The sequence below is a fragment of the Stomoxys calcitrans genome, chromosome 3 (genome assembly GCF_963082655.1).
Source record: "Stomoxys calcitrans chromosome 3, idStoCalc2.1, whole genome shotgun sequence".
Taxonomy (NCBI): Eukaryota; Metazoa; Arthropoda; class Insecta; order Diptera; family Muscidae; genus Stomoxys; species Stomoxys calcitrans.
The window spans coordinates 11,150,267-11,221,751 of NC_081554.1; the positions used below are offsets into that span (position 1 = coordinate 11,150,267).

General features: G+C 36.2%; 6 protein-coding genes and 1 long non-coding RNA gene across 9 annotated transcripts in view; 2 read left to right on the forward strand and 5 right to left on the reverse strand.

Moving 5' to 3' along the window:
- Nucleotides 1-1,799: 1,799 nt before the first annotated feature.
- On the forward strand, nucleotides 1,800-19,658 carry LOC106087344 (adenylyl cyclase-associated protein 1). Of its 2 annotated transcripts, XM_013252362.2 has the most exons (8): nucleotides 1,800-2,265; nucleotides 2,689-3,328; nucleotides 4,736-4,935; nucleotides 15,424-15,955; nucleotides 16,020-16,215; nucleotides 16,289-16,646; nucleotides 18,408-18,925; nucleotides 19,002-19,658. In XM_013252362.2, the coding sequence occupies exons 1-8, from the start codon at nucleotides 1,815-1,817 to the stop codon at nucleotides 19,083-19,085; spliced, it is 2,979 nt and encodes a 992-aa protein (XP_013107816.2). In that variant the 5' UTR covers nucleotides 1,800-1,814; the 3' UTR covers nucleotides 19,086-19,658. The 2 variants fall into 2 exon arrangements, with proteins under 2 accessions (XP_013107816.2, XP_013107824.1); XM_013252370.2 differs by lacking the exons at nucleotides 1,800-2,265; nucleotides 2,689-3,328; nucleotides 4,736-4,935 and adding an exon at nucleotides 11,302-11,568.
- On the reverse strand, nucleotides 12,684-14,766 carry LOC106087362 (uncharacterized). The gene is made up of 3 exons (XR_001221272.2): nucleotides 14,400-14,766; nucleotides 13,551-13,733; nucleotides 12,684-13,373 (listed from the first exon to the last, which is right to left on the reverse strand). It is a non-coding gene; the product is annotated as an uncharacterized LOC106087362 (long non-coding RNA).
- Nucleotides 19,659-22,281: 2,623 nt separating the features above from the next.
- On the reverse strand, nucleotides 22,282-23,310 carry LOC106086906 (vacuolar protein sorting-associated protein 29). The gene has a single exon (XM_013251729.2). The coding sequence runs from the start codon at nucleotides 23,153-23,155 to the stop codon at nucleotides 22,607-22,609; it is 549 nt and encodes a 182-aa protein (XP_013107183.1). The 5' UTR covers nucleotides 23,156-23,310; the 3' UTR covers nucleotides 22,282-22,606.
- An 854-nt stretch (nucleotides 23,311-24,164) lies between these two features.
- LOC106087656 (general transcription factor IIH subunit 3) lies at nucleotides 24,165-25,800 on the forward strand. Its single transcript, XM_013252781.2, has 6 exons — nucleotides 24,165-24,240; nucleotides 24,306-24,486; nucleotides 24,880-25,075; nucleotides 25,148-25,529; nucleotides 25,592-25,628; nucleotides 25,699-25,800. The coding sequence occupies exons 1-6, from the start codon at nucleotides 24,213-24,215 to the stop codon at nucleotides 25,757-25,759; spliced, it is 885 nt and encodes a 294-aa protein (XP_013108235.1). The 5' UTR covers nucleotides 24,165-24,212; the 3' UTR covers nucleotides 25,760-25,800.
- LOC106087650 (5-methylcytosine rRNA methyltransferase NSUN4) lies at nucleotides 25,792-27,582 on the reverse strand. Its single transcript, XM_013252767.2, has 3 exons — nucleotides 27,295-27,582; nucleotides 26,570-27,106; nucleotides 25,792-26,511 (listed from the first exon to the last, which is right to left on the reverse strand). The coding sequence occupies exons 1-3, from the start codon at nucleotides 27,542-27,544 to the stop codon at nucleotides 25,802-25,804; spliced, it is 1,497 nt and encodes a 498-aa protein (XP_013108221.2). The 5' UTR covers nucleotides 27,545-27,582; the 3' UTR covers nucleotides 25,792-25,801.
- Nucleotides 27,583-31,515: 3,933 nt separating this feature from the next.
- LOC106087624 (sialin) lies at nucleotides 31,516-41,442 on the reverse strand. Its single transcript, XM_013252743.2, has 5 exons — nucleotides 41,071-41,442; nucleotides 33,308-33,549; nucleotides 32,455-33,241; nucleotides 32,113-32,399; nucleotides 31,516-31,805 (listed from the first exon to the last, which is right to left on the reverse strand). Exons 1-5 carry the CDS (start codon nucleotides 41,108-41,110, stop codon nucleotides 31,596-31,598), a joined length of 1,566 nt encoding a protein of 521 aa, XP_013108197.2. The 5' UTR covers nucleotides 41,111-41,442; the 3' UTR covers nucleotides 31,516-31,595.
- Nucleotides 41,443-55,863: 14,421 nt separating this feature from the next.
- LOC106087607 (uncharacterized) overlaps nucleotides 55,864-71,485 on the reverse strand; it is a 52,650-nt gene continuing 37,028 nt past the window's right edge. Inside the window, exons 2-5 of one of the 2 annotated variants that reach the window (XM_059365856.1) lie at nucleotides 64,316-64,903; nucleotides 64,006-64,234; nucleotides 62,759-63,096; nucleotides 55,864-60,134 (exon numbers count right to left, since the gene is read on the reverse strand). In XM_059365856.1, the coding sequence (XP_059221839.1) occupies nucleotides 60,040-60,134; nucleotides 62,759-63,096; nucleotides 64,006-64,234; nucleotides 64,316-64,903 (1,250 nt within the window). In that variant the 3' untranslated portion in view covers nucleotides 55,864-60,039. The remainder of the gene's footprint in view (nucleotides 60,135-62,758; nucleotides 63,097-64,005; nucleotides 64,235-64,315; nucleotides 64,904-71,485) is intronic. The other variant, XM_013252721.2, reaches the window with a different exon arrangement.

Genomic DNA, 71,485 nt, shown 5'->3' on the forward strand with positions numbered 1-71,485 from the left:
CCAAATCGGACCATATTTGGATATAGCTGCTATATAGACCGATCTGCCGATAAAGGGTCTAATGCCCATAAATGCGTTATTTCTTATCCGATAACGCTGAAATTTGAAACAGTGAGTAGTTTAAGGCTTCCCAACATAGGATAGAAATATGGTTCAGATCGGACTATATTTATACATAGCTGCCATATATACCAATCTGCCGATAAAGGGTCTGAAACCCATAAAAGCTCTATTTATTACCCGTATTCGCTGAAATTTGTTACAGTGGCTAGTTTTAAGCCTCCCGACATCTGACCTAAATATGGTTCAAGTCGAACTATATTTCGATATAGCTGCCATATAGATCGATCTCCAGAAAAAAGCCCATAAAAGCTTTATTTTTTATCCGATTTCGCTAAAATTTGAAACAGTGAGTAGATCTCAACATAGGACCAAAATATTGTTTGGATCGGAACTTGTTAAGATATAACTGCTACAAAGACCGATCTGCCGTTAAAGGGTCAGAAGCCCATAAAATCACTATTTATTACCTGATTTGGCTGAAATTTGAAACAGCGGTTAGTTTTAAGTCTTCCGAAATCCGTCCCAAATATGATTCGGATCGGACTATATTTAGATATAGCTGCCATACAAACCGATCCCCCGAAAAAGTCTGAAGCCCATAAAAGGTTTTTTATCTGATTTCGCCGAAATTTGAAACAGTGAGTTATTTTAAGCCTCCCGACATTAGACCTAAATATGGTTGAGAACGGACTATATTTAGATATAGCTGCCATATATTAAGGGTCTGAAGCTCATAAAAGCTTTATTTATTACCCGATTTTATAGAAATTTGAAATACAAAATTCAACAGTGACTTATATTCATTAAACTACTAAATGTCCGTGCCGAATTTAGCTGCATAAGTTATCCAATTTTCACCGGATAGTGACGAAAAGGGGTTTAAATATATACCCGAGTTGGTGGGTATGCAAAGTTCGGCCCGGCCGAACTTAATGCCTTTTTACTTATTTTATTTAAATTAATGGGCTTGCAATGTCTGAATAGAATATATTTCTTAGTGCATTGTGTTAACTTTGCTGCACTGACTGCTATACGAACTGCAAACGTACCACAGCATTAGATAATAATAATTTTTGTTATGGGATGTTTGCTTAGTATTTGCATTAAATTTTCACTTCACATTAGGAGACCAGAGGATTCAGGGTGATGTCTATAAACGGTTTTATTTTATTGCCACTTTTATCGAAATTTAATAAAAAATACAAAAGAATGTTTGACGATATGACAGGGATGTGTTGCATGGTGTTATTATTCATACGTATAATTGTTAAGAAAGTTTATTGACTTGGTTTTTGGCTCTGAGTGAGTTGTTGAAAGGGCTACCGTATTATAATATGCCCAGTAGTGTAAAAGGAGAATAATGGGTCGAATATGGATGGCAACCCAACTTCAGTTGCGTTGCCAACGGCCAAAATCGTTACAGAAATGTTCATTTTTGCATTGAGTTACGTACTTTTTCTTAGTAGCTGAACTGTAAAAATACTAATATTGAATAAAATTGACGAAAATTTCCAACTTTTGCTAATTTTTACTTCGTGGTTTTGTCTCCTGGCAACTCAATTGTAGTCGAGTTGCAATCCATTAACGACCCATAAAAATTATAGTTTTATTAAAAAGAAGGAACACTGTTTTTGTTTAGTGAACCTAAAACCATATGCCTTATATTAATTTTAAATAAATTTATTTACTTAAGTTCAAAAAATAAAGTCATTCAGCATTGATATAAACAAAATAAAACAAACTTAAAAAAAATGTTTTCCTGTTGTCGTGCAAATCCCAAAAAATCGAAAAAATCAAACGAAATTAATGGTGGCGATAATAAAGACGCTGAACAAAACACCAATGAAGAAATTACAAATAAAACAAACGAAAATAAAACACTTATAATACCAACGATTACCATTGAAAATGGTAAAGCAACAACGACTGATGATACAAAAGCCACAACGAATTCCATAACAAATAGTCAAAACCCTGAAGTGAATGGCAATAACATAGTGAATGGCAATAGTCAAAATGATAGTAAAAACGATGACAAAATTGAGATTGGCAAGGAGGAGACGGAGGTGGTTGTGTCAAAAAATTCGGAAATAAAGATCGAGCAATCTTTGGCGCAAACGGAGACTGTGACAGAAACAGCAATAGATATTGAATCCAAGGATAAGACAGCTGAAGCAACAGGCCCAAAGGATGTTGTAAATGGTATTGGTTAATTTTCTTTCCTTTGATTAAAATTAAAATCTAAAGTTTTGTTTTTCAACACCTTTTATATGTTTGTTATTCAGCGGGAAGTATTGGGTGTTGCAAAAAAATTATTGAAATTTATACAGAAAAAAATGAAAACTTTTTTAAGAAAAAAAAAAGTTTGCTACAACAGGCTAAATATCCCATAAATGCCGCCAAACATTGGTGACAATAATTTTTATAATTCCATAAATTTTCAAAAAATTCATAAAATCGGTCAGAAAAAATTAACAACAATTTTGCTTTTTTTCTGTTTATGGAATTTTTAATTTCATTTTTATTTTTGGTCATTACAAACTTCATTTATTTCCAACTATCACAAATACTTATTTAAATGCCAGCATTTGCACATATGTATATTCAAATGAATTCGTTTTCCAGTTGACAATGGGAGAATTCATCCGCATGATGAACATGCTAAACAAAACATGTTATGTGATTACAATAACTCCATTATAAAAAACATTTCTTGTAACAAAGATGATGAGGAAGATGTTATAGCACAGAGTAAAACTGAAAGTACTAATCCAAGTCTATCATCGTCTTCGACAACAATGAAGATGACAACGACAGCGACATCATCGTCAGCGGAAGATGAAAGCACAACATCAAATCTAACTCAACAGCTAGCAAATAGTTCTTCCACAACTGATAGTACAGTAGTTGCCGTCGCAACTAGCCATACAAATCATACAAATAATGCACCAACAAAATCATGCCTATCGCGTCACAATTCCACACACCAGTCTATTAAGAAGCGTGTCAACATTAGTGTGCATGCCGAAATTATAGAACCGGAACCTTTCCCGCCGCCGCCATTGTCTCAGCTACCACATCAAACGGCATCTGTGGGTGATGAGGAAGACGATGTATTTTCCGATTCATTGCCACCACCAAAACGTGATAGTATGTGTGCGCCCTATATTGAGCGCGATGATGATATGGATGACATTGTATCGGAATCGTTAGCTTATGCACATGGTTTACCGCAATGGTTTAATGATGAACGTCTACATGAGATGTAATGAAACTTTCAATGGAAATTGAAATCTTTTGATTATTTGTTTAATATTCATATCGATCCCTAGGTTTAATGCATTTATTTTAAAGCCCAGGTTGAGGATGTAGTAAGCTAGTTCAGTATATAACACCTCAAAATATAAATCTGCGACCCTATACATATTTTGTGGATATGGATCTTGACATTCCAACTCCATCAGTTAAAGTACGCCAGTCCGTCTGATATTCCACATCCGATTGTATTTTGTAGGATGTAGGTCATAAGCGATTGCAAATGGGTCATATCGATTTAAATTCGTATATAACTTTCATATTAAACAGACGTCCGATTTTACTTCTTGTACAAGTTTTCAAGTTTCACCTTTTTTCGATTGTAGAAAATCGATATTTTGATTTTAAAGTTTTTTTTTCGAGTGTAAAAAAGTTAATGTTTTCGTCTCTTCAACTTTTGACTTTCATCGGCTTAGCCGACTACAGAAATTTAAAAAATTATTTTTCAATTTAAAAAATCTAGTTTTGACTTGCAAAGTCAGAATGGATCTGATGACCTCAATGTTTTTAATATTTGTTGCTTTTTGTATTGATTCAGCAACATTCGTACTACAGCATCTGTCTCAGATGTTGGAGTGTTGTTCTTATATGACAGTTTCACCTTGAATGAAATGAGGTAAAAATACGTCTTTTATAAAATTAATAAGTTAAATCAAAATCAGGAAAAATATGCGTCTTTTAGGAAATTGCTCTGCATAAGCAACTTTTGGATTTCCTGACAATATTTTGTTTGTGTTAAAATTATTCACATTTGCACAAGCAATGATTATTTAGGATCTTATTTTTCGTTTCTAATTTTTTACGCAAAATGTCAACTCATTGAATAACCGTAAGCCGACTTTTAAATCTCTAATGTAAGCCTTAATTTTTTATCAGATTTGGCTGAAATTGGTCATATGTATTCAGCAACATATACTATCTCCGTATAAACCAGGTTTGACTTCGTAAAGCCTTATACTTCTGCCAAATTTTCCTTCTTCAAAATAGACCTTTTTTTTTCCTTCAAATTTTCCTTCTTCAAATTTAAAGTCTCAGATCAAGGAATTTATGAGTAAAATGACAAACATCGATTGGCTTTAGTTGAAATTTAATGCCAAAACTACAGAAAAGTTTTACTCTACCAGTTCAAATTAATCAAAATCAGCTGTTTGTGATCAGCTGATTAGATAACTAAACCAGTGACAAATTTTGTTAATGTTTTGTACAATTAGTTTTATTTCGCATTTCTAATAACCCGTTATGGGATTTTAGAAACGGTTTTTTTTTTTTCATACACACTTCAGGATCGACATGAATCAATAAACAAGAGTTTCAACTATTTATAAGTTGTTAAATAAAAACTTCTGGGTTTTTATAGAGGCTGCATTGAACCACCTGTAACACCAGTGGGGCGCGATGAGCTTGAACTAAAACGACAAAGGCTCTATGAAGACTTATTGCGTGCAGCACAGGCTGCTGTTGGGCATAGTACACGCTTTCAGCCACTTGAATTTGGGACAACGACATCTTGCGTATTGCCACTAGCACCACCAACACATTACGAACGTTGTGGGGGAGGTGATTAAGAGACATAAACATAAATACAACTGTAGCTGTGTAGTACATTTTGTCTTCTTGTAGTTTTGTTTTTTTGCAATGCATCCTCATGCGGCAACTGTATTAAGTTTTTCATTGCATTTCATTCATATTCCTTTCCCTATTAAGATGTGCTACCCCATTTCTATTTGCGTACGAATTCTTCGTTTTGTTTACTTTTTAAGAATGTGAAATGTTTTTGCTATTGCGTTGCGTTGTATATTTCATTTTAGGCCAGTTTATGTTTGGGCAATGTGTGAAGAATAGAAAATTTAAACCCCATAATCATTCACCATCTCGCCTCCCACTTTAACACAACACGAATTTTTTGTGTCATTAGACAACAACGACGACTACGACACACATTAAAAATAGAATTCCATTTTCAATGAAAACTATGAAAATAATAGCATACCGAAACCTAAATATCCATGTAAAATACCCTTACCCCAGTATTTTTATAGCTTTCATTGTACAACATATTTTTCGTAGTGTCTTTGCAATAGAATAAAAATTTTAAGTTATTTTCAAATTTAAATCGAAATTTTGATTTTCTGAGGGTTATAAATACAGAATAAGAGCTCATTGTTTCGATTAAACAGATTTTTAGTGTCTTTAAGTGATTAAGAGACATACACATTAATAATTCGTAGCAGTGTAGTACATTTTGTCTTCTTGTATTAGTTTTTTCAATGCGCCCTCATGCGGATGTAGCTGTACTCGAATAATTTTTATACCCTACAACACTACTGTGGTACAGGGTATTATAACTTAGGGCATTTGTTTGTAACACCTAGAAGAAAGAGAGATAGAGCCATTGATAAATGTACCGATCGACTCAGAATCACTCCCTGATTTCGGTCTGTCCATGTTCATTTGTGTACAAAGTACAGATCGCAGTTTTCATCCGATCTTCTTAAAATTTGGTACAGTCATGTTTTTTTTGGCCTAGAGACGAAGGCTATTGAAACGGGAAAAAATCGGTTCAAATTTGGATATACCTCCCATATATATGTTCGTCCGATTTGCAGTAATAATGCAATAAAATGGTCATTTGTTAATCGATTCTCTCGAAATTTGGATGGAAGGATTTTCTTGTGACTCGACATTTCCGGTTTATTTCCTAGATATCGGTTCAGATTTAGATAAAGCTCCCAAAACTTGGTACAACGCTCGAAAACGGTTCAGATTTAGATATAGCCCCCATATTTATGTTCGTCCGATTTACAGTAATATTGCAATTATATGGTCATATGTTAACCGATTCTCTAGAAATTTGACAGGAAAGATTTTCTTTGTACTCTCAACATTACTGGTGAGTTTCATGAATATATTGGGTTGCCCAAAAAGTAATTGCGGATTCTTCATATAGTCGGCGTTGACAATTTGTTTCACAGCTTGTGACTCTGTAATTACATTCTTTCTTCTGTCAGTTATCAGCTGTTACTTTTAGCTTGCTTTAGAAAAAAAGTGTAAAAAAGTATATTTGATTAAAGTTCATTCTAAGTTTTATTAAAAATGCATTTACTTTTTTTTTAAAATCCGCAATTACTTTTTGGGCAACCCAATAGCTCTCATATATATATTTCGTCCGAAATTTTGCAAAAGGCTTTCCTCGACGACTGCCACAGTATCTGCGAAGACTCCCGACATTACTGGTGAATTCCATAGAAATCGTTTCAGATTTAGATATAGCTGTCATATATGTATATCGCCTGATTTTCACTCCAACCAACCTTGCCAAAACTTTGCACAACGCTTTCTTTGACGACTATCACATTATGTGATAAGTTTGCTCGAAATTGGTTTAGAAATAGCTCCCATAAATATGTTCCTCAGATTTTGGGTAATTTGCAATAATATTGTCATTTGTCAGCCGTAGTTTGTTTAATAACCCATCGGAAAACATCCGCCGAGGTCCATCAAAATTGGTTTATAGCTCCCACATTGTACTTATAGGGAAACCATCAAAATTGGTTTATAGCTCCCACATTGTACTTATAGGGAAGGTGTAGGGTATTATACAGTCGGCACCGCCCGACTTTTGCCCTTCCTTACTGGTTTTACTCTATGTATGTACGCATAGTAGTTTTACTCTATATCACAATAGATTCTTATAGATGAATGTTCACTCTCTCCAACAAATGGCAACCACGAACAACGATTAGAAATCTGACGTTTTCTTTTGTTTAATTCTTAAGAGGCACCCCGTTCGCACTCGGCTATAAAAAGGAGGCCCCTTATTATTGAGCTTAAACTTGAATCGGACTATACTCATTGATATGTGGGAAGTAAGCCCCTGTTCCTTAGTAGAATGTTCATGGGCAAAATTAACAAATTTACAAAAAGAAACTAAAAAGTACGTTAAAAAGTGTTTTGTAAAAATAATTTAAAGTTTAAAAGCACAAAAGTGTCCGAGTGAAAACAAGCTAAATCAGATTCATTATTCATACACAGTTCTGTTTAAATTCGGTCTTCTCTTAGGTTTCTGCGTTCACTTCTAATTTTTGTAGTTGGTGTATCTTAAAAGAGCCGATGGCAGATCTACCAATTGAACATCTGTGCTCTATACATAGAAAAATATGAGTTATCGACAGTAATCGAAAACTTATAGTTTTCCAGAGACATTGTATATACTCTAGATATGCAAAGAATCTGGGACCTTATTCCGTTATCGAGCGAGTATTTGTTTAAAAATTAATTCTGTTCCGTAAATACTAATTGGATGATGGCTTGCGAATGTAATTTGTCAAAAATTATCGAAATCGGGATAGAAACAAAATCGATCATCTCAGCATATTATACCATCTCAAAGGTATACAAAGCAACTGGTTGTTGTTTAAAATATATATGACAAATAACAAAATAAAAAAACTTGTTTTAAACAATATACAATTGTTTTTCAACGATATATTACAATGTTTGGCTCTTTCGTCCAGCACATTCTTGTTCTGCAGAACATTCGATAACACAGGCTAATTGCCGATAGCTTTAGTTATGCAATTTGAAGGACAGCTACATTGAAAGTTTTTTACTGCATTTTTAATGAATAAAGTTGGTTTTTTAGCAACAATCAATCGATGTACATAATGTTCCCAAGTATTCCGTGTTAGTTTGACCCCATTATCTAATTTTGTAATAAATTAGATTTAAAGTTACAAAAGCTTGCCTAATACCTCTTTCGATAATGTGCAAGCTTTTGTTAGTTTCAGTTAAAAATTTCAAATTTAATTTTCTTGTTGTAGTTAAAGTTTAAAACAAATATTTTCATCTCCATCGTCATCACTAGCTGTCAGTTTTGTCAGTTTCTATTTGTGTGTGTGTTTTTTTTTATTCCTCCCCTTGCTTCAATCTTTAGAAACGACCCTACTTGATGTTTTGAATCACCACAGTGTATTTATTGTTGTGACTCATTTTTTCAATTATTTGCATGTTTTTTTTTTCATTTCTATTAATCACACATAAATTTAATTTATCTTATCACCGCAATTTGTTGTGGTGGTAACTATTCGAACAGCAATGACTTTTTCGATTTTTCGTTTATCGCATCGTTTACAATTAAAGTAAACTTAAAATTCGATTCACTCACTCATTCCAGTAACTCAGTAACCGTGGGGAAAGGTAAATAGTATATGGAGTAGAATTTGATATCAAAGTGTTCTTGAATTTTTCCAATTCTCTTACTAAAAACTATAAACAGACTTCTAATATGGCAAGGTTTGGGTATGTTAACCCAATTCCATATACATACATGTGTCAAATCCATAATTATCTATAAAATTTGAAAATCCAACTTATATATTTTGAGTATTGTTTTGTTTATGTGAGTGTATGTCATGTCAAATCTATAGAGAGTTCTAAGCAGTGAACGTAGGTCGCTCTTAAAGTTTTGCGTCATCTTTTTTTGTTAGAAATTTAATAAAAAAAATACTATTTTATAACTTTAAGACAAGAAAAATTTTGAAAATGTTTCTGACACCAATGTTTGCATACTTGTTTTTAAAGTTTTATTCTAATGAATTTTCAAATGAAAAATTGTTGATTTGTACCACAATAAAAATTAATTTTGGAAAATTTTATCCCATAATAAATTTAAATGTTATTTTCTGTAAAAAAACTAAAATATTTAAAAAAGACTGAATAAAAATGGAAACTAAAACACAATATAAAATTTAAGACAAAAATAAAAATATATACATAAATAAAAAAAATCTAAAAAATATAAAAACAAAATTAAAAAAGTAATTCGAATTTTTAATACAAAAAGCAGGATTTGAAAAATAAGAAGTATTAAAACCATAAAACACATAGGAAAAAAAATGTAATTTGAAATAATAATTATTTTTTATAAAATATTAAAAATATAAAGAACCTAAAAATTTTTAAAAATAAAACAAGAATTAAGAAAAAGGAACTGAAACATATTAAAAAAAGCACATTAAAAAATTAAATATTGTAAATATGAAAATGTGTATTAAAATAAGCTTTGAAAAATATTTTTATGTAGAAATGTTAAAAACTTGCAAAAAAAGCAAGCAAAAAAATGTAGATAATAAAAAAAAATTATTATTTAAAAAACAACAATTCAATTAAAATTAAATAAAAAAATTAATTAATTAAAAAAATTTAATCGATGGAAACTTTCATCGGTAAGGGCTGCCGCCTCAGTGTACAACACAAATATTATATGAAATAAAATAAAACAATTATATGAAATAAAAAAAATATATATTAAAAATAAAAAATAAGAAGAGAAAAAAAATGACGTTCTGAGTCGATCTAGCCATGTACGTTCATCTGTCTGTCGAAATCACGATAGCGGTCGAATGCGTGAAGCTGACCACTTGAAGTTTTGCATAACTACTTAATATTGATGTAGGTAGTTGGAGTTTGCAAATGGGCCATATCGGTTCAAATTTAGATGTAGCTCCCATATATACCGATCTCCCGATGTGATTGGTCCGATTGGGCTGAAAATTTGCATATAGTGTTCTGTTCGTAGTCTATCCGTTCAAGATCTATTTTTTTTTGGCTGGCATTTACCACAGGGTTAACAACCAAACCAATGGTTTTCCAAATTGTTTATTAGCTGAGTTGAGAAAAAACTTCAGATTTTTTGTGTGTTCCTATTTTCGCGAGTGCGAATTACTTTATTAATATGACTTTCCACAACAAAAAGTTATTAAATCTTAAATTTTTATACCCACGACTGTAGGATAGGGGGTATAATCATTTAGTCGCTCCATTTGCAACACATCGAAATTCAATTCAATTCAATTTCCGACCCTACAAAGTACATATATTTCGGATCGTCGTAAAATTCTAAGACGGTTTAACGATGTCCGTGTGTCTGTCCGTCCGTCCCTCTATGCGTCTGTCTGTTGTAATCACTCTACAGCCTTCAAAAATTGAGATATTGAGCTGAAATTTGGAACAAATACGTCTTTATGATGCACGCTGGTAAAGTGCTTGAACGGGCCAAATCGGTCCATATTTAGATATAGCAGCTATATAGACCGATTTCGATTTTTATCCGATTTCGCTGAAATTTGTAACAGTGAGTAGTTTTAGGTCTCCCGACATCCGTCCCAAATAGATTTTTGTATTTTTCCCATTCATAAAAATACAATACCAAATAACCTTGCCCTTAAGATTTGTTGTCCAACCCACGTACACGTATTAACTAAAATCAGAAAACAGACGTTTATTTATGTGTGGTTTATTGTACGTAATAATTACTACTGGGCAGCAGCAACACTTGTAATGCCAAGCAATACAAACATACATGAATGAATGTACATACATTAAAAATCGATCATATTCTTCAAAAGTGTAATAACTGAAAAATTATGTAGTTTTGTTGGCGAGTGAACAAGAATAATTTTATTTTCCATAAAAGGCGAAGAATTCACTATCAAGATTCAAACGTTGTTGTCAATTTTTCCTTTTTCCATTTCATATTTCTTTATTATTCCACTATAAAAAGGCCATTGAAGTCCATAAAAATATATATTAAAAAAAATATAAATGACGGCAAATTGAATTAACAATTCTGTAATTTAATATTATTTTTACAATTTTTTTTAAAGTTTTTTTTTTTTTGTTTTGCCCTAATAATTTGTAAATTTTTGAGTTATGACACTCTTGTCCCATATGAGCGATATATAAAAATACATATACCAGTAACATTGTCATCAATCGAGACTTTTTGTACATTAAAAAGAAAAAACAATACACATTTGTAATGAATCAGCCATCGCCACCGTAGCGTTAAAACAATTTTTTTTCACCAGCGAGATTTTGTTCAGCGCATTTCTTTATACAACGAGAACGTCAGTCACTTAGGCGACCAACACAAAGTGTAGATTTCGTTTTAAAAATAATCATATATGGACTATTTTTTTCCTAATTTATTAGGCCATAAAGTGTTCAGTTTTCAAGGTGGAGTGTTCTTTCTTGTGTTATCCTATATCTTTGGCCAACATCACCCAACCCCCCATAGAACTTGAAACAGTTCTAAGGTGTGTTTCCGTACAAAGTTAATGGGTCAATCACTTAGTTCTTGCTATGGCAGAACTTTAATTATTCACGACATTAAAAATTGCAACAATCCAGGTAAAGAAACCACAAGGAGACAAAATCTAATCCACAAGACAGGTGTATGTTTTTTTTCTCCTTTGGGTGTGTGTAATTTGTAAAAAAATCTTGTAAGAAATTTAAAATGGAAAATTCCAAGTAAAAAGACATTTTTGTGTGGGAAACCAAGAATCGTGTAGAGCTTTCAATAGACTGCTTCTCCTCCACATCTTTAAATTGTTTATATGTGACGTTGCTAGATTCAAAAATTTCAAAATATGTGAAAAAGCAAAAAGTACATACAACGAAATAAATACAACGATATATTAAAGAGTAATCTATAGGAAGGTATACAAACCACTGAGAACTCAATGCTTTGTCTTCATGTAGTGAAATAGTAAAGTAAAATTAAAAGAGATTAGTTTAAAAAGTTTTTTACATTACCCCTAAGATATCTATCTTGAATACGGTTAGATTACAAACTAAGATATTTCAAAAAAAAATCACAAGATAAGTTGACTGCTTGTCCAAATCCTCGTTTTATTCTTTATTGCTCGGAGCCCATTCCCTATTTTAAAAGGAATTATTCTTCAATGAAAAGAAAAACTGTTGAATTTACCGCCAGATTATCTATTTTCAACTATTATTGATCAGCTGATTTTTGATGTATGCTTTTATTAAGATGGAATTACACGCTGTCATATTAAAAAAAGTTTTCTTTCTGCTATTAAAAAAGCTATTAAAAATTATATATATATATATATTTAAAAATATAAAATATTTTAAAAAAATTAAAAAAAAAAAAATAAATAAAAAATATAAAAAGCGTTAAAATGTAAAAAAATTTAAAAAAAGGTTTTAAAATGTATAAAAAAAAAACTATAAAAAAATATAAAAAAGTATAAAAAATATAAAAATTTTAATTACTTTTTTTTAAATAAAAACAAAATAATAATTTTAATAAAAAACAAACATATTAGGTTAGGTTTAAAAGGGGGTGCAGATATTAATCCGCCCCATGCCACTATGCACATACACCGAAGCCAGTAATCGGCTTGTTGTTCGCTCCAAAAAATATAAAATAACCTCTAAAAAGAAAATTTTAAGTTAGGTATTCCGTGTACAAAATCCTTAATTGTTTTCAATACCACTCCCTTAAGTTCCTTCATGTCTGGTAAAGTGTCTCCACCTAAGTGCCGGTATTTGTTAGACGCGATAGCCGGGCAATGACAAAGGAATTGCTCCAACGCCTCACCATCTTCCCCGCTTACCCTAAACATGCATCACTTGCCGCACCGATTTTACATAAGTGGCTCGTAGTCCTATGTATCCCGTTATGATACCAATAGCTATACTGACCTCCTTCCTACTTCCTTTCTGCTTTGTCTTCTCACGATCTATCTATACGATCCGTCCTACCGACCGTATCGTTGTTCCACAATGTTGCATGCGCATTCGTTGCCCACTCCCTTAACTCGGACTGCGTCGACCCGAAAGGTTGCGGGTTAACCAAGTTTATTGACGGCAGTCCTCTGGCCTTCACCGCCAAATCGGCTGCCCTTTCATTTCCCCTTACTCCATTGTGGCCCGGCACCCAAACGATGCTAACTTTCGAAGGAGTAAAGCTAGGCGCTGGAAATTTTGCACAAATACTTTTTATTAGTGTAGCTCAGTTGGGATTGTAAAATGGCCGAAGCGGTCTATGTTTCGATATAGCTGTCATAAAAACCGATCTTGGGTCTTGACTTCTTGAGCCTCAAGAGGGAAACAACAGAGCAGTAGCGCCAAACTCATTTTTTGCCATAAACTTGAAAGCTGCGTACTCAACTGAAAAATTTTTTTCGCTTCCAAAATTGATGATTTTGCCATTTGATAAAAAAATGCAAAAAAATAAAATGTTAAGTTTTAAGGATTTTTGTTCATTACATGATTGTCTTCGAATTTTGAACTGCGGAATGGTGCAAAATTTTCTAAATTCGAAAAAATTAAGGAGTTACAGCGTTTTAGACGTTTAAAATTACCTAAATTTCTAAAATAAATCGATTTTACGAATTCTTTATGCGATTTTGAGCTTGTTTTATGAGGAAACAGCACAGGAGTAGCGCCAAACCTCATCTTTTGCCATAAACTTCAAAGTTGCATACTCAACTCAAAAATTATTTTCGTTTCAAAAAATTCAAATTTTGTTGGGGTTAACCACTTTGCTAAAAAAAATGGAAAAAATAAAATGTTAAATTTTAAGGATTTTTGTTCATTACACAATTTGTATTCTAATTTTGAACTGCGGAATGGTGCAACATTTTCTAAATTCGACAAAATGAAGGAGTTACAGCGTTTTCGACGTACATAGTACATAGTCTGATATAGCTGTCATATAAACCGATCTGGGATCTTGACTTCTTGAGCCTCCAGAGGGCGCAGTTATTATCCAAGTTGGCTGAAATTTTGTACAACGCTTTCTCACATGACCTTCAACATACATGTGAAATATGGTCTGAACCGATCTATAGCTTGATACAGCTGCCATATTAACCGATCTTCCTTCTTGAACTCCTACAAGGCTCAATCCTTATCCGAATGGAATGAAATATTACACAATGACTTCTACAATGTTTAGCATTCAATTCAGTTGTTGTCCGAATCGGACTATAACTTGATATAGCTCCAATAGCATAGCAGTTCTTATTCATTATTCTTTGTGTGCCTAAAACATGCAACAAATGCTATCCATGGTGGAGGGTATATTCGGGCCGGCCGAACTTAGCACGTTCTTGCTTGTTTTCTACTAACTATCTTACTAGCTACCAGCTCGACTACTCAATCAGGTTAATATAATGCTTATGTGGAGATAGCGGTACATGTTCACTTACTACTTAAAACGGCCGTTTAAGATAGCTACCACGGTGGAGACTACGCGAAGGATAGTCTTAATTGAGATGAAGGAGTAAAAAACTTTAGGCACGGCTTTTCTCCCTCAACATTATTATGGTATTTGTCGAAATTTGATTTGAATAAAAAAAATTAGTGGAAAATTAAGTTATTAAAGAAAGTTTGTCAAAATTAGATTTTTATATTAAATTTGTTTGTCATAGAAAATTTGAATAAAGCTTCACCTGTACACGTGTCAATATCTCTCCTCATTGTTTATGATATTTAATGTTCATTGTTGTAAGCTTATCGATTTTTAATGTTTTCCACCACAATGATGGTGGGTTTTTAGAAATGAGTTGCTATTGTTCTTCCTTGTTTTCTTTCTGTTTTTGATTTCAAGTAAAATGGTAGAATACGACTCTGAATGTCAGGTTGTACTTCCGAAGTTGGTATCCCCACTAACTGTCAATTAAAACACGTGTATTTACAGAATTAAAACAATGTACAGTTGTAACTGTACTGAGTATAACGATGACTAAACACCGAACCCCCAAGCGTCCACTTCAGGCAACTTCTAAATGCAAAGTGTTGTTTTCTTTTAAGAGATTATACTTTATAGAAGTGGTGCACACTATTTCTAAGCCAAGCAATAGTAGTGTGTGTGTGTGTGTATTTGCCCTTCACTGCTTTTTAGCTTTCTTTGGGATAATATTACCTAATTTAATTGTACCATCGTTTTCTTTTCTAGGAAACCTTACATCAATAGAGCAAAACAATTACTGTTAAATTTTTCAATTAGCTTTTTATCTATTTAGAAAAGTTTTAAAAATGTTTTTTTATCCTTAAGCATGAATATTACTTTCAGTACTCTTTAAACCTTTTCAGCCTGCACTTTTTCCATATCCTACGTACTTATTAAAATGTTAAAATTTCTCAACTGTTTTACCCTTTATCCCCAAAGTCTCCTCGACGTTTCTGTCAATATATGAGATTCTAATAAATGTTGTCATTATTTTTATATAGATTGTGATCCTGCCATAAAACCGTCTATAGCTGAAAATCTTGAGATATTGGTTAATCGCCTGGAGAAACTTGTGGAGCGTTTGGAACGTTCAATAAGTGCTCGTGAATTGGATATTGCCAATCGTACCTTTGACACGGTTATAGAACAGAAACGTGCTAGCTTTCAACTATCATCACCTACAGCAGAGCTTGTGGAGAATTATAACGTTGACCAGCAAACGGAAAAGCTTAATCATCGTATTGAACGTATAGAAGAGTCGCTGAGTCGTATCAACGATCGTCATAGCCTTAGCAGCCCCAGCGATAGTCCAGTTGAGCCCATAGCAGTAAGAGAGGGAAGCCTAGATAATATACCCACAGTCTTAGACGATTTCTCTTCACTTCCTCCGCCGCCACCACCTCTAGAGCTCAGCATGAGTGTTTTGGGTTATCAAGATATAGTCAATGGATCACTAGGCCAATATTTGGCCTTGTCCAGTAAAATTGGAGGCGATGTTGCCAAACATGCTGAATTTGTGAAAAAAGCTTTTGAGTAAGTTGTAACTGAAGTGAATTGAATACCATGTAGTATGTAATATTGTCTTACATATTTTCAGTGCTCAACTTCAATATGTCACTTTGGCCACGCAATGCTCTCAGCCAGATCAGGCCAAACAAATGGAATTATTGAAGCCAACTTCAAATCAAATTACGGCCATACAAGATTTCCGTGAAAAGAATCGTGCTTCACCATTCTTCAATCACTTGTCAGCCATTAGCGAAAGTATTCCAGCATTGGGTTGGGTTTGTGTGGTAAGTGTAAAAACAGCTTTCATAGAGGTGTTACTGTTACTATTGACCACATTCTTCCCATTGAATTTTCCAGTCACCAACACCAGGTCCTCATGTCAAGGAAATGAACGATGCTGGCCAATTCTATACCAATCGTGTTTTGAAGGAATGGAAAGAAAAGGATGCCACACATGTTGAGTGGGCCCGTGCCTGGGTACAAACATTGACCGAATTGCAACAATATATTAAACAATATCATACTACCGGCTTAGTATGGTCAGGTAAGGGAGCTGCACCCTCAGGTGGCGCTGTTCCCCCACCACCTCCCATGGGTGCTTGTCCTCCTCCACCGCCACCACCAACCTTTGATTTGTCCAATATGTCCTTGGATGGCGGCGATGAACGTAGTGCTTTGTTTGCTGAAATCAATCAAGGCGAAAACATCACCAGAAGTAAGTTTCTCAAAAGACTAACTAACCTTAGCATGTCATATCGTGTAAGGAACTACTTAAACACAAATTAACAACACATCGAAAATATCAACATTGAGCTAAGCTGTGGTTTTTCTCTCAACATTAAGGAGCATTTTTTATATCAAGGAGTGCTGTCGGATTCAATTTTCAGCTCTATGATAAGGGATCTTCCTTTAAAGAACGTGGTCGCTAAGCGATACCGAGAGAAGTTGTCCTTCTAAAGTCATCTGACTGTAAACTTAGTACGATTGGCTTGGAAAAGAAATAGACGAAGTGTGTCGTGTGATCCCAAGGGTATACACATTTAAAACGTTGGCTTTTAACCCATACTAATTAGAATTTGAGCAGTTGCCTAGGACGGAAGGTAATTGAACCAGAACGACTTTGATTTGTCGTAACGCCATTAGATGCTGTAGGCGGCGGAAAATAGCATTTACTCGGTAACTGTTGATTGCTGTTGCTGTAGCCACATGTCTATATGTGAAGGTGGCGATGCTCGTCTATGTCCAAGGGACCGATCGACGCGGGAACATTGTGGCCATTGGTTATTTAAAGGCGCCAATAACTCGCCTTATCATATCGAGCATCATAGGCACTCAGTATTTATGCAAGAGCCGGAACTGCCTAGCCTCTCACTGAGACTCTTTGCTCAATACCGCTGATTGTCCGCGACTGCAGTTGCAGCTACTCTGGATGGAGCATTACACTATCCGCAACCTGTGGACGCGCCCGGTAGCTCACAGCTAAGCTTCTCGTGACAGCAATGAACACCACAGATCGGACTTAAATGTTCCAGCTTTTGTGGTGGTGTGGTGGAAAATATGGTTACAACAACAACTGTGCGAATTTTCGTCCGCGGTAAATTAGAAGCCACCATGGCGCAGAGGTTAGCATGAACGCATGGGTTCAAAACCCGGCATGAACATCAGAAAAATGTTCAGCGGTGGTTATCCCCTTGACTACATTTTGAGGTATCCTGCCATGTTAAAACTTCTCTACCAAGTGGTGTCGGTATGCGGCACGCCGTTTGGACTCGGCATGAAAAAGGAGGCTCCTTATCATTGAGCTTAAACTTTAATCGGACTGCACTTATTGATATGAGAGAAGTATCCTCTGTTCCTTTGTGAAATGTTCATGGTAAACTGTAGCATAGAAGTTAACCTGTCCGCCCATGACTCTGAACGTCTGGGTTCAAGTCATGATGAGAACATCAGAACAATTTTTCAGCAGTGTTTATCCCCTCCTAATGCTGGCAGCATTTGTGAGGTACTATGCTGTAAAAAATTTTCCCCAAAGAGGTGTCGCACTGCAGCACGCCTTTTGGACTCAGCTATAAAAAGGAGGCCCCTTATCATTAAGCTTAGACATGAATCGGACATCACTCATTAATATATGAGAAATTTGCCCCTGTTCCTCAATGGAATTTTCATGGGAAAATTTGCAATTTATTGACGTTAAATTAGGTCTCACCTGAGGTATTCGACCAGCTTGTATAAAGCAAGCGGCTGCTGTGTTAATGTCTCGAGAGTTTCTGAGGAAGGGTGGCAGTTCACTGAAGCGGCGATTGGTGTATTCACTCGCATTCGTTTTTTTTTATTATTAAAAATCCGGCATTCTTAGGTTATAAAGTTTCTTGGCAGCAATATAACCTTCTTCAATGACTGTTCCAGTAGATTTATTTGCTTTTGCTAGTTGCTTTTTTTTCTTCAATTTGTAACATTTCATATTTTTATTTTTTAGATTTGAAAAAGGTCACTGCTGATATGCAAACACATAAGAATCCTACGCTACGTACTGGACCAGCTCCCTTCAAAACACCCACACAATTCGGCTCGATCTCTAAGCCTGCCGTTGACGTTGTTAAGCCACCTGTATTCACTCGAGATGGCAAGAAATGGCTTATTGAATACCAGAAGAATAATCCAACTTTGATGGTGGACAATGCTGAAATGAACAATGTTGTCTATATGTTCAGATGTGAGGGATCCACATTGACTGTCAAGGGCAAAGTTAACAATGTCGTCTTTGATTCCTGCAAAAAATGTTCTCTGCTCTTCGATTCGGTGGTAGCATCTGTTGAATTTGTCAACTGTCAATCGGTACAAATGCAGGTGTTGGGCAATGTACCCACAATTTCAATTGATAAAACCGATGGTTGTCAAATGTATTTGTCCAAGGACTCAATGGGTGTGGAAATTGTGAGTTCCAAATCTTCCGAAATGAATGTTATGCTGCCTGCTGATGATAATGGAGATTATGTGAGTTTTTTTTTTTTGTAATGAGAAAAAAATTAGACTATGTTATGTATGATTCGTATTTGATTTTATTTTCCAGACGGAATTGCCTTTGCCAGAACAGTTTAAGACTACCATTAGTGGCAAAACTTTGAAGACTGTTTGTGTAGATAGCCTTGGTTAAGCTGCCAATTTGCCGAAATGTATTAACAGCACTTGCGCACCATCATTTCACACATACATTGTCGTTTTCCACAGAAACCAACCACACACACACACAGATTAAGAGATGAAAAGAGATGCCAATAAATCAAAACATTTGCTAAACATATATAATCATTAAAAAATAAGAGATAAGATTTAAAAAACAAAATGAAACAAAAACAAATCACTTTTGATAACTAAAACGAAACATTTTAAAATATTTATTCTAAAATAATAAAAAATCAAAAAAAAAAGTTCTACACACCACAAACCCAAACTTGATTTTGTCCATTTCTAAGCTTCTTAGCGCCGCCAATATCACTCAAAACCACAACTGAGAAAGTGACCAAGTATTTGAAAATTATTCTTGTATTTATTTTTGTTTGTTTTAATTTATTTAAAAAAAAGTTTTTTATTACAAAATTTTTATTTTTTTACAATGTGTTTTTTTTTTCTTTACACTAATATTTATATGTATGATGATGTACCTCACTTATATTCCTGTTTATTTTTTAATTTTTGGCAAATAAAAATAACCACAAAAGAGAAAGTATTTAATGGTGGATGTGGGCTCATGCCTTATTGCTTGGTGTAAATATGAGAATATTGCAGATTACAGCATTTTTTTTAACAAGAACCATCGATTTTTCTTCTCCGAAATCGATAACTTTTTGACAAAGTACGATCGTAAGCCTTGATCCAATTTGTCATTACGGAACGGAAATAATCTTCGAACAAAAAATCGCTCGATAGCAGATGCGAAAGTTAGGCCCCTGTTTTAGACTGTCTGACCACAATACGGAGTGCGTGAGGTGGTGTGGTATTAATGCTAGGACGTCCAGTATGAACGTCTTTACGAACAGTAAACAGGCTATAAGGGCAATAACAACCAGGACGGTAAGATTACGAACAGTCTTGGAATGTAAGAAAGAAATTAACGCCTTCTCTGAGGATGGCACTATCCGCATCGTTTGGGTGCCGGGCCATAGCGGGAATAACTGGGAATGAGAAAGCAGACGATTTGGCAGTGAAGGCCAGAGAACTGCCGTCAATAAACATGGTTAACCCGAAGCCTTTCGGGTCGATGCATTCCGCGTTAAGGGGATAGGCGAAAATACGCACATGTGGAACAGCGAAACGGTCAGTAGGACGTCGAAAATCCTATGGGTAGGTTCATATCGTGAGAAGACAAGTCTATTACTGAAAGGAAGTAAGAAGGAGGTCAGTATAGCTTTCGGTATCATAACAGGACACATAGGAACGACTACGAGCTCACTTATGCAAAATCCGGAAGATGAGACGTTGGAGAATTGCCCGGCTTTCGCGTCTAACAGATACCGGCACTTAGATGGGGACAATACCAGACCTGAACCAACTTAGGTGCGTGGCATGGAAGGATTGAGGGATTTTGTAAGTTGCACAGAAAATCCTAACTTAGATTTTCTTTTTCGAGTTTACCTTTTTAGTATTTACAGCGCACAAAAAGCCGATTACTGGTGGCATGGGGCGGATTAATATCCGCACTCTCTTTTTAACCTCTCCTAGCCTAACCTAAGGTAATATTTTCCGGTAGGTGGTTGAGGTCTTTTGCAGATGTGTACCTTTAAAACCCAAATGATTAAAAACACAGGAAAAACTGTGTTTTTCGTCATTTGTTCTTTAACCATTAAGGCTGGTGTTGTGTACATATTTTTTGAAACACTACAGAACTCTCAATGATAACATACTACTTTTCACAAAAAAAATTGTATGTAACCAGGTAATGTGTTGGTCGCCCCTGCAGCCATGGGGGTAGCGTGCTCGGGTTACCAGTGCGGGGATCGTGGGTTCGATTCCCACCACAGGCCTGGTCCGTCGCTACTTATCTTACATTGCTCTTCCAACCATGTCATAATAATTGTGCCGGGGATTTAAATAAGAAAAGTAGGATATCTTTGAACCGACTGGTCTGCTAACCGACAGCATAACGGTTGCATCTGATGGATTTTCCGGTTTGAATAATAGGTTTGGCAGCGGCTGTTAAGCAAAAAGCAAACTTTTTCAGAGAAAAATATTAAAGCTAGTCTGAAATTTTTCATAGAGCATTGGCTGAAACAGAGTTCTATGGTCGAACGAAAAAAAAATCGTTTTTAATCAGACGACAATGAATATTACTGGTTGCAAAGCCAAGCAAACGAAGCATTAAAGTGTTAGGTTGGGGATATTCTACTAAAAAATCTTCACGATTTTGTGGACAGATGCATTTATACCGAGGCCACCGTAGCGCGGAGGTTAGCATGTCCGCCTATGACGCTGAACGCCTGGGTTCGAATCCAGGCGAGACCATCAGAAAAAATTTTCAGCGGTGGTTTTCCCCTCCTCATGCTGGCAACATTTGTGAGGTACTATACCATGTAAAACATCTCTTCAAAGAGGTGTCGCATTGCGGCATGTCGTCCGGACTCGGCTATAAAAAGGAGGCACATTATCATTGAGCTTAAACTTGAATCGGACTGCACTCATTGATATGTGCGAAGTTTTCCCCAGTTCCTTAGTGGAATATTCATGGGCAAAATTTGCATTTGCATTTATGCCGAGCACAAAGTAGTATTTAAACAAAATGGTGATTCTAAGTACAGTATAAATAGTAAATGAACGTATTTCTAATTAAAAATGACGATGTATGGAAAGACCAATAAAAAGCTGAGACCTTAATCCAATAAAAAACTTTTGACTTGTGTTGAAGAGTGCTCAAAAAAACTTAAAAGAACTTTTTTTGGTCTCTTTGAAACTGAGTGGTTCAATATTCCAAACCCCTGGCACAACATGGAGTACTGGGTTTCTTCTAAATTTGAAAAAAAAAACTACGTGATCAGCAGCAAAGCACATATATGAGAAACGAAAACGGAAATGTTCCTTTAGAGATAAGAAAACATTTGGGTTACAGAAAAAGAGAGCGTGCTAATGATGGTATATAACTGACACAACTGTTGCTATCCGAAAATATGTCATGTTTCGGTTTAAACCAAACCGCTGGAGCCGAAAGTTATCATTAAAAAACGCACCCGAGGGTCTTTGTCAGTAAGCTAAATCGAACATCATTTGACATTTATCTCCCTGGGCGTTACAAAGGACTTTTTGTCCTGATATCGATGTTCATTGGTTTTTACATTTGCAATGAAACATATTTGGGCATATACTATATTTAAAAAATATTTCATTTTATTGTATTTAGTTAGTAAATACCTACATATACTCGTACATTTAACCATACAAAAAACAAATGTTTCCAAAAAAAAAATGAGTTCAAGAATTCAAAAAAAAAAATATCTCACTTGTACATCTAAGCAGAAACACATGCAGTTTTCCAATTTTTAGATTTTGTGAAACAATTGTTATTTGTATAGAAATGCATATTATCTTATAAATCATAACATTCCATACATATTTAATAGATACAAAGCAACTTTCAAAATTGCTATTATGTTTCTGTCGTCCAACAATTTCTTTCTTTGCACACATTTAGATTTTCTTATATTCTATGCGCTCTACTTTGACTTCATCGCCAATCAGTTGATACACATAGGTGACAACCGTTGAACTCTGTATATCCATTAATACGAAAGATGGCACAACATTGTTGTCCAATGGATTAAAGGCTCCCGTAGCTGAGCCTGGATTTATGTAGAATTTATTGCCATGTTCGTAAGCTTCAAATTTGTAGGTGTGGCCGGTTATAAGGATGTCAACGTCCAGTTGCCTTTGTACCAGTGCCAAAGCCTCAGGATCACCTCTTGGCACCACTTGATGACCATGACACAGTCCAATGCGAAATTGTCCAACGGTGACAACTTTCTGTTCTGGATATGAAAGATTATCATCAAAATCACCACGTACTATGTGCACATCATTGGCCAGGGTTTTAAGATAGTCATGCGACTCCTTGGTGCATAGATTACCGGTCACCAATATATGATGAATACGACCAGGAACAAGAAGTTTTTTGAACTTGGCTGGCAGACTACTGCAGCGATGGGGTATGTGTAAATCGCCCAGTACTAAGACCAACATTATTATTAAAGGCGAGGTTTGTGGGAATGATTTTATCAATAGAAATAAGTATTTTCCTTATCAGAAACGCCCAATTTTGTGGCAAAAAAATTAATTTGTAATGAAAAATGACTTCCTTAGCTTACACTGACGTTTGATAGATAAACATTGAATGACAAATAAGCAAGGTAGATTAATAAGAGGTTAAATTGAGTGACCAGCTGCTAATATTTTCTTGTTCGTATTTTGACAGCAATACAGACGTTGAAATGTTGTTGTTGTTGTTAGATGATGTCAGTGGAAAGTAGTGGTCTTGATACAATTAGAAGGTTAAATCATAAGCCCAGCTGATCAAATTTTCCAATTTCAAACTTGTATCCAAATCCTTTTAGAACGTCAAGTGCTTTGTTTGAATTCTAAACTTTTTTTCAATTTTATTTCTTTTTTCACATTTTTATCGTTTGAATTTATAATTTACAAGTTTATAATCATAACTCTTTTGATCTTGTGGCTGCTGCACATGATAATGCAAATAAAAACTAGAATGTCAATTTGACAGTGTACAGAAGTTTGACAGCCTAGTGGGAATTTGCGCCACCATTCCCACGTTGATTTGTTGTTGGGCTTATGACTTTACTTTCTAATTGTAACAAGCTAGTGAAAGTTGCCTAAAGCCAAGTACTTCGACTTCGACTTTTTGCACGAACAATTGTCAAAACGGACCCTAAAAAAATGGTGACGTAGATAACCCATTGCTTACAAGTGGTACTGAGTTCTATGAGCAAAATAGTAACGACATGTCGCTGCATAACAATTTTAATTGGAAATGTAAATAAATGGCCGAATCAACTCTGCTGCAATACTGTTGTCTTTGCTGTGTGTTGTCGTTTGACTGTATTCTGGCAAAAAATAAAGTCCCTTGGGTTTCGCAATAATTAAATAGGCAATATATTATTTACTGGACGCATGACCCTACCTTCTATTGGTATACCTTGCATTAGAACGAACTTTCATTTATTGGCGGCCCTTGTCTACTGATAAAAGGCATGTAAAAAGAAGAAGCATATATTTAGAAAAAATGGAAAAACCGGCAGCAGACAATGAAGGTAAATATCTCAAATTTTAATAACTTAATAAGATTTGTTTAAAAATTCAACAAGTCTTTCATTAGATGATGGAAGCGTCAGCCTCCTTGTTATTGTAGTTGATACTAATCCATCGCAACGTATTGTGCGACAAAACCCCGACAACTTATCACAATGTTTGGATGCTATTGTGGCTTTTGGGAATGCTCATTTGATGCAGAAGGCGCAAAATAAACTGGCTGTTATATCGTGTCACCATCATGCTACGTAAGTTTTCTAAATAGTTTTGCTTCCTTCTTTTTTGCAATATGTGAGCAAGGAAATAGTGGGAACATAATGGTCATTGGTTAGTTGAAGCGCCAATAAATCGCCTTGTCATATCAAGTATCATGGGCACTCAGTATTTTGAAGAGCCGGTGCCGCTCGACTTCTCACTGAGAATCAACTCGATACCGCTGTTTGTCTGCTGATGAAGTTGCCACAATGCAGCATTCATTCACTATCCGCAACCTGCCGATCTAGCCGTAGCTCTCAACGAAGCTTCTTATGATAAAGATGAACACTACATAGATCAGGGCTCTAAAGTTCTAGCCTATGTGGTGCCGGTATTTCTACGTATACTTCATTTCATTTACTTAATAAAAATATTCCTAATTACAGGGACTTTTTGTATCCTATGCCCGTGAAGCAACTCGAAGTTCGACAAGTTGATGGTCAATACGAAGTGTTTAGTTTGGTGGAAAAAACAGTTAAACAACGCCTAAGTCACATCATAACAAATGCTCCAAAAATAACGCAGCCAACGGAAAGTCTTTTGGCTGGCAGCATGTCCATGGCTTTATGTTATATCGCAAGGGTAAGTGGTGTTACAAAAAAAAAAAAAAAAAATGAAAACATTATGATTACCTTTATGAAAAATTTTGAGCAGATGCAACGCAATGCAGCAGCTGGGGTGAAAATTAATTCGCGCATATTGGTTTTGACCGGCAGCAATGAGTGCGCCTCTCAATACATGACCTATATGAATGTATTCTTTACCGCTCAAAAATTAAGCATTGTCATAGATGTTTGTGCCCTGGACAAATCTTTAAGTTTATTACAGCAGGGATGTGATATAACGGGAGGACAATATCTAAAGCTAGCTCAGTTGGATGGTCTTTTACAATATTTGTTATGGGTATTTCTACCAGATCCCAAAACCAGACAGATGTTGGTATTGCCACCACCCACCAAAGTGGACTATAGAGCAGCTTGTTTCTGTCATAGGGAGTTGATAGACATAGGCTACGTGTGTTCGGTTTGTTTATCAAGTAAGTTAGCAAACATTTTGCTTTGAAGTTAACTAAAAATATATATTTTTCTAATTGTATAGTTTTCTGCAAATTTAGTCCCATCTGCACAACTTGTCAGTAAGTATTTTAGTAAAAACTAAACACTTTTAAATGTTAACCCTCTTTATCTAATTTCTGTACTTTGCAGCACGGTATTTAAAGTCCCTGGCCCCTTGCCGCCAAAACCTAAGAAAAAGAAGAAAGTATAGGAGAGGCTTACACACGAAATAAAACTCACAAATTCTCTCTATTTACTCAGTTCTTGTTATTTTACTAAAATACATGGGACCAAAATTAGCCGGTAAATATGGTATAACCATTTGTCCATATTTCAAGCCTTTAGGATATTCAAAACGATAGATATCAGCAAACAATTGTATCGTGTAACTTAAGTCATTAATTACAAACGTCAAACCATATTCATTGAAAGCCTTTTGGAGAGCCATATGGACCACACCATCATTTTGAACCGGTGACAGCGAGCACGTAGAGTATACCAAACTGCCGCCAGGTTTCAAAAGACGTAGGCAATTGGCCAATATACCCGCCTGTAATTCGGGTATTCTAAGTCTCTCCTTTATTCTGGTTGGTTTGAAGATATTATTGTCATCTTCCATAAGCGAGTGTCGGTCGTTTGTGCAGGGCACATCTGCCAACACTTTGTCGTAGCAGCCGTATTCATCTAAATTGCGGGCATCACACTGATTAAGTAACACACGTTGGCCTTCCCAACGTTCTTCAAAATCAAACAAATATTCCTTCATTACTTTGCGTATACGATTGACGCGGGATTCCATAATATCATTGCAAACCAATTGTTCCGGATAAAGCGTTTGCAGCATTAGCAGCGACTTGCCTCCCGGGGCAGAACAGGCATCTAAAACCCTCTCGCCTGGTTTAACATTCAATAATAGAGGAGGTAGAACTGAGGCGCCATCCAGTAAATAGTGCGAAAGAACACCTAAAGATGTAAGTTGTAGAAGCTTTTATTATTATTATTTTAAATTATTGGCCCCTACCTGTCAGGCATTTATTTGGTGGGCGAAATTCAGAACAATTTCCCATTTCATATGTGTACAAAGACAAGTTCTCGGGAAACATGAAATCATTGTCAATTTCATATTTAAGTGGAAAATCATTGGTGGTTTGATAGTATTTATAATGTTCGGATTCCGGAACCCAATCCTCCATGCCTTTGATTGTTGAGGCAGGAACAAAATCGTATAGAGCACCTGTTCCATGATCTGGATCAACAATACGGGAATGATCAATGTCTACTGAAGCTTGAGTTACATTCATTAAAGGTGTCTTGCGGCTTTGTTGGATAGTTTGTTCTTTCCTCTGATCACCGCCATATTCTAAATTATTGGGTACAGCTGTCTCGTTGGTATTTTCCGGATATATTGCTTGTATTTCCTTTTCCTCTTGTTTTCTTGCAAAGGCTTGCATGCGGTCCTGCATTTGATTTTCTTCCTCGTTACTAGATAAAGAAGTTTGAGGAGTACCATCTGTCCGTTCTTTAGCTAGTTGCACCAAAGCTTTTACATTTATAGCTCCTGAAATTTAAAATGACCGTTTTAAAGCCTGCCAAAAACTTATTCACAAAACTTAATGCAGCTTTAAATTAGGTTTATTTGATAGTTCCATGAAGGTAATCTGTGAAATGAATCTACTTCAAAGCTGCATTTAGTTTTGTGAATACCGGTGTTACTCTATATACAATCGTAGGACTTTTGATACACACCATCCATTTCCAAACGACTGCATGTTTTATCATTATCTCCGAAATTATTGACCATTGCTACATATTTGTGTTCGGTTAGCAGAGCTGCTCGTATATTCTTCCAACGTTTTCCAAACACGGATCCATAAAAGTCATCGAAATTCTCCAAGGCACGGTCTGTGCTTGTCTTCTTGCGTTGTTGTATGGACCATCGGGTTTTGCCACTTTTCCATCTTTGAGGAATTAAAAAGAAATTACGTGACCTGAGCATTGCGCCTGAGATCTCCTCGTTCTTTCGTTGAACAACAAAAAAACATCAAAATCAGCTGTTTATTCCGCACAGCTGTAAGCGGAGAGCAGTGAAGATAAACATAATGGGTCCTTTAGACCATAAGTCTTAATTAAAAGAATTAACAATAGGCATGTTTTATTTGCAAAGAAGAAAGCCGGATACCACCGTGTCCTGGGACACGATTAGCATATCTATCTATAAAGCGGAGTATTCTATCCAGCTTTCCAGCGGCATGATGTCAAACTGCCTATAAAAAAACGTCGACAAAATGTTGGCTAAAAATAGGAGGAAAAGTAGTACTCTGTACGGCATCGTTGCTTTGTGGGATTTATTTGCAAAGTTTCATTTTCCAACACGACACTCAAAAACTCATACTGTTTTGGCCTTAATGCTGGTGACATATGTGGGGCAAGATATATTCATGATATGGGTACGATGCCATGTAAATGACATAGCAGCCAATAGGTCTGTTGTATGAATAGCCTTTAATCTCTTTTGCTATATATTTGAATTAAACAGCTGGTTTTCATAAAACAGCTGTTCAATGCTGCAAATTCCTGCTGTAAAAAAACTCCAGTAGAAATGGGCAAGCTCACAAAAATTTGTGGCTCTCACGCACTTTTACGCGCTCTGCTGGTAAATAAAGTACGACTTCCAAAATAAAGGGTGATTTTTTTGAGGTTAGGATTTTCATGCATTAGTATTTGACAGATCACGTGGGATTTCAGACATGGTGTCAAAGAGAAAGATGCTCAGTATGCTTTGACATTTCATCATGAATAGACTTACTAACGAGCAACGCTTGCAAATCATTGAATTTTATTACCAAAATCAGTGTTCGGTTCGAAATGTGTTCATTCACCGTTCAGCGATGAGGCTCATTTCTGGTTGAATGGCTACGTAAATAAGCAAAATTGCCGCATTTGGAGTGAAGAGCAACCAGAAGCCGTTCAAGAACTGCCCATGCATCCCGAAAAATGCACTGTTTGGTGTGGTTTGTACGCTGGTGGAATCATTGGACCGTATTTTTTCAAAGATGCTGTTGGACGCAACGTTACGGTGAATGAACACATTTCGAACCGAACACTGATTTTGGTAATAAAATTCAATGATTTGCAAGCGTTGCTCGTTAGTAAGTCTATTCATGATGAAATGTCAAAGCATACTGAGCATCTTTCTCTTTGACACCATGTCTGAAATCCCACGTGATCTGTCAAATACTAATGCATGAAAATCCTAACCTCAAAAAAATCACCCTTTAGTTTGGCATATTGATAATGTTAATCTATAATACCTGGGTAAAAGAAATCGTTATCTACTTTTCTCTCTGGCAATTTTACCGAAATAAACGAAAGATACAAAGAAGAATCGAAAAAAAAATAAATAAAAAATAAAAATAAATGGCATGAAATTCTTTTTTATTAATTTGAAAACATCACGAATCTAAAAAAAATTTACACAATTATTTAGGAAAAGTGCTATCAATAGCAAATTATTCGTATAAAACTTTTGCGCAAATTTTTTCATGTTAAGAAACATACGCTACCACGCTTATTAAATTATTTAAGAGAAAAATATTCTAAAGCCATCGTAAATATTTATCTTCATTTATTTCGTTAAAGTAAACACCAAATAGATATCCTTCGTTTAGTTAACACCTGATTATGACGATGTCGGATATCGTTGAAAGTGACTACTGAATACCGAATTCGTAAACTTTTATGTTATCGCTCCTCTACTGGGGAGACTCCCCAGAGACACATCTGCAAGTTCGCCGGAGAAAAATTGCCTTGCTATAATGGAAACCCTATACCCCTGTAGATCTTGGCATTACCGTAGCAGTTGTTCGATCGTCTTCTTCTCATATTCTTCAAGACAGTGGCCATATGGTCTCTCGCATAGTGTCCGATTACGATCGGCAATTCTCTCGCCCTATTTTGGTCGACAGCTGGCCGGAGAGTTATGGCAATCTGGCATCCACCCGCAGACTGCCACCTTAAAACCACCTTCACACTGGTCATCTCCTCTACTATGTTCAGAAGTTCTAAATAAGGCACGTGTACACGATCGGCTATAGGCCCGCTTGTCGTGCCCCGCGATTCTGATGCAGGCCAGTTTCTTTACCTTTTGAATATCCCTGGTTCCCGTACTCTTCTCCACAGCCTTCTAACATACTAATGCTCCATATGTCAGCACTGGTCTCACAATGGCCGTGTTCATCCAGTACATAGATGGGCATCAATACACAAACGCACATAAATTTCTATGCCCGCGGGCGGAAAAGCGAACAGAAGCATTGTTGTTATTTTACATAGCATTATTTTGCATTTAGTTGAGATTTACTGCTCCTTATAAAATTTATTATTTCGACTGTGCTAGTGTGCCCATCACTGTTCTAGGGATCCCAAAGTCGACTTTAGACTAATCGATTAGTGGACTTTTTGTATAAAAAAGTCGAAGTCGACTTTCATTGATTAAAAAATCGAATAGTCGAAAAGTCGAAAAGAAAGCTGCACAGAGATAAGTTTGGCTTTGCTTATTTTGCTGCTTTGTTGCTAGGTAAGAAATGTTTCCAATTTTTCTGTGATGCATTTGGAATTTAGTAAAAAAATTAGCCATATTGGCTTTTAACGGGGTGGTTCGATATAAAAATGCGCCAATTTTGCAACTAAAACCTTTCTTAATGACCTCTTTTTATGAAAATACCTAACTTAGCAAATTTTTGACAAAAAGTCAAAACATCAACTTTTTGATAAAGTCTACTTTTTGCAAAAGTAAGTCAAAAATCGACTTTGTTATTTTGATAAAAGTCGACTTTTTGTCTCAATTGGGCATCCCTACACTGTTCCAGTATATCATCTTCGGGCTGAATCCGCACTTCCTACAAAACATGCAGAGTAGAAGTCGTGCATCGCCTTTCGGTACTTTTTCTCCATATTCTTTTTCCAGAACAGTTTCGAATTAAGGACTAGGCCTAGGTATTACCCACGTTTGACAACTGCAGAGTGGTCGCGTCGTGGGACCATTTTTAGTAGCTTATAAATGCTTTTTGTCTTTCGAGATGTGAATTTGCATCTAGTGGTTAATACTGTTCTTCGATGGTTAAGGGTCATTCCCTCAATATCTGATTAAAATATAGTACATTTGTATACTTGATTAGTAGTTTCTACATTTATTTTAACATAAAATCATTATATATTTATATATATATATATAAGAATAAAAAGGTAAAATGTTTTTGTGTGCTTTTAAGTACAAGGCGGCAGGTGTAATAAATTTCGTGGTTTGTGTATTATTTATAAATTAATACATAATTCTCAAGTTTTCATGAAACAGATGAAGCAAACTCAACATGCTCCTCGGCAATTATAAAGCCTGTTAGATTTAAATGCATGGGTTGTTTTGTATCTCAAACGAGTTTTCAATTTGCTTGCCATCGTATTAAAATTAAGGAGGTAAAGTCACTTGCCCAACAGTAAAATAATCAACTATACATTGTTTTTGGCATGGAGGCAAGTTGGATTAATAAAGGTGGTCTCACGCGAACAGCCGGCCATTTCGAATGAGGATGTCAATTCTGTGTTTACAAACCACCTCTTTTTTTGCACGTTCTCTTTGTTTGTGTTTCTCTTTCTGTCATTCTACTTTTGCACATACACACACGAGCACAAGCTTTCTCTCATTTTACCTGCACGCGAGCGCAAGTTTTTTTGGTTGTGTTGAGGACAATGTATTTTTGAAATCACTTCTTGATGACAAGATGGCGGATGACTTGTGGTTGTTGTACAAATGAGACCACCTTTATTTCTTTCGCCATGGCATGGAGGAAGAAATTCCCACCACTCTGTCAAACTTCTGAATACTGTCAAAGTATTTTGACATTCAAGGGATTTTAACATTTTTTGTAAGACCACCTTAAAAAATTTCGCGTTTAAATTAAACTAAAAAAATAAAATCTTATATAATCTCTTAAAATTATTATAATAACATTAAAGACATCATCTACTTAATAGCATAGTAATTGAGTTTCTTAGGTGGATGTGACATTTCCATTTTTAGCTGCATTCAAAGGGGTATTTTCGTCTTGCAAAACTTTCTCTTTATCTTCTTCGTTCTCGCTGTTGTTCTTTTTGTTCCATGGCTGTTCCTCACCGGAGCCGAACATGGTGTAAATGAAAAATTCAATGGTAAACAAAGCTAATGTCACAAAGAATATAACGCGCCATGCTCCAATGTTTTGCTATATAAAAAATATTTTTTTTTATTTAACTAATTTTGTGTACTATCGCAAAATGGAATGAAAAACAAAAAAAGTGAAATCAGCCTAGAATTTGTAAAGAGATAGAGATATCTTTACGCATTGTACATACAGAATTATTGGAGCCGAGCTCCAAGTTTGAGGACCTATCAACCAACTTAACCGGGCCCCAAACAACCACATCCCAACTTTTGTTATTCTAAATATGGTACCTCTATGCGTTCAATAATTCAAAAATGAACTCCACTTTTTTTGTTCCCTTCCCGCTGTGTATATCGTGTTTACTTACATTTCCTTTGGTTATATAACCCACAAATAGTGGCACAATAATGCCTGGCAAGGTCGCCACAGTATTGGTTAAAGCCACCAAAGTACCCGCATAATTTGGGGCAATATCTATGTGATTGGAGAGAAAACCAGAAAACATGCCACCCATGGCAACTATGCCCACGGACATTATAACCACCGCTGCAGTGTGCTTGCAGCCAATATAGCACAGTATAAGAAGACATATTCCTGGTATTACAGAGCAAATACTTGTGGCGATTTTGCGTGCAGTGGTGGTGTTTATTTTCTCTGAAAGCGTAATAATTAAGATATTGAAAAAGTCTCTTAACAAATTTAAACTTACTTTTTGCCTTGAGACTATCCAAAGATTTGCCCAAAATAATACTGAATATCAACATGGGGAAGTAGGGCAAAGCACTGGCTACAGCATTGCTGGAAACATTGAAGGCCAACACCTGTTTCATGTAGAATGGAATCTCAATGAGGAACATATACCAGCCCCAATTGTTGCAGCAGTGAGCGACTAAGATGGCCCAGAAGGGCACCGATGTGAACACCTTTTTCCATGGCACAGGTGGATGTTCTTCTTTGACGTTCGGCTCATCATTGCCCAAGGAAGCAGTTATCATTTGTCTCTCTTCCGCGCTAATGAAACTTTGTTTTTGTGGATTGTCCTGTATGAATATGGTCCATAAAAACATCCAGATACAACTTAGACCACCCATAACATAGAACACCGATTCCCAGCCAAGATTGGCGGAGAGAACACCAGCCATTAATATAGACATGGCTGTGCCAAAAGACGTTCCCACATAGATAATTGTGGACATGACCGAACGTTCGTTTGGTGGAGCCCAGGCAGCAATCATACAGTGCATGGCTGGAAATGTGGCACCACCACCCACTCCCTCCAATACCCGCATGGCAATGAGACCGGAATAATGAAGTTTCGTTAGCACAGGTGTCAGAAGAGTGCACACAACATTGATGCCTACGGAAAACAGCATAACCCATTTGGCAGAGAAGTTCTCAGCAACACGGGCCCCAGGTATCTGAGATATTATATAACCCCAGAAATAACAACTCAGCAATGTACCTTGCAAGGGTTCACTCCAAACAAATGGACCGTCCTGTTAAAAAAGAGAAAATCAGATTATAAAATTCAATATTTGTGCTTTTGTAAGGGAATATATTACCGTTGCTGTTGCGTTGGCATTTGTTCCATCTTCGCCTCCAGGTGGCAAACAGATTTCTACATCGGAATTTGTTAAGTTTGACGAACCATTTGTATGGGAAGCTCCACCATGTGATCCATGGCCAACGGCTGTATGATTTAACATTGCCACCATAGCTACACTTAAATTAACCTTTAGGCCATATACTATGGCCATTCCAATGGAACCAAATACGGCCAGGACATAACGAGCTGGTACACATTCTGAAAAATTAAAGCAGAATAATAAATGATATTTAATCATTTGAAAAGAAAAACGCTATAAGAGGCATAATAAGCGCAAACTTATTCTCATATTAAAAAGTGCTTCCCGATTCAAGCTTCAGCTAAATATCCCTGATATGATAGTTGGAAAAACTTTTTGTGATCAAATAAATTTTCCATCTGGATATGCACTCTACCATATTCCGTGTAAAGTATTTACCTTCGCAATGACATATTAAAAAAAAAAAATAGTGTGAGGTCGCACTGTTACTCAATGTTAATGAAATGATGTACAAACAATTTAAGTTAACAAATTATGTTTAATGTTAAAACAAAAAAAAGTGTGCTTAATTCGACCGAATCTTATATACCCTCCACCATGGATCGCATTTGTCAAGTGGTTTCCCCGGTATCTCTTTATAGGCAAACAAAGGATAATGGACAAAAATTGCCATGCTATTGAAGCTATACTGTTACTCAATGTTAACGAAATGATGTACAAGTAATTTAAGCTGACAAATTATGTTTAAAGTTAAAAAAGAAAAAGTGTGCTTAATTCGGCCGAATCTTATATACCCTCCACCATGGATCGCATTTGTCAAGTGGTTTCCCCGGTATCTCTTTATAGGCAAACAAAGGATAATGGATCAAAATTGCCATGCTATTGAAGCTATATAAGGTTTTGGACCGACTAGGACCGTAATTGGTTTGGATGTTGGACACCATAGTAGAAAGTGTGCAAAATTTCAGTCATATCGGATAAGAATTGCGCTCTATAGGGGCTGAAGATGTAAAATTGCTAGATCGACCATATTTGGCACGTATATTAAAGGTCACAGGAGAAGTTGTTGTACAGAATTTCAGCCAAATCGGAAAATAATTGCGCTTCTATAAGCTTAAGAAGTATAATTCTTGTGCAAAACTTCGGTTAAGAATTGAGCCCTGTAGAGGCTCAAGAAGTCAAGATTCGAGATCGGTTTATATGTTATGAAGGGATTTAGAACATTCTTGGCATAGTTACTGAAAATCATACCAAAGTATTTAATGCGAAATTTCAGCCAAATCGTATAAGAATTGCGCCGTAAAGAGGCTTCAGAATTCAAGATCCGAAATCGTTTTATATGCCAGGTATATCAGGTTATGAACCGATTTCGACCATTTTGGCACAGCTATTGGAAGTCAGAGCAGAATACCTCATGCAAAATTTCATCCAAATAAGATAAGAATTACGCCCTCTAGAGATCGGTTTTTATGGCACTTACTTCAAAACATGGACCGATATGGCCCATTTCCCAATCCCAACCGACCTACACTAATAGGAAGCATTTCTACAAAATTTCAAGCGGCTAGCTTTATTCATTTAAAAGCTTAAAAACAAAGCACAACACGCTCATTCTATCTCGGCCGTAATATTAACATACACACACATGCGTGTGTATATACACAAACACATGTCACAATTGGCATAAGAGGTACCTTCAATTTTTTTTATGCGAATGCATCCAAATCGGTTTCAACTGCCGATGATAGAATGTAGCCAACTCCGGAGGGCATTGAACCAGAAGGGTTGATCATCACAATCTCCATACCCCAGCCAAATAGAAGAATGACCAAAGTTTGAGGAGAGCCATGTACCTGTCTCCCTCAGTCTCATGGTCTCTCTCGGGGTACTCTGTCTTGCCCCAGAGATCTACACTGCGGCGTTACCCTGCTTTTTGTCGATCATCTTGTGGATGTCACAGTTGCCCAGAGCCTTATGTCACACCAGACATCCATAGATGGGAATTACCAAGCAACCGCCCAAACATCAACTGTCCCGTCCCCGGCCTATATCTGCAACTCCTTCTTGTCGAGGTGTGACAGGAGTAGAGTTGTTTCTTTGACGTTCCTTTTCCAACTTAGTTTCAGGTAAAAAGTCATGCCCAAGTACTTGACCTCTGAAGAGAGCGGCAGCTTCACCGCATCCATGACAGGTCCCCTAAAGACACCCAGCTTCCTCCTTTTGGTGAAAAGCACCAGTTTAATTTTTCTGGTGTCTCCCATCTAGACAGCTTCCTCAACGTCATTTGAACGAGATCTAAAATAAGAGAGGGATATTGTCATCTAACATGATGACGACCTTTACCTTTTGACTCTCAAAAGTCCTCAGAATCCCATCAATAACAAGAAGCCGCAAATGGGGGGATAAAAGCATTCCTTTTCGAAGTTTCTCTGGTCACAATCTTTCTTTTCGAGCCCTTCAGCATCATATTCACCCAATTTACCAAAAAAAGGAGCCTTCATGGCCACCAGAACGCCGCTTCTATGTCTAAGGAGAACTTTAAAATGATGTCGGCCACACCCTAATTCCTCTCGATGTAATAAACCACATTATGAAGGGTACTGTCAACTGATCGACCCTTAAGGTGGATTTACATATCACGCGCAGCACTTATGCGTGTTTAGGTTGGTACTATGTTCGCCTTTTTTCGTGATTGCTTTTTTAAATAAAAGTTTTTTTTTAAGGAAAAAATGCAGATTCCATTCAGTAGGAGTTCCCTCATAATTTATGAAACAATCTTAATAAAAATATTACGTTATAATAGAGATTTTTGTGATGTTTAAAAAAAATATTCGCGAAAAACATGTGTTTTCAACTGTGAAAAACAAACGTAGTACCAGCCTTTTTAAATAGGTAGCTTTATATTGTCTGCGCTACACAGCAAAGATACGCAAGCTTCTGACGGACAAATTAAACCAACTTTTAAACGTGTTCACGCCGCTAAATATGTGATTTGGATGGGTTTCTGTTAAAAAATTGTTTTGAAGTCTACAAGATAGAAAAATCTTTATTAAACTCCTTTTATTCAACACTATTGTCAATTGAAATTAGCGTTGGAAATAACATAAATAAGTTGATTTTTAGAATCAACTTACCTCCGCCACCCAATCAGCACGTAGTCCTGCAAAATGCAGCTCCTAACAATCGTTTTAAGGATTCATGTGACAAAAGGTCCTGCTCTTTGCAACATAGCAGGCAGTATGCCATCCTGCCCCATTAGTATTAAAGTATTAATATCAATGAACTTGTTTCTAAGTTATTCGATTTTTTAGGAAGCTTTGTTTTTAATTCTTATCGTCTCTTTGATTGTACGATAATTGCCAACGGTCACCCCATACATTCAATCATCCACATTACCTTGGCCAACAATAGATTTATATATGAATATAATGCATTGAAACGACATGTACAAATTTGGCCAACACGCGTCTCAAATTTGTTATACCATGCAGACAGAGTTTTTAGATAAAAAATCAATTCAATTTGTTTATCTAAGAAATATATATTTTCAATTAAGTAAATGCCAGCTAAATGTTATATACATATGACATATGTGTGTTATATACTTACATATACTATCTCCAAATTATGTTTTTTTTTTTGCCTAACTCTGAAGAACTTTGGATGAAAATAAGAGGTGTTTTATGGACTAAGCATTGCCGTGTTTTTGTAACCCTTTTGCTTATTCCAAATTAATTGCCATTTATGGTCCCTACAAGTGGCTGATAGTATTTTAGATTAACTGATTAGGGGTTTGACACGGATTACCCACATGATTGCCCCTAAATAAAAAACGATTACAATATATTTCTTCTCAATTGAAATCTACTCTCTAGTATTTTTTGTCTTAGTATTGTGTTAAAAAAAAAAAATAGAGGCAAGTCCACCGTGGTGCAGAGGTTTGCATGTTCTCCTATAACGCTTAACGCCTGGGTTTGAACCCAGTTTAAATCAGTGGTGGCTATTCCCTCAGTGGTAGCCCATAGAAGCCTCAATTATTAATAAATTGGAATGAGTTTTTGGACTTAAAGTGCATGACCTCTAGGGATCACACTAAATACTGTCGTGATAGGTCCTTCTATATATATATCACGTATATTATCACGTAAACCAATTCCTAGGTCTCTCGAATCTTCCCCTTCCATTCAACTGTTTTGGCATGTTAAAAAGCAGTCTTATGTTGATGAACTCAAACACTTGAAAGTGAACGAAATGTTTGTGCATCACACTATAAATCGTTATAATGACATTGGTAGCATTGTCCAACGCCATAGCAGTGGCCCAACTCCGGAAGTGGTAATAAAATGTCTAAAGATCTTAAAATAACCCGTATTGAACAGTGAGCTTCAAGATAAATCCTTAAAATATCCAAGAGGCAAACGATCTTACAGCAATGTAAAAAAGAAAGACTCAAAAAAGTAAAGGGATTGTTGCGCTTCAACGAACGTGGGGGATTTCCGAAAATTATGTTTACGTTTACGGTTACGACACAACCAAAAACAAAAAATTAAATAAAACATTTTTTTGTTTTGCTTTCTTATAGGAATAAAAATCTTTAAAATCCAAACAAAGCATTTGACGGAAAATTTGATCGGCTGGGCTTATGACTTTACCTTCTAATTGTACCAAGTGCAGTGTCAATATTGGGGTACTCATGGCTCAAATATTTAAAGGATATCTAACGCGAACAGCTGTTACCAGCCCATCAGATTTGATGGTTTTAAGATGCCACATTTTTATTTTTGTTTTCTTTGTTGGTTTCTTCATACTCGCACATTTTCTGCACGCGTACACACACAAGCCCACAAATTTCTTTATGTGTGTTGATAACAACGACGATTTTGTTAATCAGCTTGATGATATAATGGCGAATTCAATGGATTTCTGCCATATGATTTTTATGTTGATGTACGAATCACACAATCCTTAAATATTTGAGCAATGGTGGCCAAAATACGGCATGTCCGAAATGAGTCCGTTTTTTGAAAGTTTTTCTTTCAAAAATTATTTACAGCATAGTTAAACCTTTTTTTGTGCTCCACTGTATATCTTCCATTTGCTGGTTTTTCTTTTGTCTCGCCCACCACAATCAATGTTTCCGTTTCCTTATTAAATCTCTGTTGACAGATTATATTTCATTAAGCTTCAATGTAACACTTTATGTTATTGAACATATGGTGGCAATATTGAATAGTGATTGAAACCAATCAGGAAGTTTACGGCATTTTATGTCATGTGATTTGACTTGGTATGTATCGTTAATCTCTCTTTAAAAAGAGAATTTTCTAAATACCTAAAACGATATTAATGCTCTTGGGAAAACCTATCTTGTTAATGCTCTTAGCAAAGCCTATCTTACAGTTTTCGTTATTAAATATTTATTCATTTATTTTTCACTCAAAGGATTGTTATGTGCCTAATTTAATTGCATATTGTATCTGTTGTCTGCTGATAATACAAATCTCTAAGGCTAAACGTGTGACATTAGAGTGTCCCAAAAAATAAAATGTATATTTTTTTTAAATGATACTTTTTTCCCTTTTGATCCCAAAAAACAAAATATTATGGCGATGGGTAAACGATAACTCGTGCTGACATAACGTCCAAAGTGCGATGTAGTGCTTTCTAAGGAATCCAGTTGATCATTTTGGTTCCTAGCATGAATTGGTAAACTAAGTACATCGGTGCGGCAAGTGATAGCATGTGCAGAGCGTGCGGGGAAGTTGATGAGACGTTGGAGCATTTCCTATGTCATTGCCCTGCTTTCGCCGCTAACAGACACCGGCTCTTAGGTGGAGACACAATATCAGACATAAACCAATTAAGCAGCGTGGCACGGACAACAATTACCGATTTTGTAAGCAGCACGGAGTTCCTGACTTAACAATCCGATTACCATAGTGGTAATCGGCTGGCCGTATGTAATTTTGCACAAATACTTCTTATTAGTGTAGGTCGGTTGAGATTGTAAATGGGCTATATCGGTCCATGTTTTGATATAGCTGCCATATAAACCGATCTGTGGTCTTGACTTCTGGAGTCTCTAGAGGGCGCAATTTCCATCCGATTTAGCTGAAATTTTGCATGACGTGTTTTGTTACTGTGCTAACTTCCAACAACTGTGCTAATTATGGTTCAAATCGGTCCATAACCTGATATAGCTGCCATATAAACCGATCTGGGATCTTGACTTCTTCAGCCTCTAGAGGGCGCAATTATTTTCCGATTTGTACAACGGCTACTCCCATGACCTTCAACATACGTGTCAAATATGGTCTGAATAGGTTATAGCCTGATACACCTCCCCTATAAACCAATCTCCCTATTTTGCTCTAGAGCCCCTAAAGGGTGCAAATTCCTATTCGATTTGGCTGAAATTTTACACAACGACTTCTTTAATGGCATCTAACATTTAAATCAATTATCGTCCGAATCGGACCATAACATGATGTAGCTCCAATAGCATAGCAATTCCTTTTGTTTTGTTTGCCTAAAAAGGGATACCGGGGAAAAAACTCGACAAATGCGATCCATGGTGGAGGGTATATAAAATTCGGCCCGGCCGAACTTAGCGCGCTTTTACTTGTTTTTTGTTAATTTACTACACAATTTTTCTATTATCAAGCTCTTGAAGCCGAATAAGTTACAGAATACCACGAAATATGATATTCGCCTTCGACTACGACTGCTGTCGATTTTTGCCTTCGACGACGGGAATAAGGGTGAGATTTTTGTTTGTGTGGTTCAGAGAATTAACCGTGATAAACATGTGCTATCACCTGTGAAAAACGAATACATAGTAACAGTCTTAAAGGACAAAACATAGACGGTATGCCTCTTTTACAGCATGGGACGGTCTAATGTACATACGTATCTATATCTAGCTCAGCCTACTACCCTATAAATGCATGCTTGCACTTTGATGCTGTTGCTTAAAACACACAATGGTGATGATTGTTACAAGCTATTCTCATACCAAACAAACATCATCAATAGGTTCATCAACTAACCCATCGATATAGTTTTTGCGGTTAACTTAGTTTATTTTCGTTTCAAATTGTTATGAGTTGGCGAAACATTGTTTGCTATTTATAGGAATTGGAAATTATTCATATAATCTCTTATGTATTTTTTCGAAAAATATTTTTCTCTAAGTAAATTAAAAGCTCTATTTAAAGAAAACCTCCCATGTATAGTTTGTTTTTGTATTAAAAATTCTAAAAACGATCGACTTCCAAATGACCTTTCTTATGTTCCAAAAATGCTGCTTTCTTTGTTTAGATTTATGCCACCTACACCAGAGGCCATGAATTTGGGCTTGGTTATGTTGTTGTGACTTGTACTCATGTTTCATTACATTAAGTCCTGCAGGATAACCTGGCTGTTATTCTTGTGTGTGTGGGTATATTTTCCGTGGAGGAGTGTGGAGTTTCTTTTATGTCTTAATGACCTTTAAAAGTACATTTAAGGTCGCTGGTGTAAGGGAATGATGAAACTTGATTGAAATTCCTTTTGTAATTGTGAAATAAAAACTAAAAATAGCGCCAACGTTGTAGGCCTTCCCATCACATTACGTTAAAATACATCGTTGAATCTTTTGTTGTTGTAATTTTGGTATGTCTTGTGACCATTGGCTGGATTTTTTGTTTCATATTTTCAACACAATAATCTTATTGATTCGGTTTTATGGATTTACTTACTTCCCAAAATACTTCCTCTGGGAGTTACTTCTTTCGCCATTTTGTTTGTGATTTTGTTTTATATTTTTTGTTTTTTTAGCAATTAAAACACGTTTTCTGTAAATTTATAATTCTATTTAAAAATTTAAATGTTTCGAAACATTTTTTTTCGTTTCTTTTTAAGCGCGTGTACTGTTATGAAAGAACCACCACCAACAATTCTTTATTAACAAATGCCACATTTCTGGATAACTTTGGCTGCTTTGGCTTGATGTTTACGTTGGCTAGTAACATACACTCTCCCATTGAAAAGGGGCCAATGTTAAACCACCCAATGTTAAATGTTTACAGGGCAGAGTTGTCGTGAGATTGTTGCATAAAATCGTAAAATTCAATGTGAGAAACCAGAAACGTCTGAAATAAAAAGAATTAATAGGGTTGAAAAATTTTAAAAAAGGTTTTGCAAAATTTTAAAAAAGGTTTTCACTAACATTCCATTCAGGGAACAAGGGGCAAATTTCTCACATAGCAATGAGTGTGGTCCGATTCAAAGTTTTTTAAGCTCAATGATAACGGATCTCTTTTTATAGACTAGTCAAACGGCGTACCGTAGTGCGACACTTCTTTGGGGAGAAGTTTTTACATGGCTGCCATACCACAGCATGGCACAATACAAATGTCGCTGGCATTAAGAGGGGTACCCTGCACAGAATTTTTTTTTTTCGAATATCCTCGCCAGGTTTTGATTTCAGGCGTACGGCGTCATAGGCGGGCATGCTTACCACCGTCAAGGTGACCACCTTAACTCGTTCTTAGTTTCTTATTAAACTCATTGGACAGTAATAAGTGAAAATTTTACCCTTTTTACTCTCTACAAGTCTTGTCCTATCTTGCCCAGATAGAGAGTATGGCAACTCTTACTATCTGTACACTACTGATTAAACGAGAGAGAGAATATATGTTTACAAAGAGTTCCATGTTATGACGATTGGGGTATATTTATGTTCGCTGTCGTCGCTGTACTTGTTTTGTTTATACAACAACATTTGAAGTTATGTTTTGTGTTTGTTTTTGCTTCTGTACTGTGACGTCACAGGTTTTATACATTGTACTTTCGATAGCAGAGAACTACGTATATACATGCGTATGGTAATGCAGCTGTAAACGAAGACACACAGTGTTTAAAGCGTAGAAGAGTGCCAACGCATACCCGCACATAATTTCCTATGCGCGCGGGCAAAGGAAATACGAAAAGAAGCACATGTACTGTGTTACCAACTTTGTGTGACTTCGACGCATGGCTATGCCACAAAGCTACTGCTTAGCTGATCAATAGGGTTTTACAGCTTCTCATACAAATAAAATTTTGTGTTTTCAATACGAAGCATTAATAAAATTTGAAGTCATCTATCGCTATGCTATTGTTGGTTAGGGCTAATTTTCACTATTGCGCCCGTCATGACTGGGGACTATCTTTGGAACATTTCCTGATATATTAAAGGTTGCAAGTCATTATTTCTGCAGAAGTCGTGAGGACCATGAGGAAAAGGAAATTATAGAACATCAGCTGTGTGCGTGTTCGATGCTGGAAAGCAAGATCTTCTCATATCTTCAAAGACTTTTTTACATTAAAGGATATGAACATTTGCACAATATTAGGCTTCTAAATCTATCTTCTATTTTTATACCCACCACGGAAGGACAATGATATACTCATGTTGTTATTCTCTTTGCAAGATAGCGAATTATTTTCGACCCTATAAAGATATTAGGTACATTTTTTATTCTTGATTGTGCCAAAATTCTAACACTATCTAGCAATGTCCGTCCGTCTGTATTTTGAAATCATGAGATGAAACCTTTTATTCCCTACACCACCACAATACTAAGAAGGAGAAGAGCTAGACCCATTGATAAACATACCGATCTACTCAGAATCACTTTCTGACTCGATTTAGCCATGTCCGTCTGTGAGTCCATGTATTCAAAGTGCAGGTTGTATTTGTTGTCCAATCATCACACAATTTTGCACATATCACTTTTTTGGAACAAGGACGGACGCTATTGATTTTGGTAAAAATCGGTTCAGATTTAGATATAGCTCCCATATATACGTATCGCCTGATTTGCATTTAAATCGCAGTAGTAACTACAATTATCAACCGATCTGCACAAAAATTGGCACGGATTGTTTTCTTGCTGGTCTCAACATATCTGCAAATTTTTTAAAAATTGGTCCAGATTTAGATATAGTTCTCATACATATGTATCGCCTGATTTGCACTTAAATGGCCGTAGTAGCTACATTTTTCAACCGATTTGCACAAAATTTTGCATGAATTGTGAATTACTGATCTTAACATATCTGCAAAATTTCATCAAAATCCGTTCAGATTTACATATAGCTTCCATATATATGTATCGCCCGATTTACACTTAAATGGCCGTAATAGCAACAATTTTCAAATGATCTGTACATATATATTTATATATTGCCCGAATTTATATTTGTAGGCTAGGTGTAGAGTCTGACTTGACTTTCCTTACTGGTTTTATATATAAAAATAAAAGAAAACATATTCCAGCTTGAGATCATATTTAATGCTTTCTATTCAAAGAGTAGCATAGTAATCAACTTAAAAAAATAAGGTGAGTGTGTGCTGTTGTCAAAACACTTTGATTGGCATGGCGGATCGCGATTTTTGATACGCCATGTATATTCATCAACACCTATGTCAAACCGCGTGCCGCAGTGCGACACCTCTTAGGAGAGAAGTTTCACATGGCATAGTACAAATGTTGCCAGCATTAGGAGGGGAATACAAGCGCTGAAAATTTTTTCTGATGGTCTCGGGAGGATTCGAACCCAGTCGTTCATCGTCATAGGCGGACATTCTGACCTCTGTGTTACGGTGGCCTCAACAAACACATCATGTTTGCCAAACTCTCTTTTAGTTGTGCACTTGAACATTTATTGAATGACACTGCAAGTTCTTTTTGTGTTTTTAGACCACATAGACCTACAGCTTAGCGACGGACCAGTTTTTTTGGTTTGTCTGTTAGCGGTCTTTTATTTTGATCTTTAACGTCATGTAACCTCATCAACCTCGTGATAACGATGAAAATACCAATATAAAACAAAATATAAGAAGATAAGTTCTAAAACCCCTGTGACATTTGAAGTTATGGCATTTGTCAATTAAGGAAGTTTCGTTGTAGGAAAATTTTTGTTGTTGTGCTTATGACTCTACCCCTTAATTGTACCATGTTGGCCATCCTTTATATAACATATTTTCTTAGCTGTATCTTCGGGACTGTTTCCACAGCAACAAAGCACAACAACGCAGTAGGAAGACGACCAATGCCCCATGGTTAAACTATTAAAGGTGGTCTCATTTGTACAACAAACACAAATCATATGGGGCAATCCGCCATCTCGTCATCAAGCTGGTCCACGTTTTGCCAACACACGCAAAGAAAATTGCGTGCGTGTGTGTACGCGTGCGTACATTGGCAAAAAATATGCGAGAAAGAAGAGGACAACAAAGAGAATGCAAACAAGAATCTGACCTCTTAATACCGTCAAAGCTGGCCGGCTGTTAACAGCTGTTTGCGTAAGACCACCTTTTTAAATCCGACTTGCCAATGCCCAAGGATCTTCATGATATAAAGGGTGATTTTTTTGAGGTTAGGATTTTCATGCATTAGTATTTGACAGATCACGTGGGATTTCAGACATGGTTTCAAAGAGAAAGATGCTCAGTATGCTTTGACATTTCATCATGAATAGACTTACTAACGAGCAACGCTTGCAAATCATTGAATTTTATTACCAAAATCAGTGTTCGGTTCGAAATGTGTTCATTCACCGTAACGTTGCGTCCAACAGCATCTTTGAAAAAATACGGTCCAATGATTCCACCAGCGTACAAACCACACCAAACAGTGCATTTTTCGGGATGCATGGGCAGTTCTTGAACGGCTTCTGGTTGCTCTTCACTCCAAATGCGGCAATTTTGCTTATTTACGTAGCCATTCAACCAGAAATGAGCCTCATCGCTGAACAAAATTTGTCGATTCACTGAAAATGATTTCACTGAAAATGATTTGCAAGCGTTGCTCGTTAGTAAGTCTATTCATGATGAAATGTCAAAGCATACTGAGCATCTTTCTCTTTGACACCATGTCTGAAATCCCACGTGATCTGTCAAATACTAATGCATGAAAATCCTAACCTCAAAAAAATCACCCTTTAGAACTAGAGGTTTAACGATACAGAAACTTTGCTTACATTTAAATGTTAAAGGCACATCACACTTTTATAACAGCAATCGTAATAATCATGCAATAAAGATCAATAACACATACATGACCACGTTTCCAAATTTATTTCTTATCAAAATCAAACCAATTACCATTGGTGTAAATGAAGACGAGGGTTTTTGTTATAACTCAATCAATTATTATTATTGTTATGAATCGTTTATAAAAATTTCTTCTTTATTAATTGGTGTGTGTAAACTAATAATGCGTAAACATTTGGACACGCGTACATGAAAAATTAACCCTTAAAAGACTACACAGAAATTATTTTTGGGGCAGCTATGAATTTTTGGTGTGTCTTTTTTTGTGGTGGTCTCAAGTTTGGCCCCATGAAATATTTCCCTAAAGTTAAAATGAAAAGATGTACATATACCCCAAACAGATATATGGAGAACAATAACAAAACTATTGTGGCCTATTTTCGAATTTTTAGGACCCCTTGGGCCGATTTGCGGTTTTCTCTAGTAAATCCAAATCAGAATTTAGGGTGATAGATTTTTTCGTCCGAAAGATAGCTTTCTTCCGACCGGGTTAGAAGAACTGACACCGTTAAATCAGTTTAAAATTTAAATTAAATCGGTCTATGGTATATTAACACATGCATCAGGATGGTATCAAAAGTCAACCTTTAAAATATTGCATACAGCATAAAATATTTCCATACAGCAGTTATGTTAGCTTAGCTTTGAGTTTGAGAAAGAGACGCAAAAGTCGTTGCAATGATAATTTCGTCAGGCTGAAACACAAAGGGAAAGAAGCACACACATCGTTAGATCGACTTAAAATGTTCGGAATGACTATGGTAATATACCCATCCACCCCAGGACAACATGAAAATTCACCCTTTAAAATATTACTATTTTTACAACCACTATTTGCAGTGTCGATATTCAAATTCATATAGCAGTTATGTTAACATAAGCTTTGAGTATAAGAAAGAGACACAAATGCCGCTGCAGTGTAAATTTCCCCTCATCAAACTAAATCTTACTCACACATATGTATATCCATACAATTCCATGTTACCCTGCAAACGATTTTTATCGCCAAATAATCTTCCACTAATCTTCTAGGGGAATAATGATTGCGGCGATCTCTTCTATGTCCTCAACACGACTCTTCGGGAAGAGTGTTTCGCGAATGTTCCATATGAGTTGTTAACGAGTAAGCTAGAAGAGTCTTGCAAGATCTAAGAATCGCGTAACAATTGTGTGGACGAGTAAAAAATTAGTGTTTTGGAAGATTATTAAAATTCTCTTCATGAAATTGTCCGCACAAAACAAAACCTTGAATAACAAAATTGTCCTAAACGCACCAGTCATGAAAATAGAAAAAAAAAATAATCGCGAAAAGCTAACTCAGGCGATTTAAAAACAAATCTTCTGGGCGATTATAACGCAAAGAGTTGCGTAATATTCGTTGCGAAGAGTTGCCAAAACTTCGGCATATGCATTGGATTGTCCAATGATAATCTATTGGGTTGCCCAAAAAGTAATTGCGGATTTTTTAAAAGAAAGTAAATGCATTATTAATAAGACTTAGAATTAACTTTAATCAAATATACTTTTTTACACTTTTTTTCTAAAGAAAGCTAAAAGTAACAGCTGATAACTGACAAAAGAAAGAATGCAATTACAGAGTCACAAGCTGTGAAAAATCTTGTCAACGCCGACTATATGAAAAATTCGCAATTACTTTTTGGGCAACCAATAGAAGAGTGTTTCACGACTAATAGCTAAAAAAGCACCGTTTACTAATTACCAATAGTCATATAAACCAAATGAGAATTGTGTTTGGTGTTGTGGAAATTGTCCACTCAAAACAAAACCTTGAATAACAAAATTCAATACATGTCCTAAACGCACCAGTCATGAAAAAAAAAATAATAATAAAAATAAAACGCAAAGAGTTGTAAGAGAATCGGCGCGAAGTGTTGCCACGGAAGAACAATTGCGTAAAAATTTTCCAGAACATTGTGTTATTCATCGCGGGGACGAATGCTTTTCCGGAATTATTAAAAAATGTTTGCAGGGTAATCATGTATACATGAGATATATCTGAGACTGTACTGGCTGTATTTATGTAAATAAATTTACTGAATGGGTTGCTTGCCGGTTTGGTTTGTTCTTGTGTGTAGTAGTAACAGTTTCGAGTTTGACTTTGAGAAATGACGTTTCTTGTGGCACGTACGTAATATGCGTCGTATGGCGTTTTCACAAAACTTGTTGCTGCCACTATTCATGTACGTATTGTGACGACATTGATTTCAGGAATGTTTGCTTTTAGGGTACGGAAAAGTATAGCAAGCGAATTATCAATGTGAAATAAAGAAGTGCCGAAGACATGTTGTCTGTGCGTCTGTGTCTTTGTTTGCGACGCCAGTAGTTGGACTTTAAATCGCTTCCATATTCCTCTATCGCACCGTGCGATGGAACAAACATTTAGGGGAAAAATGTATGCTACTTTTGAACGGATAGAGATATCTCTTCGAAATTGTATATGATTCTAGCTGCCAAATTTCGGTCCTACAAAATTTAGTTTGGGCTGCCAAATGCGCATTTATGGTCCGTTTTTCTTAGCTTGAAACCCCTCTGAAGGGATACATTATATTGTTTTATTCGATAGTTTTGTTTTTGAAATTTTTTGCTGAGGTTGGTGCTTTATTTTGTAATTTACAAAAGAAAATAGATTTAAACTTAGATAACATATAACCTGCATCCTATTTTTTTGCATATTAACAACAACGGTTTACGGTGTGAGCATTTAACCACTAAATTCCGTTCCCTTATTGTAACACAGTAAATGCCTTGAATGTCATGTGCATCACTGAGAATACTAATTTTCTTTTTTGGCCAAATTTCACAATTGTCCATTTAGTTATTGAAGACGAAATGAATGTCAAACAAAAATAGACTTTTTGTTTTGTTAAGCATATTCATAACAAAAAAAAAAATGCTTAAACAATAGGAAACAAAATTCGATGGTAAAATACGAGACAAATATGCCATTGAAATGAGTCCTACGTTTGTCCACAAACTGTGCAGCTGTTCATATGGTAGCTATACAAGGAAAACACCAGTGTTCCCCAAAAAGGTAGAGTCATGCGGCAATATCATTACAATTTGTAGACTTTTGTTTTGAGTTAGCAAAAATTTGCATAATTACAGTTGAATAAGCTTCTGGTGAAGTTTACGTGGATTTATATTGCTCCAGTAACGCATGTTTTGCTTGTTGACGCAGCCGGAAATGTGAAAAAGTGAGTCTTGTCACTGGAAAACACTACCGCACTTACCGCGTCTTCAGGGAGGTTGTCAATCAGCATTTTAATGGTCAACAAAATCGCGTTCAGTTAATTCTGGCACAAAGCTGATTTATAAATATGAAAATTTAGATCTTGATGAAGAATTTGTCGAAAAGTGGTGTCGAAAATTCCCATAGAAGAACACAGAACTGACTGCCTCACTCTTTCGATATTTTCCGGAGTTCTGATGGTCCTTTAAAATCCATATCTGGCTTAAGCGACACTTCCACACTCACGAAATTTATTAACCCACGATAGAATCGAATTACGGCCAGGAAAGAGTCTGTGAGGAGGAATTTCAAAGCGTGTGCGGAAGGCACGTTGCGTAGCAACAAGTGAGCGACCGTTAGAAAAAAAGCTCTCGACGGCGAAGGCCCATTGTTTCTTAGACCAGAGCATGATGGCAGGTGACTGGAGAGAGAACAATCCCAGGGCAGCCGGTTATACGCAACGTATTGACCCGATGGAACTCCTGATAGGCAAGGGCTGCCGCCTCAGTGTACGTTTTCGTAATTTTTCGTCATGGAAGAGGTACATCCCGGAGTGCCTTCTCCGCACGCTTCTGGTCCATGCCGGTACTGAAAAGCGCACCGGACCCTGGTTCTGTTCGGTTTGCCAGAACCGCCTCCATCATCGGTCGGTGTCAATAATCCCCCTCAATGGGGGATTGGCCTTCGTGATACACCATTCCGTGCAATATAGACCCATCTCGCATGCGCCTGGCGCTAGTGACCCCTACATGGAGTGCATGGGGATACCAACATACCAATCGCCGCTTCAGTGAACTGCCACCCCCCTCGGATGTGCTAGTTATCAAGAGGAAATTCATAGACTTCATTAACGCAGCAGCCGCTCGCTTTATACCAGCCGGTCGAATACCCCAAGTGCAACCCGATTTTCCGGCGCAGGCAATGGTACTCGCAGACGAGCGTGATGGGATTCGTTGTTTGGACCCCATAAACCCCAGAATAAATGAGCTGAATCTGGAAATAAACACGGTAGTCAATGAACATAAGCGGAATTCGTGGCTGGAACACTTGGAGCAATGTAACTTAGGCACCGGTTCAGGCAAGCTGTGGTCTATTATTAAGTCACTCTCGAACCCCGGTAGACGGGATGACAGGACCTCAGTCACTTTTGTCAACCGTCAATTTAGTGGGTATCCCGACAGGGCAAGGGCAAGGAGGAGAGTCATTCGCCGTATCCGTGGTCTCCGAGCCGATGAACAGCCATCACAATTTACCGTGGGCGAATTTACGAATGTCATTCGTAGCGCCAAATTATCCAAGGCGTTGCGGCCCCGCGGAATCTCTACATTGATGTTGAAGAATCTGGATGTACCTGGAGTTGAGTACCTTACTACTGTTCGCAAACTGTGCAGCCAAAGAAACCTTGTTGACCACGTACAAAGCAATTGGCCGGTCTGTGGTAAGTTATGCAGCACCAGTGCGTCCTCTTCAGCTTTGTGACACCCAGTGGAATAATCAAGCGTCATATTAAGCAGGTCTAGCCAAAATTCATGCAGACACGGTAAATGGCTACCGGGTGAATGTAGTCCTTTGAGAACGACCGTCTCCCATTGCACCTGAAGAAATTGACCTCCCCCGGCAAACCGGAGTAGATCTGGCTCAATCACGTTCCGGCAGATGCAGCCGCCTCAACTCCTACAGAGCAAGGATTGATGCCGACGTGCAAGATGTATGTTCCGATTGTAACCAGGGACCGCACGATAAACGTCACCTGCTTAAGATCCCAGCCAGACCCAGATCTCTGTGGACGCACACCATCTTAGTCGCAGAGTTCCTGGGTTTAGACACTCAACAGAATCATGCAGATGAAGGATAGAACACAACAAACTGCTACAACAACAACAACTGGAGAGAGAAACAAATAAAAATTGTAAAATTTAATGATTTTCGCCCTAACAGGCAAGTAACTTGAAAAAGAAAAACAAATATTTTGTTTTGCCAATTTTTTGAAGTTGAGACGTCTCTCCATCTGAAGAAGTACGCGATGGCGGCCTTCTCGAATATTAAGAGGGCATTGAACAACGAGGAGATGGGTCGCCCTGAGCCGCACGGGGAGACACTATGGATGCGGTGGGCAGACTGAGTAGGGTTTCAGGAGACATGGACTGAATTGGGGCTATACTACGGCACACACAACATTTCAGGGAAAGCTATGTGCCACAACGATAGACAAAATAAAATTTTGGGTAGGGATGATATTGTGGCGATTCGCTAATAGATCGCCTCGTCACATCGAGTATCACAGGCACTCCGTATTTAGGCAAGAGTCCTTGCCGCCAGGCCTCTCACTGAGACTCTCCCTTCGATACCGCTGATTGTCCGCGACTGTAATAGCAGCTACTCCGTATATGAAGCATTCCACTAACCGCGACCTGAGGTTCTCGGAACGACGATGAACACCAAACTAATTGGAGCTCAGAGTTCCAACTGACGTGGTGCCTAGAATCATTTCGTTCCGGGACGAAATCAGTATGTGTATATGGCGGTCCTCAAGGTCGTGTGAAGTCTAATCAAAGTTATAGGCCAATGATCAGGCCCCACATTTTGCCGAGTCTGAATGGGATGCTGCTTAACCACACTTCTTTTAGAAAAAGTCTTAAATGGCTGATTACACCACAAATGTCGCAGCATTAATGAGAAGAATCGGGGATATGATTGACGGTTAACCAAATCAATTCGTATACCCATTGTGATTTTGTTTTAGCTTTTTATAATATTCTTCTTTAAAATATTACCATAGTTGTAAAATTTTTCAAAAATTGTTAGTGCTTTTTTTACTCTTTTTTGCACAAAATTTTACTTTTTACCCATTTACAATTTTTGTTACGCTTTTTGATGGTAAGTTTTGGGCATTGAACAACGAGGAGATGGGTCGCCCTGAGCCGCACGGGGAGACACTATGGATGCGGTGGGCAGACTGAGTAGGGTTTCAAGAGACATGGACTGAATTGGGGCTATACTACGGCACACACAACATTTCAGGGAAAGCTATGTGCCACAACGATAGACAAAATAAAATTTTGGGTAGGGATGATATTGTGGCGATTCGCTAATAGATCGCCTCGTCACATCGAGTATCACAGGCACTCCGTATTTAGGCAAGAGTCCTTGCCGCCAGGCCTCTCACTGAGACTCTCCCTTCGATACCGCTGATTGTCCGCGACTGTAATAGCAGCTACTCCGTATATGAAGCATTCCACTAACCGCGACCTGAGGTTCTCGGAACGACGATGAACACCAAACTAATTGGAGCTCAGAGTTCCAACTGACGTGGTGCCTAGAATCATTTCGTTCCGGGACGAAATCAGTATGTGTATATGGCGGTCCTCAAGGTCGTGTGAAGTCTAATCAAAGTTATAGGCCAATGATCAGGCCCCACATTTTGCCGAGTCTGAATGGGATGCTGCTTAACCACACTTCTTTTAGAAAAAGTCTTAAATGGCTGATTACACCACAAATGTCGCAGCATTAATGAGAAGAATCGGGGATATGATTGACGGTTAACCAAATCAATTCGTATACCCATTGTGATTTTGTTTTAGCTTTTTATAATATTCTTCTTTAAAATATTACCATAGTTGTAAAATTTTTCAAAAATTGTTAGTGCTTTTTTTACTCTTTTTTGCACAAAATTTTACTTTTTACCCATTTACAATTTTTGTTACGCTTTTTGATGGTAAGTTTTGGGCATCACTGACGACGGTTGTCATATTTTCTCTAACAGCTAGGAAGCGATCAGCCGACATAAATTTTTTTTAATTTTGACAGTACTTACCATTGAGGATATCAACTCGTTCCTTCTTCACTCTCTCTTTCTTTGTTTAAGTTTTCTCTTATTTGTGTAATTTTCAATCTCACATTTTCACATTCTTAATGTTTATGGGGGCTTTCAACTTTTTGATGTAAGCAAGTGACTCCTGGGAACGTGTTTCTGAATTAAAAAACCGCCCTTAACTGTCGCTCATATACGTACACGTATACACACACTCACACAAATTTCTTTGTGTGTGTTGGCAAAACGTAGATCAGCTTGATGACAAGATGGCGGATTGAACCATATGATTACTGATTGTTGTACAATTGAGACCACCTTTGATTGTTTCGTCATGATGGTTTCGTTAGGGGTCGATTTTTGTTGTTGTGCTAAAAACGGTACCTCTTAATTGTACCATGTTAGTAGGAAGAAAAAAAAATTCGGTGTGGACAAACTTAACTCCTATCAGGATTCACTAAAAGAAGGTTATGTCACGTCAGGTTATGTCAGGTTATGTTATGTCGAAAACAAAAAGCGGATAGGCCCCATGAATATCATTTCAAATCTGCCAATTGAAAATGTCATCAAATGCCAATTACTGCAAAAATTGTACGTAGGCTGATCGTTTGGCTTAACCTTATTCAGTGAATCCTGAACTCCTACATAGTTTTTTTTAATAAATTATTTAAAACACATTCATTGTTTGTTGTTTCTTTTATTGAAAATAAAATATCAAACTAAATACATACATTAATGGAAATAAAATATTTTTTATTTTAAGATAAATTACAAAATAATTTCATATTTATAATTTAATCGGAAAATATTTAGAGTTGATTATAAATAAAGTTTATTCAAAATAACTTTAAACGTACAGTGGAATGTAAAATAGGTTTATTTTAAGCAAATTAAGGTATTTGTAATTGTAATGATTGTTTCGGAAGTTTCAAGATTAGCTCAGAATAGTTTGTAAATTTTCTGATTATCTAGGTGACTAACTGTTTTATGGGTGCCATAAAACAAGGTATAAATTAGGGTAGGGTAGGATTTATTGCAAGCCAAAGGCTTAAACTCCTTAACCGGTGTTAACAAAACTTAATACGGCTTAAAGGTGGAGTTACATACTATGCGTAAGCATTACAAATGCAACTCTGCAAATAAACCTCACAAAAGCGAAGCGCAAAAGTTAAAGAATTTTCAACTTTGATTATTCAGGGTTCACTAATAGAAGGTTAGTTCACATCGAAAACATAAAGTGGAAAGGCCCCATGAACATCATTAAGGATTTCAAATTTGCAGATTGAAAATGCCATCATATAGGAGAAAACGTAAACAAAGAATGAATGTTAAAAGAGAACAAGTTGACATCCTTAATACAAGTACTGCCAAAAATTAAACAAATTGTATGTCGGCTGATCCTTTGGCTTAACTTTGTTCAGTAAATGCTGTTGATGATTGAACTCCAGCATCATTCTGTGTTGCCATACGTGAATTAGTGTTTTAGACATCAAAGTTAAAAACTGCTTAACTTTTGCGCTTTGCATTTGCGGGGTTTGCTTGCAAAGAAGCATTTTAAATGCGTTTTTAATGTGCGCGCCAAGGCGGATTTAATAAGGTGGCGATTTTATTTGCATTCTCTTTGTTGTTATCTTCTTTCTCGCATATTTTCTTATTTACGCACGCGTATACACACATGCACACAATTTTTTTTGTAGTTCGGCAAAACGTCGATGATCTTTATGACAAGATGGCGGATTGTACCATATGGATTGCACCATATGTTGTACAAATGAGACCATCTTTAATTGGATAATATATATATTAACATTACTTTCTTTTTTCTTGTGCTTTTGACCTAACTGAAGCCAAGGACGAGTAGATAAAGATACATTGTTCGAAGAGCTATGAATGTCATGGTGTTTCCACCATCTATACCAGTGATGGGCACATTAACACAGTTGAAAATAATAAATTGTTTTGCTTCTATTTGGATTCCCGCATACAAATTTGTGCGGTTGTGTGTTGTTGCTCATCTATGATCTATACCATGCATCTATATCAGATACAGTAGAACAACAATGAATGGGTTTAGGTTAAACCGGTATTCACATGGTGCGGAAAAAGATCAGCCAATATATGTAAAATTTTTGAATGTTTGACCGTATTTGCCATAGGGGATGTCATGTTTTTTATAGCTGGCTTTGCCTTATTTGTGGCATTTTTAATTGACACATTTTGACATTCTTAAAGTTCATGGTGTCTTTCCACTTTTTGTTTTCAGTAAGTGACGTAACCTTCTATGAGTGAACCTAGGCGATAAACAGAGTTGTGTGTGACCCAGTTCGTCAGCAATTAATTATATTTGCGACATGTCGCAACTATTTTACTCATAGAACTCAGTATCACTTCTACGAAATGTGTTCGCATTTACTTTGCCACCATTTTTTATAATGCGCTTTGACAATTTTTCGGGCGAAAAGTCCAAGTCAATACTAGGCTCATGGCGAATTAATTAAAGGTGATCTCATTTGTACAACAACCACAAACCATATGGTGGAATACGCCATCTTGCCATCAAGCTGATGGACGTTTTGCCAACATATCCAAAAAAATATGTGCGTGTGTATATACGTGTGCGTACATAAGCAGAGAATATGCGAGAAAGATAACAACAAAGAGAATGCAAACAAAAATCGGCCATCTTAATACCGTCAAACCTGGGCAGCTGTTGCCTTGTACTAGGCTTAAGAGAAAATAAAAAACCTTCATTGTTGGTTTACCCCATGGCATAATTACCAGGTAGTGTACCGTAAGCAGCTGAATACAATTTTTTCTCGCGAAATGGACTATGTGTCAACGAGTTTTAGTTGTGTGTGTGCATTATAGTTAAGAACCATGCCACACACAAACAACTAGTAACAACTAGTAACTAGTAACACACACAAAATCAGAGTTGCACTAATCACTGATTTTAACATATAGTGCACTAAATATTTTGTTGCTGAACAACTGCCACCACCTGTAATGAATATATCTAGGTTTACCCATTGTCTTATTTGTGACATTTGATGTTATTTTTAGGCACAAAATGCCAATTCTAATATTCATGGGGACCTTTCCACTTTATGTTTTAATGCAAGTGACGTTACCCTCTATTTGGTAATTGCTGGTTAAATACCAACAGAGTTAAACAAATTAAAATACAAAGTTGTTTTATTTTTTGTTTTTTTTTCTTTATTGTTTTCCCAGGCATGGTTTCAACCATAGCCAAGAGGAGAGATATCTGGAACTTGTGTTGATTGGCTAATTTTTTTCTTTTTGAATAAATATTTTTGTTTTATTTAATATTGTTTTATATATATATATATATATATATATGTATGTGTTTATACATGATTCTGTATATATTACAATATGATTGATATTTATACAAGCGATTTAATGTGTGTTTTTTTATGTGTATATGTTTTTTTGGGTTTGTTTAAATTTTTAATTTATAAATTCCGAAAAACAGTCATTTTTGATTAAATAAACGATCTAATATTATTTTTATATAATTTGGGTTTCATTAAAATATAATGTGATGAGCCACTTAATTTCCTTTCAATTTCGAATTAATAATTATACTTGTTTTATATGTTTTAAATGTTATTTAGTTTTTTTTTGTAAATATCTATTTTTAAGTTTTTATGTATATATAATTTATTGAATAATTTACAATACAACAATTTTGGTTTAATTTTTCGTCTCTCAATAGGAATTGTTTGTTTATGTATATATAATATATTTTTTTTGCGTGACGTTTTTAAATAAATGCCAAATATGGGATATACATAATTCTTTACTAGAAAAAGGTAGCTGCTCTAGAGGGCACACCTATTTTTGTTTTTGTATTTATAATATGCTTATTTTTATGCTTTTAATTGTGTGTTTATGGGGTTTTGTTGGATTGTTTTTGGTTGGGCTTGTAATTTAAATGTCATTCAGGAAAGCTGAAAGCATTTTGAAGAGAGTGAGAGAGAGAGTTTGTGATAATGAATTTCGACAATGTTCGACATATCGATTACTGTCCCCGGCACTATTATCGCAAAAGAGATAAGAAGAAGAAAAAGCATCTTGTAAAGACAGCTGTTAGCGAGTAAGGTTGCCAACCGATTCTTTGTTTACATTCATCTTTTGTTGGTGACATTTAATGACATTTTCAAACAATGCGCCCTTTCCATTTTTTTTGCTATTAATTAGTGTATCCTGCATTTATGCATTTAATTAGTGTATCCTGTCGTTTTTCTGAAATCTATAAGGAAAAGAAATTGTAGCAATAGCCCGGCTAAGGAAAATAAAACGGAAATAGCTAATGAGTTGCCATCTGTTAAAGGTCATATACATCAGCTTGTTTGTACAATCTGGCAAGAAAATCGCAGATCGGAAGTTGGAAACATAGCACACTATGTCTAGTGCACAAGAAGGGAGACAAAATAGTATATGCCAACAAAATATTTAATCAAGAAATTAAATTAATTTAATAAATTAAATTAAGTTCTTTAAAGGAAATCTGTTAAATAAGCCTACTTTAAGGCAACTTTAGGATTTGTGAATATGAGCTTTAGGTCAAAAGACAATAAGATATTTGGGCCCTATCGCTTCGGCTTTAGACCTAGTAAATCCAACATCGATATTCATACAACGCAAGATCCAGAAAAGGACCCAAGAGAACAAGGTCGAAACCTTCCAACTGTTTGTTAGCTCTATGGCAACTTTGGATTGTACCAAAAGTTCAAAAAACTGGAAAGATTTTACAGAATAACCTTAACTGACCCCAGTCAAAGTGTAATTGTTGAAGGTAGACCACCCAAGACAAATTTAATGGGTAAGGGCAGTTGGCCAACAACAAAAAATTGAGTGCACTATCTGCCAAAATCAGTGATTATTGCAACTCTCCACGTTGTTTGTTCGCGCCATTTTTCTTTGTCTGTGCGTGCTATGGTCCTTAACTATAAAGCACACACACACAACCGAACATTATAAAATCCCGTTGACAAAAAGTGTACTCCGGGAGAAAAAACTATACTCAGCTGTTTGCTGTCTCAATTTGTCTTGAGACCACCTGTTGTGTGAAATTCACAATATACTGAAATGGTTACATAAATAAAAATCTGAATGCAATTGGCAAAAGCATTTTCTGCAGCGTATGGTGGATCTGACATTCAACGGAGATAAAAGATACTAGAGGCAACTCTTTTTTTATGCATTCGCTGAAAAAAAATTACGACACAGGAAAACATAGAGTGTATAGGGTCAATTAATGTCATTAATATTGTCAAAATCTGCCTATTGTGAATGTTAACAAATATCAGTAATTTTTTTTTTTTTGATAAAATAAATCTTTATAAACTCAATTTTAACTCAATTTGAGTTTGAATGTGAATAAACACACATTTTAAACAATTAAGAAAAACGTAAACAAAAACAAGTTTGATGGAGAAAATTTAAAAAAAAATGTATCGTGGCTGGTTGTTTGACGTAAACTTTTTGAGTGAATCCTATGTCCAACCACCTCTCGTCCAGGATTCACCTAATTAGCTCACGGAAAGCAATCAGACATTTTTTAAGAGAAAAAGCTTGTAACTGACATTCGTTGACATTCGCAATTGGCAGATCCTGCCTCTCGACAATTAAAAATCACTCCCTTCAAGGCAGTGGTACCAGCTTAAATAAAGCAAGGGATTCACCAAGGCGGATTAAATAAGGTGGTCGCACGCGAGCAACTGTTAACGGCCGGTCAAGTTTGACAGTATTAAGATGTCAGATTTTTTTCCCATATTCTCTGCTCATGTATGCACACAAGCACACAAATTTCTTTACCTGTGTTGGCAAAACGTCGATCAGCTTGATGGTACGATGGTGAATTGCACCATATGATTTATGGTTGTTGTGCAAATGAGATCACCTTTAATTGTTTCGCCATGGGGATTCACTTAATGAGGTTGAAAACCCGATTAGCCGGAAAAAAATTTTTTGACAGTATTTGCCATTGAGGATGTCAACTAGTTCTCTTTTGTATTCCTTCTTTGTTTACGTTTTCTGCTATTTCTGTCATTTATTGTGACATCCTCAACGTTCATGGAGCGTTTCAACTTTTTGTTATCGACGTAACCTTTTCGTATTCAGCCTTGTATAAAGCAGACGTATTGCTACTTGAGCAAGTATATTGGATGACGTAGCGCACAGGGCTCTTCGAGAGGAAAATCCATGTAATTTGCGTTAAAATCGGTATTGTATGGACCACAAGCCTTATTTTGCTTGCCTTTTTACAGTGATCGTTACCTAACGTATATCTCAAAATGTGAACTCTCCATTATGATGAAATCTTTTTTTTGATTGAAAAAATGGGTGATAATTGTGTAATCGCGTACTCAAAATTGTTATTGGGAGTCTTTCGCGTACTTTATTTGTCGACAGAAGCGGGAGGAGCGTAAGAGCGAACAATATTTTGAGAGTTTGATAATTGAAAGCTTCCAAATTTCTACAGAAGGTTTTATGGAAAACAGCTGTTTACTTCAAATAAATAGCAAAAGAGAGCAAAGTCGGTGCTTACTCTCCTTGAAATTTTTGCTGGCAAATTTACGCGAACGGACCTACTGTAAATCAATTTTTTTTTGCGAGAGGCAGGAAAAGTGTAACACCCGTATTCACAAAATTTTAAACAGCTTTATAGTAGGTTTTTTTTATGCTTCCATGAAGGAAATCTGTCAAATAAGCCCAACTTTAACGCTACTTTAAGTTTTGTGAATATGGGCATAAAACACCGTTTACACTGCTCTTTAAATCCGGATTTATTAGCTCGACCATCTGTTTTCCTTTATAAAATCAGCTGACGAGGGGCTTAAATCCGAATTTAATGAGCAGTGTAAACGGGGTTTAAGACTTAGATATTACAGCGTATGTTCAGTTTAAGTTAAGCTCAGTTTAACATTGTTCTGTTATTAGTTGTGTAGTCTTTGTAAGATAGCAGTTAATTGGTTATTTTAATATTAGGTGGCGTTAGTGCTGTTGAGATTATGACTTGTGTGTGTGTATGTGGGTTTATGAGTGTGATCGTTTTGTTGTGTATACTATAGTAGTAGTTAACTTAGAGTTTCTTTTACATTTCCATAAAATATTTGTTCAGACTGTTATTTTTATTATTTCTCTTATGTATTTGTTCTTCTTTGTTTCTCAATAAATAATTGATATAAATGCATTTGTATTTTATATCAATTGCACGTAAATGTTTTTAATTTTATTTCTTAAAATTTGACACAAAAAAATTGATGATTTTTTTTTAAACAATTGATACCTTCTTCCTTTCTTTTTGTTTTTATTTTAAAACCAAAAATACTTTCTGGGGGCTTTATACATATATTATGTATATATGCTGATGATTTTTGTTGTTGTTAAGATGTTTGTATATCTAAAGTGCTTTCAATATATTACACATTGATTTTGTATATTTTTAGTTTTGAGAATTTCTTAATTAAATTTCAAAATATTTTCTGTTCATTTAAAGATAAAAGTACTTGAGCTTATGTGGAAATCCATTAACTTTAGTACAATTTATCTTGTTTGTAGGGAATAATGGGTTTGGCAATGGAACGTTTTTTCTTTGCAACCATGTAACCATGTTTATTGTTGAAAATACCTGAAAAAGAGAAAAAGAAAATTTAATATTTCACATACATATAAATATCATATAACACACAGCCAATCCCACAAATTTTTATCATAGAAAATAAGCAATTCTTATTCGCCTGTATTTCAAAAACAGCTGATTTTATAATGGGTGACTCAAGGCACTCATTTAAGTGGCAAAGAATTAGTGGGACAAGCTAAAAAAATTACTTTTTTACTTGAAATTAAAAAAAAAATCTACTTGACCTATTTTTGAAAAAAAAAACGAAAGTTTTGCAAAGGCGAGTTTATTGTTTTATTTGTTAAAGAAGTTTACGTACCACTAAGTGTCTACTGATATAGTATATTGACATTCAGTCATCTATTTACATTGCCACGAACCAACGAAAGTAAACAAGCAAAGTATTTCCCGTACTATTGGGATTGGAATACAACGATGGAATTAGACAATTTCATTAGCTGGACTAGAGGCTTTATCTTCATTATACCCTCCATCCATGGGGTATACTAATTTCGTCATTCTGTTATTAACACCTCGAAATATGCGTCTAAGACCCCAGTATATATATTCTTAATCGTCTTGTCATTTTAAGTCAATCTAGCCATGTTCGTCTGTAGTTCATTGCGCGGTATCTCTTTTTAGGCAAACAAAGAATAATAATTAAGAACTGTTATGCTATTGGAGCTATATTAAGTTAATCTGATTCGGACCCAGGATTCACTGAATAAGGTTAAGCCAAGCGATCAGCCGATATAGTTTTTTTTTAATATTTGGCAGTACTTGGCATTGAGGATGTCAACTTGTTCTCTTTTTACATTCATTCTTTGTTTACGTTTTCTCCTATATGATGACATTTTCAATCGTCAGATTTGACATCCTTAATGATGTTTATGGGGCCTATCCACTTTGTGTTTTGCATGTGACCTAACCTTCTGTTAGTGAATCCTGGCAAATAATAAAACCGAGAAAAAGTTAACAAACAATAAAAGAAAACAAAGTATATGTCAGCTCTAAAGCCTAGTACTGAATTCATTCGCAACGAAAATGCCCATTAAAATATTGCGAAATGCGCTATTAAATTTGCTATTAAATGATCAAATTGTGCGAAATTTATCCTGATGCAGCGACATGTCGCTACTATTTTTCTCATAGGACTCAGTACCACTTGTCCGGGAGGTTTAAAAACCAAAATAATGTTAGTGGTCTGATCGGATTGCGCAACATAGTGGTTGTTGTACAATTGAGACCACCTTTCCGTTTGTAACACATCAGAATATTCATCAGATACCCAACAAAGTATATATATTCTTGATGGTCTTGACATTTTAAGTCGATTTAGCCATGTCCGTCCGTCATTCGAAATCATCTTAACTTTCGAAGGCATAATGCTAGGCGCTCTAGGCGCTAGGATCCTAAAGTAAAGCTGGCAAAATATCGATAGCACTATCGACACTATCGATATTTAATTTTTTGACTGAATATCGATTGATATTTTTCCTATGGATCCTATCGCAGCAAAAATTAAATTTTTTCAAAATTAAACGAAAATAAGCAATTCGACACTGAATGCATCTTTTAAGATACATTGCGCCTATAGGGGACGTAATTTTCACCCGATTAGGCAAACATTTCGTACAATGATTTCTCTCGCGACTTCCAACTGACTTTATTTATCTTGATTTTATTTGGTCTGTGCATTGATATTGCTTCTATATAAATCGATCTCCTGATTTTTCTTCCCATTGTCGTTCGAAATATAGATGATGGAGAATTAACGATAGTATCGATACTATCTATATTTATTATTTAAACAATCGAAAATATCGAATGTTGTGATTATCGATTGTTTGCCAGCTCTATCTCAAAGTCGACTTTCGACTAATCGATTTGTCGACTTTTTGCGTTAAAAAGTCAAAGTCGACTTTCAGTGATTAAAAAGTCGAATAGTCGATTTTGAAAAGTCAAAAAGAAAGCTACACAGAGATACATGTTAAGCTTTGCTAATTTTGCGGCTAAGTTGCTAGGTAGGAATTGTTTCCAATTTTTCTGAGATGTATTTGGAATTTAGTAATAAAATTAGCCCCATTGGCTTTAAGATAACGGAGTGGTTTGACAAAAATGCGCCAATTTTGCATTTAAACCCTTTATTAATACCTCCCCTTTATGAAAATACAGGTAATGATTATATCTTGATGACAAAAGTTTACGAAAACTTGTAGAAAATAGAAGTATCTTGCTTAGAAAATTTTACAAATTTTTGAAAAGAGAGCGAAACTTCAACTTTTTTGTAAAGTCGACTTTTTGCAAAAATAAGACGAAAAGTCGACTTTTTGCAAAAATAAGCCGAAAAGTCGGCTTTTTGCAAAATAAGTCTAAAAATCGATTTTTGCTATTTTGATAAAGGTCTAAGAGTCGACTTTGGTCCCAACTTGGGATTTCTATTCTTATCCCATTTGGCCGAAATTTGTATGAGGTGTTTTGTTATGACTTCCAACAACTGTACTAAGTATGGTCTAAATCGTTTCATAACCTTATATAACTCCCATATAAACCGATCTCCCAATTAGACTTTTTGATACGAACATAGCACGCGCTTACTTGTTAAATCTACAAATTTTCTCTAAACTACTTACGTTCATTAAATTTATTTTCATTTTGTGCCATACGTGTATCGTATTTTCCCATGGGCTCCATATTCATTGGCACTCCATAATAATCGACCATTGATTGGGGTTCCAGCCAGGGTCCATTGTTATAATCCAAGCTATCGTCGACTTGACCCAAACTTGGGTAATCATAAGATCCAGTATTGTAATTATTGTTTAGTCCATATGCTTTGGGTACATAACTTTCGGGGGGATACATATAGCCAGCATCAGCATCGGTATCCTTGCGAGCTCTCTCTCCAGCTTCGACTAGAGCAACCAAAGCCAGCATATCAGCAGGAGTTAGTTTAGTGTCACGTTTTAATCTGTAAATATATAACGATGTTATGAGAGGAGGTGCCTTATAATTGAGCTTAAACTTGTATCGGACAACACTTATTTATATGAGAGAAGTTTGCCTCTGTCCATAGGCAACTTGGAGTTCTGAGATGGAATTTCGAAAAACAAATTTTCATAAAAAAAATCCTTAGTTTAATTACAACGATAACATGTACAGATTTATCGATATGTCGGATAATTGGCCATGCATTTTTTTCGATTTTCTAAGAGTGTGAACTCTCCATAAGAATGGAATCTTGCCGTTATGTTATAAGATGCATGTGCTGATAGTTAAGGGTGGGACTATATGCGCTTTTAGCGATTATTTACTTTTCTTAGATAATAGATTTTGAAGAAAAAAACTTGCTGATTTCTTTAGATATGAAAAAATTGCGTATAATTTGTGTTATCATTGAGATTTTTGTAGTGTTTCAAAAAAGTAACCGTGAAAAACATGTGTTTTCACCTGTGAAAAACGAATATATTGGGTTGCCCAAAAAGTAATTGCGGATTTTTTAAAAGAAAGTAAATGCATTTTTATTAAAACTTTGAATGAACTTTAATCAAATATACTTTTTTTACACTTTTTTTCTAAAGCAAGCTAAAAGTAACAGTTGATAACTGACAGAAGAAAGAATGCAATTACAGAGTCACAAGCTGTGAAAAAATTTGTCAACGCCGACTATATGAATAATCCGCAATTACTTTTTGGGCAACCCAATAGTACCAGCTTTTAGTGAAAAATTCGGATTTTTGGCGAAAGAGAGTGACAGAACAAGATTTAGATATCCCAGCCAATGTTTCGTTACTTTCAAGTTTTTTCTTCAATTTTAAATTGTTTTATTAACTTTTATTAATTTTTATTTTTTTTTAATTTTTCCTCATTTCCAACTTACCTCATGTCGGGAAATTTATTGGCCAACTGATTGAAAACCTTGTAGGCCCTCTTATTACGATCCGTTTCCGCTCCACCATTGTAATAGCGTCCACTGTTATAGGGCAATGGTGGCGGCAGCGAGTCCATATAGTTCTCCGAATTCAGAATTGTCTGTAAATTGTCATAAGCTTTGTTGTGATAGGAGGCAGGAACTGAAAATGGATATGGAAGTACAAGTAGTTGACAGACTTTAATTTTTTTTCGTATATGCAACTAGGACGAGGACAACACAGATGAGGCATTCACAAGAAACTATAGTTTGAAATTACCTCTCGACATGGGCATGCCATATTCATCGATGTCAGAATAGACCACACTGGGGGTGTCCAAATCTTCTCCCCACACAGGCTGGGGCAGCTCTTTTGGGGGCATGGTCTCGTAGGTGCCATATGGGTAGGGGTAGCGTGAACTTGGCGGTGGGGGAATGAATGCGGAATTTTCGTAGCTATTTTCCGGGGGTGCCAAATTGGTATAACCATATTGTTGTTGATTGCTTATGCCGCGTTTGTTAATGGCGGCTGCCTGTTGTTCATCCTCAGCTTCATCAGCATAGTACTGACGCTGTTGTTTTCGCAATTGTTCCAACTCACGTTGATTTGCAGCCACTGCAGCCGCCTCTACAAGACCAGCCGCTATGGCTGAATTTATGACGTCATTGCTTTTTTGAAGGCCGTAATTTTGATTGGCTTCCTGTGAGTCCAGCTGCTGCTGTTGTTGTTGGGGCACACTGAAGTTTGGCTTCGGCCTTGGTGGTGCTGTATAGGAAGCGGGCACAATTTCGGGGCTAGATTTTTTGTTGACAGCTGACTCTGGGGAATTCTTGCTGGACGAGGACTGAGCATCGTTTGAACGCTTCACTGTAAAAGGAGAAAAAAAAAAACAAATCCCAGGTTTAGAATCAGTTTTTAGAAAATGTTTGACAAGTTAGAATTGTCACAAATGATTTACAAATGATGTACTTAGACAACCCTTTGCTAAGGGAAAGGGTATTAAAACTACCCTTTTCCAAGAAAAAGGTTACTAAGACTAACCTTTTGTAAGAAAATTGGTACTAAAACTACCCTATGCTAAGGGAAATAGTACTTAAAGTACCCTTTTCTGAAAATCTATCCTTTTCCAAGGAAAACGTACTAAAATTGTCCTTTGCTAAAACTACCCTTTTCTGAGAAACTACACTTTTCTAAGGAAAAGTGTACTAAAACTACCATTTTGTAAAGAAAAGAGTACTAAAACTACTCTTTTCTACGGAAAACGGTACTAAAACAACCCATTTCTAAGGAAAGGGTACTAAAACTACCCCTTCCTAAAAAAGAGTACTAAAACTAGTCTTTGCTATGGGAAAGGATACTAAAATTACTCTTTCCTTAGGGAAAGGGTACTAAAACTACTTTTTGCTAAGGGAAAGGTTACTAAAACAACGCTTTCCTTGGGGAATGGGTACTAAAACAACTTTTTGCTAAGGGAAAGGGTACCAAAACCACAAAAAAAGAACACTTAAACTACCTTTTGCTGAGGGAAAGGGTACTAAAACTACATTTCCTTAGGGAAAGTGTACTAAAACTACTCTTTCTTTAACGAAAGGGTACTAAAACTACCCTTTCTTTAGGGAGAATGCACTAAAACTACCCTTTCTTTAAGGAAAGGGTACTAAAACTACCCTTTCCTTAGGGAAAGTGTACTAAAACAACGCTTTCCTTGGGGAACGGGTACTAAAACTACATTTTCTAGGGGAAAGGGTACCAAAACCAAAAAAAAAGGACACCAAAACTACCTTTTGCTGAGGAAAAAGGTACTAAAACTGCATTTCCTTAGGGAAAGTGTACTAAAACTACCCTTTCTTTAGGGAGAGTGTACTAAAACTACCCTTTCTTTAGAGAGAGGGTATTAAAACTACATTTTGCTAAGGGAAGGGTATTAAAACCACCCTTTGCTAAGGAAAAGGATACTAAATTTAAATTTTACTAAGGGACAGGGTACTAAAAGCACCTTTTGCTAAGGAAAAGGATACTAAAGTTACCTTTTGCTAAGGGAGAGGTTACTAAAACAACCCTTTTCTAAGGGAAAGGCTACTAAAATTGCTCCTTCCTAAGAAAAGAGTACTAAAACAACCCATTGTTATGGGAATGAATATTCAAACTATCCTTCGCGAAGGAAAAGGATACTAAAAATACCTTTTGCTTATGGAAAGGGTACTAAAACTAACCTTTGCCAAGAAAAAGGATACGAAAACTACCGTTTGCTAAGGGAAAGGGTACTAAAACTCACTTTCCTTAGGAAGAGGGTACTAAAATTACTCTTTCCTTAGGGAAAGGGTACTAAAACTACCTTTTGCTAAGGGAAAGGTTACTAAAACTATCTTTTGCTAAGGGAAAGGGTACTAAATAACCCTTTACTAAGGGAACTGACACTAAAACCAGCATTTCCTTTGGAAAATGGTACTAAAACTACAATTTGAAAAGGTAAAGGGTATTAAATCTACCCTTAACTAAGGGAAAGGTTACTAAAACTATCCTTTCCTAAGGGAAAGGTTACTAAAACTATCCTTTGCTAAGGTAAAGGTTACTAAAACTACTCTTTCCTAAGAGAAAGGGTACTAAAAATATTCTGTCCTAAGGAAAAGCATATGAAAACTACCCTTTTCTAAGAGAAAGCTGACTATAATTTTTATATTCATTCCTCGTTTTGTTAAAGCTGCAGCTTCTGTCTTTTACTATTCATTAGAATCTCTACACCATTTGCTATTTTTAGCACTTGCAATTCTATTTTGTTCTTTCTATTTTCATTTTGATGAAGAATTTAAGCCAGTTTAAATCCTTCTAAGGTAACAGCGACACACTTCATGTCAATGCTCAGTAGTAGGACATTGCCCACCCATGCAGCAGCATGCACAGCGTCAATGGCCCAGCACACTTTCACAGTGCCACTGTCATTTTGTATATAAAGTAAAAATAAATAACAAAAGCGCTGACGATGATGAGGTCGACTGAAATTTTCAATATGTTGCACAAAGCTCACATCTGGAACTTAAAAGAAAAAAATATGAACAAAAAGTGAGAGAGGGAGGACGAATAAGGGGCTAGGTGGAGTAGGACCATATGTAATAGCAACAATAACCACAACAAAATTTCTGTTTGTATCCTTGTAGCATTAAATACTCAAAGACAACGAATTTGAGTACTTAGCCTTAGGACGCCCCAGCAAGGACATTGACGATAATAATAAAGAAAAATTTGAGGGATGCCAAACCATCGCTTGTTTGGCCGTAATGCCCTTCAAGTCTGATGTGGTGAAAAGCCACAGGATACTATCATAAATGCGGTTACTTCTAACAAGGATACACGCGCACGCACACATTAAGGGACTGTTTTTTTTTGTCTGTTTTTTAAGGGGAAATTTTAATCGGAAAGAAAAAAAATGTTATGATTAAAACTTTCGGTTTATACTCTTTCTTTTATCCTAAAGTTTTCGAAATTATCTTTTGTATCAAAAGAATTTAATATGCAAAAGGATGCCCACGCAGTCACTTCACTCATATTTAGATGCGTCTTTGATGATAATGTTAACGTTAATGTCAGCTCAAGTGTCACTTGCAATAATCACCAAGCCAAGATGACGTGTTATTTCAGCCCCCTTAAAACTCTATCACTCTCAACCTTTCTTTCATAAATATAAGAACCAATCAACTCTTTTATTAGGCCAAGTGGGGTTTTTTTCAGTACAAGTTCCAAATCTAAAGCAAAATAGTTCAAGTAACAAACAAGTAAAAGCGTGCTAAGTTCGGCCGGGCCGAATCTTATATACCCTCCACCAGGGATCGCATTTGTCGAGTTTTTTTCCCGGCATCTCTTCTTAGGCAAAACAGGTTAAAAGAAAAGATTTGCTATTAGAGCGATATCAAGATATGGTCCGGTTTGGACCACAATTAAATTATATGTTGGAGACCTGTGTAAAATGTCAGCAAATTCAAATAAGAATTGCGCCCTTTGGGGGCTCAAGAAGTAAAATAGAGAATAGATCGATTTATATGGGAGCTGTATCGGGCTATGGACCGATTCAGACCATAATAAACACGTATGTTGATGGTCATGAGAGCATCCGTCGTGTAAAACTTCATTCCAATCGGATAAGAATTGCGCACTCTAGAGGCTCAAGAAGTCAAGACCCAAGATCGGTTTATACGACAGCTATATCAGGTTATGGACCGATTTGAACCATACTTGGCACAGTTGTTGGATATCATAACAAAACACGTCGTGCGAAATTTCATTCCAATCGGATAGGAATTGCGCACTCTTGAGGCTCAAGAAATCGAGACCCAAGATCGGTTTATACGACAGCTATATCAGGTTATGGACCGATTTGAACCATACTTGGCACAGTTGTTGGATATCATAACATAACACGTCGTGCGAAATTTCATTCCAATCGGATAAGAATTGCTCACTCTAGAGGCTCAAGAAGTCAAGACCCAAGATCGGTTTATACGACAGCTATATCAGGTTATGGACCGATTTGAACCATACTTGGCACAGTTGTTGGATATCATAACAAAACACGTCGTGCGAAATTTCATTCCAATCGGATAGGAATTGCGCACTCTAGAGGCTCAAGAAGTCAAGACCCAAGATCGGTTTATACGACAGCTATATCAGGTTATGGACCGATTTGAACCATACTTGATACAGTTGTTGGATATCATAACACAACACGTCGTGCAAAATTTCATTTCAATCGGATAAGAATTGCGCACTCTAGAGGCTCAAGAAGTCAAGACCCAAGATCGGTTTATATGGCAGCTATATCAAAACATGGACCAATATGGCCCATTTACAATACCAACCGACCTACACTAATAAGAAGTATTTGTGCAAAATTTCAAGTGGCTAGCTTTACTCCTTCGAAAGTTAGCGTGCTTTCGACAGATAGACGAACGGACGGACAGACGGACGGACATGGTTAGATCGACATAAAATGTCACGACGATCAAGAATATATATACTTTGTGGGGTCTCAGACGAATATTTCGAGTAGTTACAAACAGAATGACGAAATTAGTATACCCCCATCCTATGGTGGAGGGTATAATTAACAGTGGGTCATTAAGGACATTAAGGACGCATTTGAAGTCATCCAGGTCTAATGGAATATTTTCGGCATCAATGCAGTTTGAAAAGAGTTTACCTTGTCATATTGACAACATACCTAATCCTTGCATATAGACTTGCATAAAGCTTGCCAGGAGGCAAGGGCCTAGCTGAAGTAGGCCTATAGACCCAGAAGCCGTGCGTTCTTACTACTCTTTACCAAGCGTATTGTGGACGCCTTGGTAAAGAGTAGTGCACTGAGCGGGTTGTTTAAATGCCTACATGTGGGGATTTACTAAAAAGTTAAAAAGCAGCCTTCGATGCTTTCCTTGCTTTGTGACCCTTAGTTGTTTGCTGACCCCTTGAATTCTTGTCATTGGGCAAATGCTGCTCTTTCTAAATATGCCAATCATTTTTCCCAGAAGAATTTTCTATGACATTCTAAAGTAAATTGATTTGCTATGTAAAGTGACAACGTTTTTTTTTTGTGTTGATTTCAATTCTTGGAAATTGTTCTTAGCAATCAACAGCATGCTTGATGATATCATTGGGTTATGGTTAATCCCATCCATGACAGTTATGTGGCTTAAATGCATTAGAATCTCTGGCCATAATTGAAGTTTTATTATATTTTAATTTAAAAATATTTATATGCAGAAGAGTGGATCCTACTTTTCTTAATTTTCCACATTTATGCCTTTTTCTATTACCATTTTCATTCGACCACATCATATCAACCATGAGAATTCTACAGTGGCGAGAGAGGGATTCTGCAGTAGTTAAATTGCTTGTTGATGAGTTTCTTTCTCCACTTTAATCGACTTGTTATGACTAATATTCCATTTTCACAGAAATGTGATTGAGGGCAATTTGCAAAGTCCTAATTGCTGTTATTATCAATTAAATCCTTGAGCCCCATGCAGTCCCCCTATAATCTTTGATCTGTAGGTGGCTGCAAGCATACTTGGCCATACAATATTTGCAAAGTTTCTATGGGCAAGTTGCTTGGAAACGCTTCTACATAACAAGCTAACAAATTGGTCGTAATTATACATGGATTAGATTGGATTAATATTCCAATAGACAGATGAAGCTATGCCCATAATGGGCCATAAGATAAATTATAAATGATATGGACATACATATTTATCTGAACAAAAAACCAGCAGTCTGGCGATAATTGGCTTTTCAAGGAAGTTGAAACGAAAAGTAATGAAAAGACAAGCGAAGCATGTCAAAGTGTTGGCAGAGTATAAATTTTAATATTTAGTAGATATCCTTAATGGCAATATCCTATAAACCAATTGCCGAAATTAAATTTGGTGGTATTAGTTTAACAAATGTGAGTTTTCCACATTTGTGCCAGGATTGAAGGATTTTGGTCATCATTAAGAGCCAACGAACAAAGACTTCAAACTTAAAGTGCACCTCAAACAAAAAAGTGCAGACTTATTCTAGACCTATCCTGGATAAAAGAGCACTGAAAATAGCATTTTTTAGGGGAAAAGGTACTACAAATAGTTTTTCCTAAGGGACAAAAAATACCAAAACTAGCCTTTCCAGCGCGAAAGATTACTACAACTAGCCTATACTAAGAAAAGGGGTACTAAATCTAATATTTCCTGAGGGAAAGTGCTTTTTTTTTACTAAAGACAAGGGTACTAAAACTATAGCCTACCCTAAGGGGTAGGGAACTGAAAGTAGCCTTTCTTTGGGGTACTAGACTAGTCATTCCTTGGGGTACTAGACTAGTCATTCCTTGGGTCAAAGAGTACTAAAACTGGCATTTGAAAAGGCAAATGCAAATTTTGCCCATGAACATTCCACTAAGGAACAGGGGCAAACTTCTCATCTATCATTGAGTGCAATCCGATTCAAGTTTAAGCTCAATGATAAGGGGCCTCCTTTTTATAGCCGAATCTGAACGGCGTGCCTCGGTGCGATATCTCTTTGGAGAGAAGTTTTACATGCCATATTACCTCACAAATGTTGCCAGCATTAGGAGGGGAAAGCCAACGCTGAAAATTTTTTCTGATGGTCTCGCCAGGATTCGAACCCACGTGTTCAGCGTCACAGGCGGACGTGCTAACCTCTGCGCTACGGTGGCCTCCATTTGAAAAGGCACTGAAAGTAACTTTTCCTTAGAAGGGGGCCCTAAAGCTATCTTTGTTAAGAGAAGGATTTCCAAAACTAGCCTTTTCTAGAGAAAAAAATATTGTAACTAGTCGTCATGTGGGAAACAGTACAAAATCTAGCATATCTGCACAGAAAAACAGTACTAAAGCTGGTCTTTTCTAATAGAAGAACAAAAAAAGTACAAAAAGGCTTTCTTAAGGGCAAGGGTAGTAAAACTAT

Bases quoted from the DNA above. Each gene is read 5' to 3' on its own strand.
- LOC106087650 (XM_013252767.2), bottom strand. From the start codon at position 27,544: ATGCTCAGGTCACGTAATTTCTTTTTAATTCCTCAAAGATGGAAAAGT. The intron at 27,107-27,294 runs GTGTGTATCAAA...TTTAAATTTCAG, and splicing joins CAGTCGTTTGGAAATGGATG to GAGCTATAAATGTAAAAGCT. The intron at 26,512-26,569 runs GTAGGGGCCAAT...TTACATCTTTAG, and splicing joins ACCAAATAAATGCCTGACAG to GTGTTCTTTCGCACTATTTA.
- LOC106087624 (XM_013252743.2), bottom strand. From the start codon at position 41,110: ATGGCGAAAGAAGTAACTCCCAGAGGAAGTATTTTGGGAA. The intron at 33,242-33,307 runs GTAATATATTCC...CTTTTTTAACAG, and splicing joins ATGCCAACGCAACAGCAACG to GACGGTCCATTTGTTTGGAG. The intron at 31,806-32,112 runs GTAAGTAAACAC...TTTTTTATATAG, and splicing joins GTTATATAACCAAAGGAAAT to CAAAACATTGGAGCATGGCG.
- LOC106086906 (XM_013251729.2), bottom strand. From the start codon at position 23,155: ATGTTGGTCTTAGTACTGGGCGATTTACACATACCCCATCGCTGCAGT.
- LOC106087656 (XM_013252781.2), top strand. From the start codon at position 24,213: ATGGAAAAACCGGCAGCAGACAATGAAG. The intron at 24,487-24,879 runs GTAAGTTTTCTA...TCCTAATTACAG, and splicing joins TCGTGTCACCATCATGCTAC to GGACTTTTTGTATCCTATGC. The intron at 25,530-25,591 runs GTAAGTTAGCAA...CTAATTGTATAG, and splicing joins GTGTTCGGTTTGTTTATCAA to TTTTCTGCAAATTTAGTCCC.
- LOC106087344 (XM_013252362.2), top strand. From the start codon at position 1,815: ATGTTTTCCTGTTGTCGTGCAAATCCCAAAAAATCGAAAAAATCAAAC. The intron at 15,956-16,019 runs GTAAGTTGTAAC...ACATATTTTCAG, and splicing joins TTTGTGAAAAAAGCTTTTGA to TGCTCAACTTCAATATGTCA. The intron at 18,926-19,001 runs GTGAGTTTTTTT...TTTATTTTCCAG, and splicing joins CTGATGATAATGGAGATTAT to ACGGAATTGCCTTTGCCAGA.